This window comes from Mastigoproctus giganteus, chromosome 8 (assembly GCF_048544385.1).
Source record: "Mastigoproctus giganteus isolate SK-2022 chromosome 8, ASM4854438v1, whole genome shotgun sequence".
In the NCBI taxonomy this organism is placed as follows: domain Eukaryota; kingdom Metazoa; phylum Arthropoda; class Arachnida; order Uropygi; family Thelyphonidae; genus Mastigoproctus; species Mastigoproctus giganteus.
In genome coordinates this window covers 22,492,676-22,564,764 of record NC_143582.1, presented here as the reverse complement: position 1 = coordinate 22,564,764, position 72,089 = coordinate 22,492,676, and the positions used below count along the sequence as shown (strand labels likewise).

General features: G+C 38.9%; 3 protein-coding genes across 4 annotated transcripts; all 3 read right to left on the bottom strand.

The window, feature by feature from the left end:
- Window positions 1-26,561: 26,561 nt before the first annotated feature.
- LOC150081359 (uncharacterized) lies at window positions 26,562-29,637 on the bottom strand. 2 transcript variants are annotated; one of them, XM_090379702.1, is made up of 4 exons: window positions 29,607-29,637; window positions 29,202-29,528; window positions 28,150-28,443; window positions 26,562-26,800 (listed from the first exon to the last, which is right to left on the bottom strand). In XM_090379702.1, exons 1-3 carry the CDS (start codon window positions 29,613-29,615, stop codon window positions 28,180-28,182), a joined length of 600 nt encoding a protein of 199 aa, XP_090235828.1. In that variant the 5' UTR covers window positions 29,616-29,637; the 3' UTR covers window positions 26,562-26,800; window positions 28,150-28,179. The 2 variants fall into 2 exon arrangements, with proteins under 2 accessions (XP_090235828.1, XP_090235827.1); XM_090379701.1 differs by lacking the exon at window positions 29,607-29,637 and having other exon boundaries at window positions 29,202-29,599.
- A 10,904-nt stretch (window positions 29,638-40,541) lies between these two features.
- On the bottom strand, window positions 40,542-42,231 carry LOC150081358 (cuticle protein 10.9-like). The gene is made up of 3 exons (XM_090380181.1): window positions 42,220-42,231; window positions 41,800-41,871; window positions 40,542-40,871 (listed from the first exon to the last, which is right to left on the bottom strand). The coding sequence occupies exons 1-3, from the start codon at window positions 42,229-42,231 to the stop codon at window positions 40,542-40,544; spliced, it is 414 nt and encodes a 137-aa protein (XP_090236307.1).
- Window positions 42,232-46,416: 4,185 nt separating this feature from the next.
- On the bottom strand, window positions 46,417-49,749 carry LOC150081357 (uncharacterized). The gene is made up of 3 exons (XM_090379700.1): window positions 49,663-49,749; window positions 48,194-48,364; window positions 46,417-47,234 (listed from the first exon to the last, which is right to left on the bottom strand). Exons 1-3 carry the CDS (start codon window positions 49,672-49,674, stop codon window positions 46,764-46,766), a joined length of 654 nt encoding a protein of 217 aa, XP_090235826.1. The 5' UTR covers window positions 49,675-49,749; the 3' UTR covers window positions 46,417-46,763.
- Between the last annotated feature and the right edge of the window lie 22,340 nt (window positions 49,750-72,089).

Here is a 72,089-nt window from a genome sequence, read left to right as displayed (position 1 = left end):
GTGGGCTAACACCTACAATCTCAAAATCTGTCCTGCTCTCCAATCTAAATACGCTTCCAAGAAGGTGCCACATCATCTCCACGAACCTGGTAATCTTCGCTCAGCTTCTATCTCCATGGTTTCTTGTTCCCATCGAATTATTTAATAGGTTACCCATCGACTTCCTGAAACTGTGAAAGGACAAATCCTACAGATCTTCCACTCTTTCAGATGTGTACACCCTCGTCAAGCTCTTCTTGGGTTTCCTGGTTATGCTGCTCTATCCACGCATTGTTGTATTTATGTGTCTGTTTAAGGCCATGTATTGCATTTGGACACTGTACACAAACTGCAATAGTATGACTTTTCTTTTGAAATAAACTGAAATTAATAATAACTGAGTCCACAAAGGTAGTGGAGAATGAAAAAGACCTTGGATAATTGTGCTGTCCACTATGGAATTCTCTGAGCAGTGCAGACAGGCTGCCAGGACAGCTCATAGGATTTTGTCAATGATATACAGGAACTTTGCTAGCAGGGATAAGGAGGCGATTATTCCTTTGTATAAGGCAATGGTCAGGCTGCATCTTGAGGATGCATATGGGTCTAGAAGCTTCATTTCAGGAACTTCTTCGATTTGTTGCAATCGGGGCAGGATTTTTTAGATGGTATTGCATAATCTTGCTCACATATTTCATTGACAAATGGCGTTCACCACAGATGATGCATTTCCATCGATTTGTCTTTTCTCCTTCCCACAAGGAAGTGCCAGTCTCTAGATGGAATTACAAAATAAACGTGTTTTTAATTATTTTTGGACAGTAATCCCTAGAGGTGATTTTACTGTTTACTAATGCTACTGAGGTAGAGAAATAGGGCGAGGTAAGTTGTACCTTTACCGAAGTGGCAAATCTTGATTAAAATGCAACTTTGAGGTCAACGTAGATAACGGGAACTATTTATCTCTCCTTTTAGGATTATGGTTGTTCGCTGATAGATATCAAACACCCACCAGACAACCCTCTTGTACTGCAGATTAATCGTCGATGCAATTGAACAACCATAAATTAATCAAAAGGAAAAAAAAATCATGGTAGATGATGACCTTTAATGTGGTACACAGATTAAAGAGTACCATCTTTGAACTGTCCCTTCTTGGAATACTTTCATCGATGGATTCTGTTATCGATACACTGTTCACGTGTCCTCAATGTTCAAATATGATAATTAACCTTATTTAGCGTTTACTTATCAAGGGTTTCGTGTCAACTCTCGATTTTAAGTGGTCCAGAAGCTGCGTCCTCTGGATTTTAACCCCTTTTTTGGGGCATATGATTCGGTCACGTGTCTTAATTAATATGACGTGGAACCGCTTTCTGAACTTCATATTTTAGGTTAATGAAAGGTAGATAGGTTAATGTTTCGGGGGGGGGATTACTTTAAGTGTTCAGTTCACGCAGAGACTTAAAAAAAATTAATCTATGTTTCACTTTTAAAATTAATTGCCAGTAATTAAGTTCCAGGAAAGCGTATAGTATTCATCTATAAGCAACTTGTGATCATACCACGTGACAGTTTATATTTTCATAACCAGTCCCCATTGGTTTCTCATATTTTTGGCTAGTGAGTGTAGACACTCTTCTTCGAAACGTTTTACAATATTTAATGTGGTTCTTTTTGAACAAGGAAGCCATCAGACATTTTAAAATTAATTAATTTATTTATTTATTTATTAATAAATAATTAATACAAGAGAGAGAATGTTTATTATAATTATTATGCAGGATTGTATCTTCCACAATCGACTTGTTTGTCAACGTTTATTGCTAGCCATTTTTTTCCTTTTTAATTTTTTTATTTCTCTCTCTCTCTCTCTCTCTCTCTCTCTCTCTCTCTCTCTCAGTATTGGGAACAGTTACTACTTTCTAGCAACCGGTTTAGCCTCAGAACCAGTTGGACTTACATTTAATAAAAATCTCATAAAACCTCGTCTATTAATTAAATAATAAGATCATAACAAACTTCAGGAAATTTATGGCATATTAATACAGTACAGGAAAATTCTTTCTTGTAAAGACCGCTAGAGGCGCCCTTACGATATGTGGTTTTCAGTCTTAATTTACAAAAATAATTTCTTCGCATTGTTCTTCTCGTGGTATGTCCAAGGTTTTGACACGCTGTTTAATTAGAACTCTAGAAGAGTTTTTTTTTTTTTTTTTGGTTTATCTTCTTTTTGTGAACTCAGACAATAAGACGTTATCCATCTATTGATGTTCCTTTTTAGTAAACAATTCTCGTGGATAGCACAGTTGGTACGGTCCCCTTCCACCCAAGCGGGTGGAAAGAGCCTGACGTCGAATCCCGTTGATGAAGTCAGGAAATTTTATGGGCATTTATTCACAACGTGGCTGAGTTAGTTGGCCTTAAGCGAGGGTGGTATGGCTTTTTCTCCTGGAAACTCAAGTTTTTCATTCAGAAAATCGCCCTCAGAACACGTGCCTTAGTCACTGATGCTCCTAAAACCCTACAGCAACAACAACGTATTTGTCACCTGCTGTATTATGGTGGTTAGAGGCCGAATTGATCTTTCCAACAATAGCACCTTTATGAAAATCGGAAATTTTGTCAAAACAAAACTTGAGTTAGTTAATTATTTAGCATTTTCGCAAAGGCGACTTCCACGAAGAGTGACTGTACTAGGGCAATAAATTGTGTGTATCCTATGGTCTGTTTCTTGCATGTGGGATTAAAAGTCCCAAGGCCTAAAACAAAAACTATGGTCCTTGTCTGAGACCGAATAATTCGGCCACGATGAGAAACTCCTATAAAATTCAATATCACGCTTTAACCTTTTGCAGTTAAAGCGATATCAACTGTATTCAGATCTGGAGAATTAGTCAGCCAAGAGAGATATTGTAAATCTTGGGAATGTTCCTGGAACCATTCAGGTACAATTTTCGTACACACCAATGATTTCCATTGTTTTTTGAATGCTGGCCCCTCCTTAGTGTGCTCCTGCTTTAATAATAACCTTTATGAAAATCGGAGAGACCTGTCTTCCTCATGTCCAGGGCAACTAAGAAGCTTCAGGAGAATGTACAGTATTTATGTGACAATTTTCATTTGATACCGTACTTTAAATTTTCTGTTGACTCAGACTGCTACAGGTTTCTAATTTTTTGGCCAGTACTGTAGATGATTAAGGGTTGAGAAGCCGTATGGTACTTATTAGTACTGGATTTGAAGTTCTGCAGATTGCAATTTTCGGGAAATACATGTGAGGAAGGCTGTTCCAGAGAACAAAAGGTGAATTGATAATGAGGAAGCGAAAAAGTTGATTCTGTGAGCTGGGACTCGGACTGTGAATGGATGCTAACTAGTTACAGCCCGTGTTTGTGCTAGTTTGGTAGAGAGCAGGAGAATTACAGATGCTATTTCAGAAGGAGTATCTGAATTGGCATGGAATTATGCATAGAAAAGAATGTAGCATAAACTGGAAGATGAGCATATGGTCAGCAGATTCTTTCCTTCTTCTAAATTCTAAACACCAGAGAAAGATTTGTTTAAGAAATCGTTGGTGTTCAGATACATTTCGTTGTTTCTGAAAAGCGAGGCTTGTTAACCTTCCAATGGACAGACAGATTAAGGTTATGCAGAAGTAACATAAGAATTAACTTTCAAATCAATTTAGGGAAGAGAACTGAATGTCTTCTTGTTTACAGCGCACTTGACCTGTTTCTTGCGATGGCTTTATTACTTATGCGGTAGACTTGAAAATGTTTATCAAAACAGATGACGAATCTAATGCTCTCATCAACAGTCAAAATGCTACCCGACGACTTACTGACCTAAAAATTTGCATGCTGTGAATTGACCGTTCACTGAGTACAGAAGGGCTGCACAAATCTCTTTCACGTGTGATAGGGAACTGTCAACATCCTTTAGGAAAGGGCAATCATTAAGGTAGTGAAATCCCGTCCACCATCGTACACAAAGCAAGTAAAGAAAGGAAACTGGTCATCCGATTGCAAACTGTAGAAACCTGCCTTTAAAGTCCTGTATGTCCAACGCGATCAAATACCTTTGAAGTATTTAAATAACAGATTCAGTTTTTCAATCTTTTCTGCGGGATTTGTCCATTGATTAGTAACTTAAGTCAAGATAATTCCAATGAATCGGCACTGACAGAATTCATATTGGCAATCATTAATTAGATGGAAGGCTTCAAAGTAGAGGAAGAGTAACAGTTGGTAGATTTTTAGTCAGTTCGTTAAGCGCGGAAGTTAGAGAAATAGGTCAATAATTGGATGGTAGGAATTTATCCATTTCCTTCTCCATTCGATTATGGAAAAAGGAAATTTGTAGAGGAGAAAGACATCCATGTAATAAGATACATAAAAGGAATTCGCTCTAGAAATGAAAGTTTAAAAACAAATGGATATATGTCTTCAAAAACGGAAGGCATTTTTACATTTGGAGACACTTTTCCCCAAATGAAGATATTGCTCCAGCGTTTCCACTTTCGTGGATGGCATAAAACACCACCATTAAGATTTTCCCCTCTCGAAACTTTTCGTAGGATTCAAATACGCTTCAACTGCAAAAGGTTAACGTGCGGTACTGAATATTAATAGGATTTTCATATCGTGGCAGAATTATTCGGTGTCATAAAAGGACCATAGTTTTATCTTAGAACTTTGAACTTTTAATCCTACAAGAAATAGACTATAGAACACACATAATTTATAGACTTAGTACATTCACTCCTCGTGGCATTAGTACCCTTCTATTATTCCTATTTTCGTTACTTATTTTTTCATTATTGTAACCTAAAGTCGACAGACACTTAAATGGGTGCTCATGTCTTATTTCTTCCGGATGTGTCGAAATAACTTTAGCATTCTCATTCCAACAAGAGATAAGCACCACTTCTCAGTGACTCATTGCCACTGACAACAACTGCCTATCAGTGAGCGCTTTTGATTACATCATTGCTACCTTCAAACCACCACCCATTTCACTTGCCCTGATTGTTCATTCTATGATTCATTCCATTTTAAAGACAGGTTTTCTGCATGTCCGCTGTACATTGGTGTTCACATCAAATAGATCATCTCATTTTGCACTTTCGATCATATGAGGTGTGGATTGTCAAGAATAAATAGACTTCACAAGAGATAAGAAGACAATTTCAATGACCAAACTTTCTTCGTCTTTTTTCCCGAATTACAGCTTTTAACTTTGGCATAAGGCTGTCATAATGTTCATCTGTTATTGTGGATTTAGGTGCACGGTAATCAACTTACAACACTCGTTTATATTCCAGAAAATTGAGGTCAACGCTTTTCCATCTGATGGTTCGATTCGAAACTTTTTTGGGGTTGGAGAACCCTTGTGCTTCCACTGCATGATTTCTAATTTGGATTCAGGATCATAAAAAGCTAGTCAAATTTCATCACCGGCTACCAAATTGAATAAAAGTCTATTTGAAACAGCAAGGATTAATTTAAACTTCTCTTTTGATGAACCCACCCTCTGATGTCATGAATGGAAAGATTTCTCTAAACCTATCTTGAACTAATTTTTATACCCATGGTCACCTATTATCGTTAAAATGCTTCTATGGGAAATGTTAAATACTTTTTAAAGTTCACTCAGTTTAATTCATCTGTTTTTTAAATTTTTTTCCAACGATAGCAGTTGTTTCAGAGTTGATTGTTTCAGATGGCCGACAGGACCTTGAATCGTCCTCATCTGTCTTCTTTTGAATTCTGCCAACCATCTTGCAATAGTAGCGTAACTGGTGGGTACCCCTCAAACACTTCGGTCATTCTTCCAAGGATTTCTTTATAATTCCCAACCTCTCCAGTCACAATTTTGACCGGAGAGGATGGGAACTCTTCTTCCATCTACCAACATAACGAGCCTTAGCAACTACAGAAGACATTGACATGCCATTTTTTTAAAATTTTATTTTATAAGACAGCTATCAAAATAGACTGTCCTATAATTTGTTAATAGATTCTGTACAGCCAGTTTTCAGAATTTCTTGACCACCTCTCATATGCCATCTTGCGTGAATCATGTTGCCTGCTGGAAATCATGGAAAATTCATAAAACTTTAAGGAGAAACAACCAATGGTTGCTCCTTACATGGTCATAGAAAGAACTCCTGTACTTTTACGCCTTCGTGGGTAGGACAGTTGGTACAATTGCTGTCCACCCCAAAAAGGTTGGAAAAGATCTGAGTTCCAGTCCCGGAGGAATCTTTATGGACTTTTTTTCGCAACGTGGCTGAGTTAGTCGAGATCAGTTGAGAGTAACATGGCTTATTGTCCTGGAAACTGGTTTTTCGTCCAGCAAAAAGAAAATCTATCTCAGAGCACAAGCAATTTGCAGACAATATGCATGGAGAAATATGGTTAGCTGCTGATGCTCCTAAAACCCTACAACATTCCAGGAAACTCTTTCAATTTCTGATTTCTAATTAATTAATTAAATTCTAATTAAATTAATAAATAAAAATGTAAAAATAAAAACGTAAAAAAAGCCAAAAATGTAAAAATAAATAAATAAATAAAAGAAACGTTAAATTAGAAATTGTGCTTTTGTAATTAATGTAGAATTGCTTAAAAAACCCAAAGTTAAAGAACAAACCGTGACGTCACTCCCACATGATTATCACGTGTGATGTTTAACTACGCAATTCATTTTTCGTCTTATAAATTAAGAAAATAATAAAAAGGTGTTCTAAGAAATTGAAATTTACTACTCTGAAAAATTCAAAAATGAAAATTCTACAAAAGAAGAACAATTATAAATTTCACTTCCAAATTTCCTTTATATATTAAAAATACGAAAAAAAATTAAAAATAGTAATATGTATTAGAAATTTGCGAGAGAAAGCAATAAGTCACATGAGCACTTGATTTATGACGTCATGGCAAAATTGGCTGAATTTTTCTTTATGGCGTCGTTTAAAAAAAACAGAGGTGTAGAATTGTCAAAAAATTTTTATATATTTTTTAAAATTACGCTATATTATATTATATTATATTTATATTTTTAATTAAATTAAATTATACTTTATTTTTAAAAGAGAAAGAAGGCAAAAGAATAAACCACGTGAACAGCACAAAAAAATACGTGTGTCGTCTGACAAATTGGTGACGTCATAGTATAGGCTTTATGGCGTCGTTTAACAATAAAAAGTGGACAAACCGTGTGAAATTTCTTTAAAATTTTTTATATAATTTTCTTAACATTTAATAACTATTATACCATCGACAGTCAATGACACATTTTTCTTTTTTAACGCGGTAATATAAAACTTATTATTTTTAATTCCATTCTCACTTCAATTTCAACTGATCGAACAAATACCTCGTGGCTATTCAGAAACTCCACAAGCATTTCCTTTTCTTTGCTTCATTCTGGGAGGATACCCCGTGGACTATTGTATCGGTCGTATCTCGTACTGTCTGCAGGGGCACGTGCTCTGAATATCAAGTAGCTGTGGCGTTCATGTTTCTCACCTCATGTTAACTGGCAGAAGCAGGTATTTAGCCTTTGGTGAATTGTGTTTGTCTGCGTGTATTTGCGCAAGAAAACTGTTTCCGATAAAAATGGTGTTAATTGAGTTTGCGGTGATACCAGCTTCTTGCGAGAGTTATGAGCATGGTCAGTCAGTAAACAGCCACTGTAAACAAAAATGTTTAATTAAGTCTAAGACAAAACTAAGAACATTTTCTTTCCGCTTGCGTATTTGACCTAATCGATTGCAGTCTCGAAGGCATAGTTCGTAATTAGAACATAATATGGTGTTTGTCCAGCTACTGCTGTTTCCTTTTTCTGGATAAACAAATCATATCGCACCAAAGTACCATAATTTACAAAACAGGAAGAAGAAATCACACCGCAAAATACAGGATTATATCTGTAGTTTCTTCACGCTTTTTAATCCAGAAAAACAGCACCCTAAGAGATCTTCTCCTGATGATGGTTAAGTGTTTCAACGGTCAACAGGTCCCCTTCAACTTCCAGACTAATAATTTAACGAGCAAATTGTCGGTTACCTACACCTAGTTTCATAAACAACCTTTATTAACTGGTTTTTTTACCTTCCAACGACCTTAACAGTGAGCTCAATCCTCGACCTTTACATCGATCAAAGTAAAGGAATTGCAAATATCGCCCTATGTCAAACAGAGAACGCTAATAACCTGTACTGATGTAAACTACTACTACTTGGTGTATAACAACTCCCTTCTGGTATTTCAGACATTTTGGAACTGACCTCAAAATGAATTTAAGAGAAATATACCTATTTAAGGGTGATTCTTGCAGATTTAAGGTTGCTGAATTCATGTATGGCAGCCATATTGCTGTAGCAACCACCAATTTTAAGGGAGAAGGGATTAAAGTTAAAAACTAAAAAAAGATTTTGTATATTTTAAGAAAATGTTACGTACAGCAGTAAAGATTGAACAATGGGTCTGTTAACCTTATTCTATTTGCAAAAATGTTTATCTGATAACAAAACCCTTATTTTGCCGTGTTTTGCCTTTTATAATCGTCCATTGGAGTTTCCCGTACGAGATTCCAACAGTAGTCCCAACTTATTTGGATCCCATTTTCCCTTGGTCCTTCTCTACTCATGAGGTTTCTCTATTAATAAAACGTCTTTCTCTTTACAGCTCATCTTGTGTTGGCACGTGGCCTAACTTAATGATATAGGTTAACATATCCTTACAGCACCACCCCTATAAATATAAAATCTACTCACACTTCAACTCGCAAACTCACGACCCTTTCTACCACAGAGAAGTCAGATGCAGAGTGGACACTTGCTCAAATTGCTCCCACAGGAGTTTATTCTTTCCCACAAGTTTGGAACGCCTTCCCCAAGGACTCCAACCTAATCCCCATACTGTTTAATTTTTTTAATTCCTTCCTATTTGCTAAAACAACTCACCCCAGCTGTCTCCCTAGTGCACAAACCAACCCTTCTCTACAAATTTCTTATTTTTTTTTTCACACAGCAGTATGGCCCTTTCATATTTGCCGGTCACCTCCAAAACATCCATTTTCCTGTTCACACTTTCCCTCTAAATATGGCCAACTTGCCAAAATATCAGTCACCCTGACGCCGTTTTCTTTTTAAGCGTACACTGGACGTCTACTAATTTCCTGTTTACTTCCTAACGGTGGCTTAGATCAAAGGAGACGCTTTGTAATCCCGTTCCACGGTCCTATTGTTCTTGCCCTCAGCAACCCTTTCACACCTGTTCTCGAATGGCTCCCCCTTTTCTAGTGCTGTCCGTGTTAGCTCTTTTACATTATTCGAAATTACTTGTTTACCTTTAGCCGCTATTTTAATTCACACGTCTAAAACTGTCCATCCCCAAATCCAGTGTTTTCACTTCCATTGCCCTTCCTGGATTTATTTTAGCAAAGCAAATATTTCTATTTTAATTTGTCCATCCACAATTTCACTGTAATTTTGTGATTTCTCATTGCCCACAAAGTTCTGGCAGATGTTTTCGAATGGCTTCCAGGTTCTTATTTCTGTAGCATTTAATTGTTTAGTGAATTCTTTATCTTGGAATAGCAATATGATTTGAGGACCTACAAAAACTCCTTCTTGTATCTTGGCTTCACTAATTCGAGGAAACTTTTTTCTCAGGAAAATCTATTCTTTTTTGTCCATTGCTTTCACAAATATTTTTTATCAAACTTAGTTTGATACGCAATGGAAGTAAATAGATTTTTGACCTATCCACCAAAGGAGGATGCGCTACATTTTTCTGACCTAGTGTAGTTTCTGAACGATCTGGCCACAGTAACTGATCTCTTGTCTTTATCTTTAGTGGTGTTCCTTTGCACGGCTGTCCCACTCTCATAAAATGCAGCAGTAGTCAGTGAATCCACCTTGCAATCCATCAGCAAAACTACCACTTTTAGGTGGAATAGATATTCCATTTTTATTTTTAATAGTATGTTTTTTGCAAAAGAACTTTTAGATTCTCGTACGTTTCCTTCATGCGAACTGCATGGGCCAATGGTATAGATGGATGCTTATTTCCATTATGGAGTAAAACTGCTTTCAAACTGACTTTAGTTGAATCAATGAAAAGCCTTCACTGCTCTGGGACGTGCTCCGGTTGTAACTCATTCATTAATTCCAGGATATTGTTACAAAAAACCAAAGCACCATCCATGGGTAATAGGTCGTTAGGTTCGATTGCCTCTTCCTATAAAAAAGACACCCCTTTCAAGAAGATTCTACTGCTGAAGCCATAATTGAGCCTTGCTTTTGGAGAGGTCCAAATCTCTAACCAAATCGTTCAATTCTGCTTGAATGACTAGATGCTGCTTTGCAGTATCAAGAGTTGAAATGTCTTTTTCATCCTGAATCACTCAAGTCCATAAGTTTCTGGTGACTTTGGAACTGAGTTTTTGAATATATTTCCTGCGAGAATCTGTCGAAATTATTTCAGGGAGGAAATTGATGCCACCGGTGTAATCATCATCTGGTGTTCAAATCAGCAACTAACGCTGATTTTTTATTGTTTTTGGAATAAGTGGTCCTTTCGAGTCTCCGAAGAGATGATAATAAACATCGAAACAATTCCTTCGATTTCACCCATAATACACGAGAGTTTGAGTCCGTTCTAATTAGTGAAAGATTAAGTGAACTGGTACCAAAAAAAATGTGGAATTTCTTCGACCAGCTCAACTGTTTTGATATTTATTTGAAATGGTTCCAAAGTTGAAGTTTCTCACCTCATTAAGGGCGTGTCACATGTCGCAATCAGACAACTATTCGGACAAAAGTCTAATTAAAAGTATGCTAATGTGGGAAAAAAATTAACGTGTGTTACCACAGAGCGCAGCACCTTTTTTTTAAAATGATATTAATGTAGGACACAGCTGTCGATAATTTGGTTTACACGCGGTATTTGTTGCCGACCCTGTTTACCCGTTCTGCTTTCCATACCCCGACAGCTAAGATATTGGCCGATAGCGGGGTTATAGGTAATACCACGGAGGGTGATCGACGAATTAAAATTTACGGGGTCGAGTGAAGACACTTAAGTAACGCGACTGGGTTTTTCTCTGCACGTGCTAGCCAGCAATGGTCGAAGATTTATGGCCAAGATACGTCTTTTATGTAACTGTCTCACGTGGAAATTTTAATCAACAAAATAACGATCTGCAGATACACGGATTAATGTAGCGTTTCGTGTACCTGCGCCCCAACTTTTTACTTCGAATGTAGTAAGTATCGTCTGTTATGAAAAATTTTGCACGTTTCGTTCTCTAAAAATAAGAAATATTTTATTTAGCTCTATTTGCGTCGCTTTGCAACTGTTTCTATGGAAACAATACGTGTTTCCATAGAAACAATTGAGGCCATTGTGAAATGTGAAACGACACGTGTTTCTATAGCAACCATCGTTTAGTCTTGTACGTTTCATTTAGTCGACAGACGAGTGAAATGGTGTTTCCATAGAAACCAGTCTCGTGTTTTTTAATGAAATGAAATTGCATTTCCATGGCAACTAGTTTCCTGTCTTTTGTTGAATGAAATCGTGTTTCTATAGTAACTGGTCTCTTGTCTTTTAATGAAATGAATTGCATTTCCATGGTAACTGATTTAACGTGTTTCTATAGTAACTGAATTTTTTAATGAAATGAATTGCATTTCTATGGCAACTAGCACATGTCTTTTGTTGAATGAAATCGTGTTTCCATAGCAGCTGTACTTGTGCTTTTAAATGAAGTGGAATGCATTTCCATGGTAACTAGCATCTTTGTTGAACGAAATTGTGTTTCCATAGTAACTGGTCTCTTGTTCTTTAATGAAACGAATCGCATGCTATGGCAACTTTTCTCTTATCTTTTCATGACTGAAATCCGGTTTCCATGGTAATTGGTCTCGCGCCTTTTAAATGAAATGAATTGTATCTCCATGACAACTAGTCTCCTGTCTTTTGATGAATGAAATCATGTTTCCATAGTAACTGGACTCGTGTCTTTTAAATGAAATAAATTGTATTTCCAAGGCAACTAGTCTCCTGTCTTTTCCATGGCAACTAGTCTCCATGGTAACTAGACCAGTGTCTTTTAAAATTAAATGAATTGCATTTCCATGGCAACTGTATTCCTGTTCTTTTGTTGAATGAAATCATGTTTCTATAGTAACTGGCCTCTGTTGTCTTTTAAACGAAATGAATAGCATTTCCATGACAACTTGTTTGACGTCTTTTGATGACTGAAATGGTGTTTCCTTGGTAATTGGTCTCTCGTGTTTTTAATGAAATGAATTTCGTTTCCATGGTAACTAGTCTCCCGTCCTTTGATGAAAGGAAATCATGTTTCCATAGTAACCGATCTCTTGTGTTTTTATGAAATGAATTGCATTTCTATGGCAACTAGTCTCGCGTCATATGAATAATAAAATTACGTTTCTATGGCAATCAGTTTCGTGTCTTTTAATGAAGCAATTAATCAATCTCTTTTAATGAAATGAAACGAATTAGGTATATGGGAAAAACGGGCAACTTATCGAACCTGGGCACGTGTCTTCTAATTAAATAGCGTTTCCATAGTAACTAATTGCGTGTTCTTCGATCCTGTGAAAATAGCTCCATTTTTCTAGAGCCATCCAATCTCACGTAATTCGACAAGAAATAGTTAAATTGAGCAAACTGTTTGAGGTGAATGATGTTAATCAAATAATCCCCCTTCCCCACCTCTTTGTTTTTATGTCTCAGTTCGCAGCCACGAGCGACACCTTTTGTACAGATAACCAAACTAAAATCATATTTCAACTTCCGGGACTGAAGAAAGCCATCGATTAACATTCGAACTGTCACAAAACGAAATCTGGTACGATGTGGGAATTGACACCATCGTTACAAACTGCGTTGCCGCGGGGTGTTAAAAACCAAGACCTCCCCTAAAACCGCAGAAACACGTACTCGCTGTTTATGCTTATGTTTCCTTTGTAAGCACACTTTACGATCATAAATTAGACTAGGAAGTGCCCGGCCCTATCTCGATTACAGTTCCCGATCTGTCGCCCGCTTGTTCCATAGGCCTAATTCCGTGCGTCGCCTGCGCGCGAGCTATAAAAGGCGAAAAAAACAAGAAAGAGTGATAGAATTAAAACGCTACTACCGGTCTAATGGAAGTATAAAAGTGGGAAGTGGGTCGAGCGTTTGTACAACTTCGCTGAAATGAAGGTAAGTTTGAGGGTGCACTCCGCGGGAACACCATTCATCATGAACACCCAAGCGAGGGTGCCTTGCTGATAATTGTTTTCCTTTTCTTTCTCTCTTTGCAGGGGATCCTCCTGATCGTCATCTGCAGCCTCCTGTGGTCGTGGGGATTGGGCGAAGATGAACTGGAAGTGGATAAGGGGGATGTGGTGAACGCAATAGAAGCGAGGGAAGGAGTGAGTTCGGGCGGACACCGGTCGTCAGTTCAAGGGTATGCTGGAGGAAATGGATACAGTGGAGACGGAGGGAGCCACGGAGGATACAACGGACAGAGTGGAGGTGGAAGATACCCGGTAGGAAGTGGATATGGTGGACAAAGTGGGGGTGGATACGAAGGGAGCTATGGAGGATACAGCGGAGGAGGTGGGTATGGAGGACAAGGGGGATACGGAGCAGTTGGAGAATATGGAGGACAAGGTGGAGGAGGAGGAGGAGGACAAGGAGGAGGACAAGGAGGAGGAGGAGGTTACATCAGACAGAGTTCAGGGTATGGACACCGTTACGGAGGACTAGGAGGATATGGTGGAGGAGGTGGCGGAGGTCATGGAGGACAGGGTGGAGCGTACAGAGGACAAGGTGGATATGGAGGAGGTGGTGGTGGAGGTTATGGAGGACAAGGTGGACATGGCGGCGATGGTGGATATGGAGGACAGGGTGGAGTGTACGGAGGACAAGGTGGACATGGAGGAGGTTATGGAGGACAGGGTGGATATGGTGGAGGCGGTGGTTATGGAGGAGGTGGTGGTGGAGGTTATGGAGGACAAGGTGGACATGGCAGCGATGGTGGATATGGAGGAAGTGGCGGAGGTTATGGAGGACAGGGTGGAGGGTACGGAGGACAAGGTGGACATGGAGGAGGTCGAGGAGGTTATGGAGGACAAGGTGGACATGGAGGACAAGGTGGATATGGTGGAGGCGGTGGTTATGGAGGAGGTGGAGGTCACGGAGGTAACAGTCATCACGAGGAAAGCTATCCGGTAAGTGTTGCCTGATATTTATTTATTGTGTGATACCTTCGTATGTTGTTGTTTTTTATTTGTTTACTCACAACTTTTAGAGCTTGGTTAAATGACTACAGTAATTAATAGGCGCTTTACTCCAAAAAAAGATGTTTTTATCACCTGAGTGGGGGAAGTTTTCAAATGAAAATATTTCTATTTTTTTTTTGTTTCCCTCCAAGCGCCATCCCTACGAGTATGGTTACGAGGTCATCGATCCCGAGAAACTTGGGCGAGTGTGGAGAAAAGAATCGGCAGACGAACACGGCGTGGTGAGGGGAAATTACGGCTACAGGGACCTGTACGGAACCTACCGCGATGTGCAATACGTGGCGGACAAGGACGGATTCAGGGCGTCCGTCAAAACCAACGAACACGGAACCGGAAACCAGCATCCAGCCCACGTGAATATCGAATCCACACCAGTACAAGGAGCGAACGAAGAAGGAAAATATTAAAGACAACTTCCTGGTGGTCATAAATAAAGGTGTGTTTCCAGTCACGTCTTATTTAATACATTTTATCTGAGATTTTCTTTTTCTTCAGTTCTTTGGAATTGCCATGCGCCAGAGCAACGATTTGTCGGCTAACTGCTTTTTTCTTTTCTTTTTTGGATAGAAAGTTCCGAAGGAAATACAACTGGGATTTCGAGATGACGTCATCTTAAATACAAGTCTAGACACCCCTGTATAGAAACATTAGCACAAAAATTAAAACCGCCCCAAACTCTTTTCGATGTATCTATACCCATCTTATCTAATCTGTGTACATATGTGTAAGTATGTTTTATAGTCAGTCAGATGCAATAAAAAGTTCATTCCCATCTGTCTCTCTTAATGCGCTCTGAACGCACAAAAACTAACACCACACAGATAAAATGCACCTGAGCAGTGAGTGGCCATTTTTAATCGTAGTGCTGCCATCTAGCGGAATTCTTACAAACACCCATCATCGATAGTCTTATTTTTATTTATTTATTTTTTTCCCCACGCAATGTATCTGAAGGTAAAAGGAATTAAAAATTAAATTGCGTAACAATATAAAATTCCTAAAAATAGTTTGTTTTTAATTCGACACCCTTTTAACAATGGATTAAATTAAAAATAAATCAACTACTATGAGAAACTGGGCTAATATGAGCAGCTTTATAATTTAATTCGTTGAATGGTAGCACCACCGTACAACTACTCAAGTTTCTATACTCTGCCGGTAGAAGGTAAAAGAGTGCGTGAAAACGATAGGGGTTCTTTGATGAATTCTTCTACGAGTGGGTTCGTCGATGGTCCAAATAGGGGAATATTTCGAAAGAGAGAGAGAGAGCGAGAGCATCTGCAGACCTGAAATACGAAGACTAAACTTAAGATCAGTCTATTATACGAATTTGGTTATCGTAATATCAGTTATGTTCATGCGTAGTTGATGGCACCAGTGTCCAGCGATTTATAGTAACTGAGACGATTTTATTCTCAGGTTTAAGACCCTGCCAAGGACCTGAAACCTGGGAAGAAAATTTCTCAGCTCCACCGCTAAAAGGAGCAGTGATGGATGATGCTTGTTCATTACCACGAGATGTCTTGAGCCTGATCAACACTGGAAAGGATATACCATAATTCCACCTAATACAAACAAGAAAAAACGGACACTAACAACAGTACACCACCTTGATTCTTTATTATTCACTCTTTGATTGATCAACCTTTCAGCACACTATCGATCTTATGTCCAGGTGAGGACATCTACCAACGTCCCCACCTGCGTATCCTGAGTACAAAGAAAATGTGCAGTAGCAAAGAGACAGACACTTCTGTTTAATTGGATGCATCTGCAGCCGATTGGGCACGAACTATATTCTCGAGTAGTCATCTGCACAGAACCAGAAAAGGCCACAGATTCACCAATCTATGTACATATTAAGAGGAACAGATCAGAGGTTTAATTAACAAGTACAGAGCAATTTGGCTCTTCACCTGTTAATTAAACATGTGCAAAAGACAGATTGGAGTGTATTGAAATGGGATTTATTTAATCCCACTTCAATGTGGGACTGCTGTCAAAGGCAAGGGAAAGGACTTATGATTTGATAAAGATGACCACAACCATCTCAGACAGTTTTTAAATTCTATACAGTAGGACCATCTGATGTTATCAACAATGAATGTGGATATTGTTGAGAAATAAATGCCTCTGGATATTGCAGATGTCCAGGAGCCACTTGTTAACCATTTTTTATTAAAATATTTTGCATTATGTATAAAAAGACTTAAATCATATTTTAAGAAGCTTTTAAAAAATCGAGATATATTTTAAAAAGATGTGCATGACTCCTGAGTGTGATAGAATATTGTAGAAGATTCCTGGACACTGTAGATGATTCTAAAACATTCGAGAAAGTGGGACTATTGTTTAAATATTAGAGGATTGTAGATGATTCCAGAGTATTTTTCAATAATCTAAATTGAGGATTAAGAGCTGAAACATAAAATAAAACATCCATCATTCGAAAAGGTTGTTTGGTGTAAACGTTGTGTTGGTGTAGAAGAAGAATGGACTATGACGTTCCCATAATGGCATAAGAATTTCATTAGGAGCTTGTGGAGCATCATCACCACACAACTTTTGAGTCTCATTTATCGAAATTGGCCACAAATAAATGGACCCATTGGAAATGGGCTACAGGATCTTTTTCTTGCTGGCATACGTATTGGAGACACCCACTTATTTCAGGTTTCAGGAGAGGGCTGCATGGTTTTCTGGAAACTGGTGTTTTCAACCAGCAAACCGATGGAAAAGACACGCAATTAGACACAATATATTGAATGTACAGTGCGCTGTGGTTAAAATGTTTCCTTAAACTCATCAGAACACGTGAGATTAAACGTGTGAGATACTGAAACGTGTACACAGACCACTAAAATTATTTGCATATTTATTACATAATTTTCGGGATAATTATACATTACAGAAACGTGTAAAGAGATCTAAGTTAAGAAGAATCACAGATCTTAGGTGTTCTCTCGTCCTTTCTTCAGCTTTAATCTTCTGTGCATTGAACAGCTGCGATCGCAATACGATGAATCCAGCATCTACATCAGTTGAAGGTAAAAATGCGCTCGTTAATACGGTAATTCGTGATCATGATTATAAGTATAATATATATTTCAAGTTATAAAACTATTATTAACAAATAAAATTTAATTAAACTCCTTTAAAGGTTAATATATGCACGTTACCTTTTTATTAATCGGATATAATAGTTGCAATTTTTAAATAATTTTAAATAATTTTATTAATTAATAATTTCAAAAATTTTAATATTCTGATAATTTTCATAATTTTAATAAGTTCGATTAATAATTTTAAATAATTTTGATAATTTTTAATAATTAATACTTTTTAAATAATTTTTAATAATTTTAATTTTTAAATAATTTTAAAATTTAAATAAGAAATCAATTATTAATATAAATAATATTATTTCTTAATTTATCTTCTAAGGTAATATTATTATCTTATTAAATAACGACTGTTGATTGAAATTTCATGCTATTATTTATAAAAAAGGAAATTGTTTAATGATATCTTAATTAAACTATTAAATTAGCAATGTCGTTAATACAAGATAATACTCCATACATCAAACAATTTTGGGGTTAGTTGGTAATTGCGTCCCGAGGTGGAGCTAAAGTCAATTTTAAATGAAATTCTTATTCTTAATTCAAAGGGACTCACCGATGTGTTGAAATCTTCACTTATCTCCTTGTCCTTTAATAACTTTTCTGTGCTTGCATTTTAACGCTGGCTGGGTCCTGGTTTGCAGTACCAGGTTCGTTGGTCCGGACGTTTGCTTTAAAACCACTGTGGTCAGCGATGTAATCCACCTGGCGGTAGATGCCTTTAGCGTCTCGGTACCCGTAGCTTCCATGCACAGTACCGCTACCATCCCCGGTTTCCTGTCTGTGGTGATCACTTCCATGCTTCATGTCAGTGACATCATACTTGAACTGATAAGGAAGGGGTTGGCTCTGGAAGAAATGGATGGATTAATGAGTGCTGCCCTCTATCGGTACAAAACTAACTAGTAGTACAATGCCTTTTGGCAGCTTAACTTACATAGCCTCCTTTGCCTCCACCACCATATCCACCTCCACCTCCTCCTCCTCCCCCGTGTCCTGTTTGACCACCTCCAGGAACGTCGTACTGAACTTTGGTATATCCTCCTCCACCGCCACCATAACCTCCACCGCCGCCACCATAACCTCCACCGCCGCCACCATAACCTCCATCGCCTCCTCCATATCCTCCACCGCCTCCTCCGTAGCCTCCATCATCACTTTCGTAACCGTAGGGTTCTGCTAGGACTGCAGCCGCCAGCGTGACCACGAGAACAACCTGCGAAAGAAAAAGTAAATCACACAACCGTCGGGGGTTAAAGCGCGAAATCCGTGGTGAATTCTGTCCAACTGCACTCACCTTCAACATCTTGGTAGCTGCGAAGTGTGCACAATGAGGAACCAGAGACAAGTGATACCCCGAAAGAGTTGCGTGCACTTATATACTCACTCCCACCTGCGAAAGGGAATTTCTGACAATCCTCCGAATCTGGTGTGGTTAGTCATAGCGAGCGGGTGGCCTAAATCCAGGTGATAGGCTTTAACAGTCACAGCTCTCTTCGAGAATCAATCCTAACGATTGGAGTGTTTAAAGAGCTGGCACAATACGGCCGTGAATCGATAGAATGGCGTAATAGAATAAGGGGTGCTAAGTGACACATTTATTTGTGTGTGGTATTTGGGAAGGGGGATGTCCTTGTTTAGAGAAATTACTGCATTCTGTTCCTCCTATTAAGAGAAACTCTGGCCAATTTCACGCTGTGCAATGCCCGCTCAACTGTGACCAAGATAGCGAATCAATTCCATTGACAACAGGGAAGCCGCCAGTGCCAGTATTTAGGGTATTTGTAACGTGACAGTTTTTCCTGCACTTTCCAAAATGTGTGAATTCCAGCCCCCGAAAGTTATTGAACACATGTCGCCAGGTGTCTCATGCAGCTTTCGGAATAATCCCGAATATCAGTAAATTATCGATCTGAAATCTTAAGTAAGTGTTAAAGGAAAGGAAGAAAGACAGAGAGGTGTGACAGAGCCACTTTACACAAAGGTAAAAGAAAACTTTAACACCCGCAGTTATAAAATACTTGCTAAATATAGATCAGGTTCATACAAGGCAAATTTCAGTATTTACTCGCGACATTATACCTTTATTCTGCCTAATAATGAAACTGGCATTTATCGCGGAAACCAAAATGAGCTGTTTGCATACTGACAATTGATAACTTCCTTTAAATAAGGTTTTTTTTTTTTTTTTTCTACACTGTTTTATGTTATATAAAGAGGAATCAATTTAATATGCTATTCGGTCTAAGAAGTTCAAATCGTTTGGTTTTGAGAAATATTTAAAAATTAAGTTTAAACTTTCCGAAAATATTTTCCTATTTAAGAAGATCAAAGGTTTTGAGTTCTGATTATGCAAATTAAGCTTTTATGATATATATCTTTACGTCGTCAGTAAGTTTCATTTGCATAATAAAAACTCACAAGATGGTGGCAAAATATATTAAAAAAAACTGTCCTCTAAATTGCGTTTTAAATTTTAAAATATTTCCACCGTTTGTTTTTACCAAATTTACCGAAATAAGGTAGTTTCTATGGCAACCATAGTAATAACGTTCCATATTTACCAAGTTAAGGTTACTATGGCAACAGAACTCGTATATGAAAATTCGTGCGAGTTCCATCGCTGATAATCAAATAGCTCACAAGATGGCGCCACGTTAACATCGATTTGTGAATTTTTATTTTCAAGAAACTAGATTTGGGAATTCTAGACGAACATGACCAAAATAATGTACCGATACCATTAGTAGTGAAGCGTGTCTTCTTATGGGCCACAAACATAAGTTTTATCGCCTTCAAAGTTTCACACAAATACCACGAATGAATGGTTTCACGTAATCTTTCATCCAGTTTGCATCCCATCAGGGATTCTGCAAATATTCACGTACGACCAGGATTAAGAACTCGCAAATTTAAAGACAAACCCAATGAGAAATAAGAAATGAAAATCGTTGGGATGTTTACTTTCACGGTTCTGGCAACAAATAGGATTAACTAGAGTGGTTGTCATTGGGATCTTTATAAATATATATTTAACTACTTGGGCTTTTTATCAATCGAAATCCCACTTAGCGTTTCCAACAAATTTATGCGGCTAAGAGATTTTTAGAATATCTTACCTTTTAAAATCTCCCGTGTCACGTGATTAAAATATTTCTGTTTTCGCAAATACAAACGGGAAATGTGCAATAATTCTGTTATATTTCTTTTCTTAGAATTTTTTTTTTCTCGAAAAGAAATGAACAATACGTTCTGTATTTTTTTCAATCAGAATTTTATTTTTCTGTTCTCGTGCCACGTGAAATAAAATGTACAATGCACGTGCTTTTTTTATATTTTTCTGGTCACGCACCACGTGAAATGAAATGTACGTGCCACGTACAATGCACGTGCTGATTTTTAGAAATTTTTTGCTATCCGCGTGCCACGTGAAATGAAATGTACAATGCACGTGCTGTTTTTTTTAGAATTTCTTTCTATTCGCGTGCCACGTGAAATGAAATGTACAATGCACGTGCTGTTTTTTTAGAATATTTTTCTGTTCGCGTGGCACGAGAAATGAAACGTACAATGCACGTGCTGTTGTTTTTTTAGAATATTTTTCTGTTCTCATGCCACGTGAAATGAAATGTACAATGCACGTGTTGTTGTTTTTTTAGAATATTTTTTCTGTTCGCGTGCCACGTGTAATGAAATGTACAAAGCACGTGGCTGTTTTATAAAAATATTTTTTTCTGTTCGCGTGTCACGTGAAATGAAATACAATGAATGCACGTGCTGTTTTTTAAAATCAGAATTTTTTGATTTTCTCGTGCCACGTGAAATGAAATGAACAATACACGTGTATTTTTTTATTATTTTGCGAAAATTAAGTAAATGTACTATTTTTTGGGAATATGAAGTGGATTACAAAGCCAGCAAGTTTTTGACATTTTTTTATTATTTTATTAAAAGTTATAGAAAAATAAAATTCCGGAAAGAGCAAAAAAGATAAAAAAAAAGACAGAGAAATAGAAAATGTACTTCTAGGTTACAACGCTACTAAAAATAATCTGAAACGTTTTGCCACGTGCAGATAATCCTATCAGTCTCACTAAATATTTACACGCAAACTTTCTTGGGGTATTCGCCAGAGCAAAGCAATGTTATTTGGTTAAGCCTCGGTTAATGAGTTTCGTTTAATTACGGAAATGAACCATGAGGATGACTCACTCACATTTCCGGAAATTTCGATATTCGATAATTTGCAAAATGCGATTTTTTCGCTTGGAATTTTTAGCTGGATTACTGCTGCCAATAACTTCATTAGGCGGTGCCTGTTTCTGGTTATTATGACATGACAGCTGCGTCTTTTTATGACGCATATTTCGCGTCCCCTCGTGGCATTTAACTGTAATTGAGGATTACAATCTGCATCGCATACTCCATTAATTCCAGTAGATGAACACTTTGTTCAATGATCCGGGCGGTGTCAGGAACGATCCGCACACACCCCTTCACGTCTACAGCAAGTATTTCAACAAGTTACCCCCGATGCCCAGTATCGCCCAGTACCTTTTGACACCTGTTTGCGGTGGAAAGATTTCTTCATTTGACAGACGAAGTAAGTTACGATTTCATGCCTTCATTTACAAATAGTTTGCTCTTTTTAACTTCTGTAAACTGCCCCTCATGAACTTTGGTGAAGGGTTGATCTACCGCACAAGTTTGGAGTTTATTTTAGAATCATTTTTGATATAATTTGAATGCGCGTCGATAAAGTACACTTCTGATCATCAAGGATTCTTATATTACCGTTTTCTCTAAGTTTTGTTCTCAAAAATCCTCTCTCGTGAATTAGAATTTTGAACGAAACCCTAAATATCTCCATGGTTTCTTCATTGGTCTTTCTTTAAATATCCTGCAGTGGCCACGTGATAGTTTCATTACTTATCGGTTTTGTGTAGATATATTTAAAAACGTACTATTTTAATAGCAGCAGATCTTGTCGCTCATTTCGGTATCCTCTTAGGGTCTGTTAGTAACTCTGGATGTATCTCCACGTGCAAAGCCTTTTATGCCGAATGTGACCAATCCGGTTTGAACCAACGCAAGCAGGGACTGAGATGTGGAATCGACACATTGTAGAGGAGGGACATCTTAGTGTCCCTCCTCTACTGTTAGTGTCCAGAGAAATGCTTTCTCTTAACTCCTGTTATCACTCGATACACTTTCACTTCCTTTTTGTGAAACTCGACTTTCTCCAGTCCAACTTTTTCAACAACGAGGTAATTTTTCTTGGTGATATTAATGTTCGCAACTCCAGCGAATCAGTCTGGTTACGAGGACTCAGGTGGTCGATGCTGGTACTTTTGTGATTTACTTATGACCTTACTAAACAATGAATGTGCCATGGCTGTTCAAGAGAAGAACGTTGCATAACACAACTGATTCGTATCGAAATGTCCAAGTTCACCTTTTGTCTGCACTAAAGCTCGTACCAACTGTAAAACGGGTTTTAACAAATCGAAACTTGATTTCGTACGGTCCAGTAGTAGAAAACTTATTTCTTGTCCAAATGGTAGTCAACTATTCTTATCTCCTGCCGAAATCATTGGATACAACTTCTATCCATCTATAATCCCATCTACAGTTCTTTTGCGATTCCTCAGCTAAAGATAAAGCGAACATAATAACACCTTACTTTAACCGTTGCATCAATGACATCAGCAAATTATCTCTCTTACCCATCACCCTACATTCAATGTCTCTAGTGATCTTCCGACTGAGGGAACTTTGAAGAATTCCTAGCAATCGTAGACACCTTAAATAGCTTATTTCAACATTAGGTAATTCTGAAAACAATTGAGCACGAAATTCATTAGGTTTCCTGGATGCTGTTGCCGTGTTTCCATTACTTGTTCAAGCGATTCCCTTATATGTTCTACAGGATTTAAATCTGGTGATGTTCTGGCCAATTTAAATGCTCTATTCCTCTACCGTTCTACTCGTGTACTTCGTATCAGTTTAAACAAGTAGAGGCGCTGCGAAAGAACTGTTGTCATTCTCTATCGAAATCACGAGTGTCCCTCAAATATTTAGCAAGGGACTCCAACCTATTCATTTTCACGAGAACACCGCCTCCACTCTAAGTGTCCCTTTCTCTGATGTTGGAAGGAGATGGTAACGCATTTCTCGTTGTCTCCAGATGAAATAACGTCTAGAATCTGTACTCTAAAACGGGATTCATCAGAGAACAGAACTATACCCCATTTGGCATGGCTCCAAATCACATATTCACAAGTTTCGACGACGAGTTTTGCGGTGGTTTGAGGTTAATGAGATACAAACCACTGCTTTCCTTGCTTCCTTGCTTGAAGGCTTAATTGAAGTGGACTGATGTCCACTTCAATTAAGCCTTCTTAACACAGTCCGGTTGGAAATGTTTGCACTTGTAACCGCAGCAACCTCAAGAGACAGTTGATGACAGGACATCGTAAGGTTCAGTCTTGCTGTTAGAGCCAGATAGCGATCTGTTCTGGTTAACGTAGCCCTCGGGCGACCTTGGCCAGCATTTCTTGTAATGGTTCCTGTCTCCTGAAACTGATTCCAGAAAGGATAAAGGATAAAGTGTTCATTGTCTAACGTCCCCAGGGGGTTTGCCCCATCTCAGAGTGTGTGTGTCAAAAAAGTGTTAGTGTTGTTTAATGTAATGTTTTATTGTTCCTCTGACTATTTAGCCGTTGGGCCCCTAGTGGTACCCCCGCTGCCCATCCTTAGCCACGTGGAGGCAGGTCAGGCAGTAGAAGGGTCGCTTTTACTCTGGCATAGCGCCGAGACGACACTGCGTGACACATTTGGCCAACGTGTCGCGTCACCTCCACCTGCGACTGTCCGGTTTTAAGCCGTCCAACGGCCTGCCACCTCGAAGAATCATCTAAAGGACGATGATTCTGTGAGTACTGGAGATGTGGCTATCCCACTGAGCAAGCCAAAAACGGGATTGAAGGGATGTGGTCGAAATTCGTGTTTTTATAGGCATCAATAATTTGCATAATGTGCGGCTGTGTAAGGTGGTAAATCGATTTCTATTGGATACTCGGAATTTGCATGGCAAGGTGCCTATTATATCAAGTATCTACCTTCAGCGACACTGTTCATAAAAAAATAACCATGAAAAACATCTTGTTCTATTAATTTTGTCGAGCAGTGTAGTTGAAACATCCTAAAATCATCACTGACCCACCACTAGTTTATTCGCATCTTGCACCCGGTCTGCATGAAATGCTTCATTGTTTTTTCTGTCAATTGAGTGCTTGGGATCGTTATAGCCCTAAATACAACAAGCAACTAACCTTTTCCGGTATCCTTATGTTGTTTTATATTACTCATATTTGGATAAATTCGATGGAAAATTTCGGAAAAACTCAAAATCTAATCCTTTTGATTGTGTTCGGTACAAGGTCTTCTAAACAAGTTTCAGAATAAGGTTTCCTTCAGTTCTTTTTCAATTGGTTAGTCAGTTTTCTCTTTAGTGGCTTATCGAAAATCAAATAGATCCACTCTTTCTTTTAACTTCACCAATGAGGTTCCCCAGAAGATTCTGTTTTTCGCACGCCCTTTTCCACCTGTATAATGATGACCTTTTCCGATTCACTAGATATTCTGTCCATAGTTTTGGTGAAGACAGAGTCCATCTCATTTTTCAGTTCAACAAATATTGTATTCAGAAACACCTACAAATTCTTGAATATCCCCCATCTGTTACTTAAACACAATTAACTTTAATTCTCCTAGAACTCAGTCCTGTCTCTTATTTTCCACAAGAAGAGTCTAGTGCTCCATTTCTCATCTTTGATGACCCTCGGATTTCCAAGATCACATATCTCTATTAGGGATTACACAAACTTCTAATCCCTCGTCGCCACTTTTCTTCAAAACAACTACTCAGTCTGTACAAATCTCAAACTCTCATCCTCCCATGGAATATTGTTCCCACATCTGGACTGGTGTCCCAAAAACCTCTCTCAGGCTTCTAGACTCCATTCAAAAAGGGCAATTAATTACTATCTCTTACAAAGTCTTTACACTTTCTATCTCATAGTTGTTCAGTTTCTACAGAGTGCTTTTCCAAGGATACTCCATGGACACTTCTTCTGAATTGGAATCTGTAATTCTGCAGTCTCTTTAAAACCAGTCCGAACTCGTGCTGCAACCAATCGGCATCCATTTACTCCCAAATTCAACAGAACTTTTCTTCTTCCTCATTCATCCCTTCTGTTTTGTGAGGGCTGATTGATGACGTTGGAACAAATTCTCATCTAGTGTTGTACAGGTGGGTAGTTTGAATCAATTCAAGGAAGAACTGATAAACTGTTAGAGGAGGATGGACAGGTGAAATGGGGAGTGTTGGCTTTTTGCCTCTTTTTGGCTGATGGTGTATAAGTTTGCTTCCTTGCATCATTTGCCCCTACTACTAATAATATTACTACTAATCTTGCGTGGTCAACCAAAGGGTAAAACTTGTGGTTAAGTAGAATGTTAAATCAATTTTAATTTTTCATCAATGTCAAAAGATGTAGTGGAAATACAGCATGTGATTTTAGTGTACGCTTTATTATGCGAAAAATAATATTAGACCATCCCTTAGTCTAGTAAAAACCACAGTGTCCAAAAATAACTCCCAAATAATCATTCAAAACAGTCTGTGAATAAATTAATTTATTATCAAATGTAGAATTGATTAGTAAATTCTCCACTGATGGTTTCTGATAGGTGCGATGTATATGTAACGATTTCATCCACTCCCTTTGATGCCATCTGTGTTGAGACCATTTTTGAGACATCTTCAGTTCAAACATTATAACAGCAGAGCATTTATAGATAAGGAACGGCGCGTTTGACACTTAAAAACGTTTGGGTCAACAAGAGAGGGAGGAACAGAACCCCTTCCCTCTTGTCTTGCTGAATAAATATTATATGAGTAATTATGTGGTGTCATTTTAAGGGTACAATCGTTCCTCACGATATTGATATCAATTTATAGTCTCGGATAATCGGGATTATAGTCCCAATTGTCCAGAACCAGTTTGGCATTCAGTTTTATTTAGTTTGAAAATCGGAAAGAATAAGAATCTTTATTAACGTAGCAACAAACACCTTTATTTACCACTTTTTACAGGAAAAAAATAGGATACAAAAGATATACAGTTCTGCCCTCACTACTTCAAGGTCAAGAAGTCGATGCATGGCATCTTTAATTTTCGGATGTTTTTTTTTTTTTTTTTATCACAGGAACTTTGGCTCTCCTCTAGACAAGGGTCCACTACTGCTAGCGCCTCTCTCGGTTCCGAATACAGCAATAGCTAGGGCTGGTTCAGCTGAGCTATAAAAAATATAAAATTGGACATCCAAAATTGAACATAAAAATTTATTCAAGAATTTTTAAATCAAAATTTGGCAATTTCTATTGTTTTGAGGAATTTCTAACCCGACTGATTTAAAGCGCCATCTAGGGAATATTTTTTAAATTATTGATATATATATATATAGATATAACCAATTGGAATATTTTCTTGTATTTATGTTAATATTTCTTATTTTTTAAAATTTAATTTTGAAAACAGCAAAGTAGTTAGAACACACGAGTGATGACATATTTAATTTTTAAAAATACCGAAAAAAATAAAAGTTTGACGTCGTTTACTACTAGATGGCGCTTTCGTTACATTTCCAGAATTTGCCTTCAACCCAAAGTTTAATCTGTAAAAAAACGTTTTGACACCTTTTCCCGCTAGATGGCACTTTCACCAGCTGCAGACGAGATTGCATTGTCTGAAAGCATAAACGAACTATTGCTGCCAAAGGATAATGAAGGCGGAAGGTTTATGCATGAGTGAAGTTAGTCCGCTGAGAAAAGTAGGTCAAATATGTGTGTCATTTTCTCCGCTCCGTTTGTTGCTCATTAAGTGCACTTGTAATGCACGAATATCTGAACTCATTTTCATCCCTCACTTTCTCCAGGAAGTATCCAACTAATGCGGACAACATAGGAGACACTTTTGTTTTCGTAAAGTTCTCTAGGAGGAGGGAAGACAGGGGTCGAAGAGGAAACACTGGCTCGAAGTCAACGTTTCCTCTTATTATTTAAATGCAGACACCAATTGAGCTTCAAATTATCCTGGACATGTTCTACAATGACTTGATAAGCTCCAATGATTTATACCATTATGATAATTCTCCAAATTATTCTGCAATTCTTGTTAGATTAACAGTCTCATTAAGGGTCAGGGAGAGGCAGATAACGGGGGAATATTTGTCTACTTCCTATCGCTTAAGAGAAAAACTACAGTTCAAAAAAATATAAATATTTAAATTAGTTAGTAGTAGTAGTTTCTGTCTCTACTAGATGGCGCCACTACACATTATCAATTTTAATAGCAAAATATTTAAATTATTTAGTAGTAATTCATTGTGTCTCTACTAGATGGCGCCACTAGGCATTATCAGAGTGCCAATTTTAATAGCAAAATATATAAATTATTTAGTAGTAATTGTGTCTCTACTAGATGGCGCCACTAAAAAAAAAAATACTTTGACTAGACATTATCAGAGCACCAATTATAATAACAAATTAATTAATTATTTAGTGGTAATTGATTTTGTCTCTACAAGATGGCGCCACTAGACATTATCAGAGTGCCAATTATAAAAACAAATTTTGGGTGGTCTTACCTCGTCTGTACAATACTACAAGGTCGGTTTTTAGTATTTTTGAATGTCATTGTCGGATTGGACGTTCACGTGGGCAGGATTCTGGTTGGCAGTGCCTGGCTCGTTTGTCTTGATGCTGGCTCGGAATCCTTTGTGGTCTGCTTCGTAGTTCACTTGGCGGTAAATACCGTAGGGGTCAGTGTATCCATAGCTGCCTTTGACGATGCCGTTACCATCAGATGATTCTTGTTTCCACTGCTGACCACCCTCGTGGTCTTTTACGCTGTAGCCATATTGGTAAGGCTTGGGTTCATACTGAAAGACAACAAAAAATGTGGAGGAGCATCTTTCGGCGCTTTGTATTTTACAGGAGTCTTAATTAAAATCTTAACCATTCTACAAAAAGGCAGAGAAGTTTATAAATATGTCACTCCTCATTAATATTTTATAATTTTGTTAGTATTGCTTGCTAATTTAAGAAAGTTCCCGCTGACAACAACAACAACAACAATTTTGTAGGAATATTTATACTAAAAAATAATGAATTAGAATATTGTTTCGTTTACATCGTCGACAGATGGCGCCATCAGCAACTGCAAATTAATAATTAAAACATGGAAGAATACAATGGGCTTATATTGCGTTTTATTATTTATAATTAATTTTTAATTATTTTTCTATGTACGAAGAAAAAATATATATATTTTACATTTTTTAAAAAAATATATTTAAATTATAAAAAAATTAAACATTAAATGTTAAACGATAAAATAAAATAACAATAATAATAAATTAAAAATTAAGAAATAGAAAATTTTAATTTTATATTTTATATTTAAAAACGTATTTTAAAACGTTAACAGACTACAGTTATTAAATTTAAGTAAATTTAAAACGATTTTAAGTTTGATGTCAACTATTCCAGCTAATTTAGAATTTACTAATTCTTCATGTCGCACGGGCGCCATCTGTTGGCAAAACACCCAAAAATGGACAAATTTTTCTTGCTGAAATCTCAAAATTCAACAAGTCTAGCAAAAAAAAAAAAAAAAAAATCAAAAACAGTCCATTACCTTCTCTTCATATCCACCACCACCTCCATATCCACCACCACCTCCATATCCCTCACCTCCTCCATAGCCACCTCCGATGTCACCTCCTTTTCCTCCCTCTTCATAGCCACCTTCGTATCCTCCTCCTCCTCCATAACCACCTCCTCCATAGCCGCCTTCTCCACCTCCATAGCCTCCCTTATCATCTCCAAGTATCACATAAGTCTGGTATCCACCTCCATCACCGCCTCCATCACCTCCACCGTATCCACCGCCGTAGTCTCCACCACCGTCGTATCCTCCACCCACTCCAGCAACAAGGGTCCAAAGCCCGGCTACCAGAAGAACCTGTAACGACAGACGACACTGCATGAGCGTTTTGCAAACCTTATTGTTAGCAGTTGCAGACGACAGACCGAATCTTACCTTCAGCATCTTACGATTTGAACCGTGTCTCGACCAGGGAACGAATGATGGTGCTTCGGACGAATGGTGGCCTTTATATGCGCATACTTCCCCCCTTCCCCCCCAAGATGTTTTTTGCTTGTGTTGTTCGGGTCCACTAGGGCCTGAGTGTGCCGTCTTGATCAGTGACGATGATCAGCGTGAACGCGCAGAAGAGCGAACCAACTTCCTGATGGTTATACGATAGCCACGCCCTGATTAGAAAAGTAAAGAAAACTTGGCGGTAAACACTCCGCTCAAACGTGACGGCCGCATTGTACGGAGCGGCGCTTATTAAGCGATGTTGGTCCGCGGATTTTTTTCATCCATCAACACATTTCTATTGTCATTGTCGCTATGGTGACCAAGCAACAAAAGATTTGCCTTCGGCTGAAACAGACATGAACGTGAGGTTTTATTGTTGCCATTGGCAGTCACGTGCAAAAATTTAATCGTTTGGTTTGTATTCTTGGACTAATGTCGTCTGATTCGGCCATTTTGTTTAATTTTTTTTGTAATTAATTACTTTTGACCGTTACCAGAACAATCATAACTTACCAAAATTTAATAAAAAGCGTCCAAAAAGTCCTACAAACAAACGCAAAGTATATTGACCTGGAAGGAGGAGGGGAGAGGCAACCAGCTCGAGCAAATTAAGATTACACTAATTATCTGGAGACAATTTGCTACTTATTTTCATTAATCTGTCAAAAATAATTATCTTTTTACAAAATAACCGCTCCATTAATGCCTTTAGCCTTTAAAATCGATTTTTTTTTTTCTTTTTGAGTAACAGCTCCAAAGGAAAGGGAACAAGTTGACATCAATTGTATAGAATGGGAAAGGAAAACAAATGCATCACGTGATAGTTGCCATGGATACCGGCTTAAGGCTATTGTTAGGTTTCTCAATTGAACTATCTTTACCCTTAGAAGTAGTTCGTGATAAAATCGGCGTGTCTGAGACTTGTCTACAGCTCCATTTGAGAAGAAGGGTGGATCTTTGTTTATGGTACCTTAAGAATGTCTTTGACCTCTGGGCTTATTCAACCGTTGGAGATTTGATCAGGGCAGCATTTGTTATGGACTCGTATAGGTTTCTTCAACCGTAATTGCAGAAGGGTGGAATTAAAGGAGTTAAAAAATCGGAGGGGGAAAGTCAAGCCCTCCCCTCCGTGGTCTTCAAATAACGTAATTGTGTACCTTGACTTGTCACTGCCTTGATCAACCAAGAAGAGCGAGTTGGTTTCGGTTGTTGTACAAGAACGCGGTCTACAAAATTCAAGCGTTCCAACCATACTGTGATGACTCAGCTAAACAGAAAGCAGTGGTAGATTATACCAAAGCGTGAGTTTCAGTGTAAAGTGCACTGGGGTCCAAAAGTTGGGAACTAAATGTGTGATGATAATTCCGTGTATAAAAATCATTGTTAATTTAAAACTACCCTAGATATATATATAGGTGTTCGTGGGTAGCACAGTTGGTGGAATAGACGTCCTCCCCACACCTGGTGGAAAAGACCTGAGTCCAATCGAGGACGTGAGGAATTTTATGGTCTTTTTCACAACGTGGTTGGGTTTTTCATCCAGCGAATAGAAAATCGACCACAGAACACGACCAATTTACAGTCAATATACACGGAGCAAGATGGCCTTAGTTGCTGATACTCCTAAAATCCTAGAACAACAACAACAACAACTAAATATAGTTAAATTATTTATTTATTTATTTGCTAACTGATATAAAATACATTGTAAATCAATATCTTGTTTCAGCTTTGGATTGAAATTCAAGAGGCAACTGTTCGAAATGTCTTACAACCACTTCTATGGAACTGTCCGAAGGATACGTCGCCACAGGGCAACCAATAAATTTCTACAAAGAGTGCTGCTCGTCGGTTTGAATTGGAAAAACTAATGAAGGAAGATTCTTTTTTTTTTTTTCCAAGTGTCTTTTCGGAAAGATTTAAGGAAGATCCCAGATAAATCCACAACATCCCATGAGACATTCCGGTAATGATCTTGGAAGATGGAACAGGGACCAGAGTATGTCTGCCATGGACAAAAATTAATGATGCTGTAGAACAGCTTTGATCTTTTAAGGGCAAAAGATGATAACGTTTTACTCGTTGGTACTAATGATGTTAAGAATATCACATCTGAGGATTTCCTTAACAGCAATGTTGGGAAAAGTCGCCATTTGGGATTAAATTTGAAAGTGTTTGCAAATCTGGTCAGATAAGATTCCCTGATGGGAGCTTTGCCATTCATTTCGTCCCTGAAAGGAATGTTCAAAGAATAGGGCTTGGGGTGGTACGGGATATGTTCTGGTGCTAAGGACTAGGTTCAATCATCCCGTTAGAAAGTCGTGTTAACTTCAAAGAATATCTTTCTGTCGTATTAGACCAACTTCACCCTGCAATACTTAATTTTAACCCGGACTGACATTGATTCTTTCAAGACAGCAATGCAACTATTTGCTGTGCCAAAATTGCAGCTGAATGGTTCGAGAAACATCCCAATATTTCCAAATTCCCTCCTGTCTGCCTAATTCCCCAGATCTGAATCGAATTGTTGATATCTGGAATATGTTGGAAAGGACAATTTGAATTCCCAGTTCTGTACCGACCACAGTACAACAGATGACAGTATGGTCAAATCTTAAGATAGACTCCATCAAACACCAAATGGAATCTATACCATGATGTGCAGTGGTTCTAATTCGAGCAAAAGGTTTCCTACTAGATCTTGAAGAAAGGTTTCTAATTTTTTGGCCAGTAATCGTAGAAGCCTCGAGGTTTTTCATGCCAACTAAAAAATTTCAAGACCAAAATGGATGTCAAACGAACTGATGAGACTTGTGGTAGAGAATCAAAATGCGTGGGTTGCATAGGTGATATCAGGTGGTGCAGAAGCCAGCAGTAGATATGAACTAGTCTACAATCAGGTCACAAAGGAGGTTAGGCAATCTAAGGGAAGATTCAGATAAGGAAAAGAAGCAAAGATTTCTTTACTTAAATTAACCGCAAAAGGAAGGGGTTGAATCACATTGGGCCACTTGATGAGTCTAATTGCTCCCCCAATTGACCGCAGTGGGCATCCTATCAGAAAACCCTCTGCCTTGCTGTTCTCATGCTTCCTTGATCACTAGCCGGGTGTGGGACATGCTGACACTGGCTTCAGCTGGCCTGGCCAGTGTGGGATTTGTAACTCAGAAGTACAGTGTTCCCACAGTGCAATCTCTCTCTGTCCCACATAGGGAATTCTGATCCTATGACTTTGTTCCCCCCTATCCTTTATCCTTTCCACCTCCCCACCAAAACTTTTCAGACTATACCACTCCAAACCTTTTTTCTGCTCTTTATTAATAGTCCCCTCCTGAGAAGGATGGGTTCCTCATAGGGGCTCCTTCTGTCCCTTTAACTTAAGACTAATAGGTAAACACTCTGGCCCCGGCTTACCTTCTCGGGATGGTGGACGAGCAACAGTGAGACTACTAAGGGTCCCGCGGCTAAATGGTCAGAAGAATAATATATGAACTCAACCCAACACTGCACTACGCAGCCAACACCAACACTAGCACCACCAGCGGACCATAGTGTGGATGGGGGGGGGGGAGTTCCTCCATCCACACTATGGTCCGCTTGTTGTCGATGGTTTAACTTTTGGTTGAACTATTGATGGGATGGATGGGATCTATCCAATCATATTGAGGAAGACAGCAGAGAAGGTAAGCAAGCCCTTAGCCGTATTCTTGTATTTAGGGAAGGTCCCTATGGACTGGACATGTGCGAATGTATCCCCAATTCACAAAGGGGATCAAAGGGTGTTACCAAGGATAATTACAGATCTGTATCTTAACTTCTGTTACAAGTAAAATAATGGAGTCACTGGTTAAAGAAGAACCACAGATTAATGTACTAACTGTGGTAACACACAGGACAGTGGAAAATGAAAAAGTCCTGGGGGTAATTGTGTAATCAGATTTGTTCGGTCACAAGCCTCAAGGCTTCAAGGCCTTCCCAAACTGTTCCAAAATGTCTTTTGAAGAAGAGGACAACTTCTGCAAATTTATTTGAATGTTTCTCACTCTGGAAACAGCAGAAAAAAATGTCCTCTGCCTGCAGTAAGATGATATCCCCAACAACTTACAGGAAGGCACATTTTGCTATCTGTGTTTATGTACCAACCATTTTAATTACCATCTTCTAAATATCATTAGCTCTTGAGTGTTAGTGGCTTGATTCCAGATTTAAAAAAACTTTTATTTTTCGCATGTGTTATCTAATTTTTGGACTTTTGGATCATGTTTATTGGTGAAATTATGAACTTTTCTTGTATCCTTGATCGAACTTCGTTTCTGGACCACTTGGTTTAATCAACTGTTGGACCAGTTGATTGGAGTGCTGCATTTGATCATTGATCTTCATTGGACCAAGAGAAACTTTGTAATGGGAAACTTCTAAGGACTTTGTGAATTTACCCGAGAATTGTCTTCTCTTCTATCTTTTTCTACGCCTTATTCCTTTGATTTCTTTCCAGTTGTTCTCTTCTTCAAAAGACATTTCTTTTTGAAAAGTATCATGGTTTTTAATCCCGGAAACTCAGGATTTTCTTCGAGCGAACAAGCAAATCGACCACAGAATACACGCAGTTTACAGACTGCGCAATGTGGCCTAAGTTGTTGATGCGCCTAAAACCACACAACAACTAACCAACTAGCAAACCAACCAACACTCAAGCAAGAAATCCTAAGAACGCAATGCCTAAGGACTGACTGCAAGATAGCCCTTACTGCAAGATGGCTCTTACAGTAAGAACAATAACTACGGGAGCCGAACTTCCACACACATAAGGTCCTAGTTCGAATCCAGTTGGGAGTAGAGAGAATTTTATGTGATTTTTCTACAAGGTGGCCCAGTTAGTCGGTCTCGGAAGAGGATTTTCATCCAGAAAACCAACACGTAAATTACAGACACTAAATGCTGATGCCTCATGGTCAATAGGTACCTTGACGCAAAAACGAAGTTCTAATGATTGGCATAATCGACCGGTCATAATCGATAATTTCGATTATAGAAAAGCAGTCGATTATTTCGGTTATCGAATGATTTGGGTTGCACTCGAATCATTAGATTATGGAAAATGATTCCATTATTTCACTCAATTAATTATGGAAAATCAATCGATTATTTCGATTACGCTCTTCACTAGTTCGTTGTGTAAAGTCACGTGATCAGAGAAAGAAAGCAGTTCCATACAGATATCAGTCTTCAGCTGCTGAAAACTTCAGTTCTTAAAATGGCTGGGGCACACCCAGAAAACGGCCTTTCGGTGGGGGGAGGGGGGTTACTCGCTGCGGCCTTTCTTCTAGGTCGTTGCTACGTTTTTAACAGCCTTCAAGGACATCCGGGCACTGTAGTTTGGCCATCTCCATTGTTTTGTGAGGGGTCCACAACGTTGGACCGGCCCTCTGATTGACATCAATCGAATCCTCAGTTGAAGGGGGGAAGGTACGCTACCCCTTCCACCTGTGGTTACCATGGAAACAGCTGACATTCTCTCCTTTTCCAACGCCATCAGCCCGAAGTTTGAAGACGTTAATTAAGGAGACGGAGGTGCGCAGAAACCTCCCCCCCCCCGATTAAGTCCCAATTTGGGCATTCCTCCGACACAATTGGGTCACATTGATAAACCGCTCGGGAGGGTTGTTCGTCGGAGCGAGGCGACAACAATAGCGAGCTCTAACGACCGTAAAAAAAGTTCCCTTTCTGCGGCATTTCTGGGGGATTACTCACACCCACCTCGGTTCGCTTCGCTTTCCACGGGCGACCAGCAAGTGACCACTCGTTGTACGGCTCAGTGGCCCGGAATTCGAGCCGCCGAAAGTGATCCCCCCCCACCCACACGGTCGCACTAATTCGCAGTTTTGTTTCCGATCGACGCACCAAATCTCGACAAATCCGGACGCTAATGGATCCGTCTCCGTTGACGTAACAATTAGCGGCGTATCGGGTTTCGGGCGTATCCATCGACACTGGCCGCAATGCGTTCGTTATGGCGAAACAATACGGGCGGCGTTTAACGACACTCTCGCAATGGCGATCTAATGGCCCGTGAAATATTGGCCTCCGGTGGATTCGGGTCACCCACGCGTCTGTTATTGCGACAGTGAAGGGTCCGCAGCCGTGGCTCGATCATTAAATGAAGCGGACGATGGCGGAGAAGGCGCTGGCGTTCTGCAGTTCATCCGTAGCCTGCTAGAACAGACGGCCGCACGAAATCAAGATGGCGGCAAAGCAGACGATACTCGAATATTTTTGTTTTTTTTGTTTTGTTTAGCGCACTCGGCAACGCGCTAACTTCAAATCATTTGTGGCAAATTGATTTTTAGGAATGGGGTACACTCTGTACTTATTCCACTGGAGTGGGAAATAATGCTCATTGAGGCATCTGTTGTAGATCGAGAGAAGAGGGTCTATGATGAATGCACTCAAGCATTTGATCATAAATTGCGGAATTCCATCCTCCCCAACAGTGGCTGTTGTGGGAAGGGAATTGATGGCACGTATGAGCTCCTGTTTCGTGGTCAGGATAGTCCCTAGGACATCTGAAGGGGTTTCATAGTCAGCCTGGAGAGCTGTAGATGGGACTGTGGTTGTATTTTGAAACTTGGCGATGTATTTGAGGTATTCTTGAGGATCAAGCATATGATTGAATCCACCATGTGGGGCAGCATAGTGGGTGATGGATTTAATAATCCAGTTAGACAAGAGTGTCACTGCGGGGCTGAGGTTGCAGTCAATGAGGACATCCCAAGGAATGTAGCATGCTGCTTCTACACAGAGTTGAGGATTAAGGTATTTAGGTGCTGAAACATATTTGACTATTTTGTTGTCAGGAATGTTGAAGTTTGGCACCTGCAATGACCATGTCAAAACTATAGGCTGGTGATCGGACAGAAAGAATAGGGTGGGATCATCCTCAGCTGTGCATGGTGTTGAAGTAAAAGCGAGATCCAGTAGGTTCAATCCCCTGGTGGGGTTCTCATTGACCCGTGTCATGTCGATGGATTTGAAGAACTCACAGAGTCTGATAAAGAGGTGATGGCGGTTTGGAGGCAGGTTAAAATCACCACAAACGAGGCGTTGTGCAGACGGACGAAGATGGTTTAAGAGCCAGTTCCCCAGATCTTCAATAATTTCAATTGTAGGCCCTGGAGGAATATACACAGATGCGATATCAATGTGGCTGGAGTGGAAGCGTAGCGAGATATAATCGCTTCGAAAGCTTGAATTGTAGTTGAGGTCGAATTCTCATATGAGAATAGGGAGGTGTTGTACAGTTTGGCTACTCCACCGCCTCTAGATTGCTCCCTGGAGGCAGACAGCATGTGGTAACCAGCAATAGTTGAGTAGGAGAGTAACTTGATTAGGTCCCACTGAGTGCGTTACTTTTCCCTCCCTCTCTCTATCTCTCCTTTGTTGATTTGGTTTTCCCTAATTCTCTTTCATTCTTTCTCGCTCTACTGTTTCCTGTCTTTATATTCTCCTATTTTCAATTTTCTCCCCCCCCTCTTTTTATCCCTCCTTCATTCTTTTAACCCATTTCCATCAGAGCTCATTGTGTACTAGGTGTGTACAAGAATGTACCCAAAGGCGATTTGCATGTTATGCGGAATGAAAAACCTGCAATTACTGGCATGGGAAAACATCCTCTGCGCATCACACTGGTTAAATAAAGCTCTAATTAAAGAGACCTTTCCGAAATCCTCCGGTTTGCCACTGCATTGGAACCCTCACTTCTCCAAACGACCGAGAAGAGGCCAAACCACTATACCGATACAGAGGACTTCGAACCGGTCCATCAAAGGACATTTCAGCTCTTATAACAAACATCTACACACAGTCAACATAAAAATGCCAAAATTCAGACGTTTCGAGGCACAATCCTCGCGAATTTTCATCAGCGACAACGAATTTAACAATCACCTGATCCATAAATCCTTGGATTCAGCGAAACAGGCCCACTTTCTTCTAGTCTTTTTCACACCACCCCGTCAAAGCGAAAGTTCCATCATTTTCAACTCGAGAAACCCTACATCATCAATAGTCCATGGTTCGACTGTTGATGATCCTGCTCAGATAGCTGATAATGTGAATAAGTATTTTGCATCTACATTCACACATGAAAAGTTTGGCAGAAAATGGCAGAAGTTTATCAAACTGTAAGAGGGTTCTTAATGATTTTGTAATAACAGAGCAAAGTGGATGAGAAATTGTTGAAGTTAAACATAAGAAATGCATCTCGCGTGCATGGGATCTATCCAGCCATATTAAAGGAGGCAGCAAAGGAAGTAAGCAAACACTTCCCATAATTACGAGAGCTTCCTTGGACTCAGGGAATGTCCCCACGGAGGGAGATGAGCAAATGCATCCCAATTCACAAAGACATTAAGGGCAAGTTACTACAATGGATAAAAGGGTGGTTGAGTGGGAAAAGACAGAGTGGTGGTCAATGGACACTGCTCTTCGTGGACTAATGTTATTAGTGGAGTCCTCCTGGGTTCGGTGTTGGGCCGATTATTGTTTTGTGTATTTATCAATGATATTGATGATGGTATATCACACTTAATGCCCATGGTTGTAGACGCCACAAAGGTTGGTAGGGTTGTTAATGACAGTAATGACAGTACGCTGCTGCAACAGGATCTAGATAATTTGGGCAGATGGGCTGAGAGGTGGCAAATGAAGTTTAACATTGACAAATGTAAAGTACTACATATGGGAAGCAGTAACCCCAGAGTGACGTACCAACTCTATGGTACTCCACTGATAGTTATAGAGAATGAAAAGGACCTGGGGGTAATTGTGCAGGCAGATATGAAGTTTTCTGACAGTGCAGACAGGCTGCCAGAGCAGGTCATGGGGTTTTGTCAATGATATATAGGAATTTTGCTAGCAGGGAAAAGGGGGTGATTATCCCTCTGTATAAGGCAATGGTCAGGCCACGCCTGCCTTGAGTACTGCGTACAGGTCTGGAGCCCTTTTTAGGTAGAGCTGCTGGAACGAGTACAGAGAAGGGCAACAAGATTGGTGAGGGGGAACGATGGGGGGTCCTCTTACCAAGAGGGGCTTAAGTCTGCAAGTTGCAGCATTTCGAGACTAGGCATCTGCAAGTTGATCTGATTGAGGTATATAAGGCCTTGAATGGTTTGAGCATGCTCAATTCTAATGGGATTCTTCCTCTTGCTCAGATTAAGACCCTGAAGGACACAGTTTCAAATTGAGGAAAGACGTAGGATGGATGTGCGTAAGTTTGTCTTTAGCCAGCGGGTGGTTGATTGCTGGAACAAACTTCCATCTGTCGTTGTGGAAGTTGTAGCCTAAATAAATTCGAGGAGGAACTGGACAAACGTTTAGAGGGAATGGATGCGTGAAATTGTTTTTTGGGTGATGTTTTATAAGCTTGCTTTCTTGCATAACATGCTTCTACTACTACTAACCCTAGTTTTTCATCCCAAACGTTTTGTTTCTCGTATGTTCTCTTTTCCGTCTCTCTCTCTCTCTCTCTCTCTCCTGTCGCACGCTGCTTGTGTTCTTTCCGCTGTGGGAACGTAACCACCCCCAACTGCGCGTCTGACTGTATCCGAGTCTGACAAATCGTTACCTCGCATCACATTCTAGTCACGTGCTCAGCAACCGCCTCGAACGAGGTCTGGACGGCTAACAGGCACACTTCATCGCACGTGCTGCTGCATAATCGGGAAGATGGCCACCGGTGAAAAATCGGCCATTTTTCCTGCAGCCATCAACCAACCGGCTAAGAGGAAGTGAAAGTCCAAAAAGCAATTTTAACCACCCCCCGATAAACGCCGATTATCTCTTTTCAATAAACATTTCCTTCCTCTTTAGAACTGCTGACATTGGTATTTGGTTTCGAAACCAGTTCGCCTGCTGCCAGACCGGAAAACGTTGATTGTCACAATGGAAATTAAAAGGAGTTAAAAATAAACCCCACGAAGGTATTTGGAGACACGTCAATAGCGCAGGTATGCTTGAGTTATAGCCGTGTTCCAGTATTGCACCACACTCCAATTAGGCTGGAACACATTCTTTAAATAACGCTTATGATAAGTTGTAAATCTCGTGCACAATCTATAACGGATACAATTATTTTTTATACATTTTTTAATTTGTGCACATCGCCTTTACTGGCCAATAATTGAAATTCACAAGAGAAACGATTGTTTATTTCAATTGTTGCATCCCAACGGATACAATTATATTTTATACATTTTTTAATTTGTGCACATCGCCTTTATTGGCCAACAATTGAAATTTTCAAGACAAACGATCGTTTATTTGAATTGTTGCATCCTATCGTCTGTTAACGTATCTACTGAGCGCTGCGAAGTTTACTATTTGAAGGACCAATCGTTCTTTTTTGTTTTTTATGATTTTTATCCAGTTTATTTATACGATGGGTGTCTTTTTTTTACAATCTATCTCTCTGATAGAGAGAAAACAACTGAAGCAGACACAAAAAATGAAACTGTAACGTTTTATTTACACAAACAGACGCGGGTTACATTGTACAGATACACTAGCACGGGCTGTGGCAAGACAATATGACGAAGGCAGAGCAAGCGTAAGCCTAAAGAATAAATAAATAATAATACAAGAGAATCCCCCATCTGTGCTTTGAACAGTCACACCCCCTGGTGACTTCCTGCTCCTGACATTCCCAGCTTTCCACTGCTACCCGTCATTGGTCCCTGAGCTTCCTAAGCACCAACACAGATCCGAAAAACAGTGATTCTGGTGGACACCTGCCAGTTGCCTCAAAAGTAACCGAGTCCCAATTTGCGACTGCGCAGTAGTTACTTACTTGGCAACGTATCCAGCAGTGATAGACACTTAATGGTAACGTCCATAACCTCGTCCTCCTAAACCACCTCTAAGACCACCACCACCATAACCGCCTCCATATCCGTGAGCATCAGACTGGACGTGGACATCAGCGGGGTTCTGGTTGGCGGTTCCAGGCTCGTTGGTCCTGACGTCAGCGCGGAATCCGTGTTCGTCTGCTACGTAATGGACCTCTCGCTGGATTCCGTGTCCATCGGTGTAGCCATAGCTGCCTTGGACGTTCTTGCCATCGGGGCTGTGTTCTCTGCGGAAGTGGGTGCTGCCATCATGGTCGTCTTTGACGTCATAGCCAAACTCGTAGGGCTGAGGATAGTGGTACTGGAAAAGTTAAAAGAGTTATTCAGTGGACCTTGTACCAAAATGCTTCTTAACATTTTGCTAATAGTGTATGTATTTCTAATGACTGTGATCTGCATTAATATTAAATAGAACACACTTCTCATTTTGTAATATATAACGCAGATCTAAAATTATAAAGTGTTCCTAATATTTTGGGCATGCAATATATATAATAATAAAGTGTGCCTAATATCTTTCACTTTCGCTATTGATTATAAATAATGGACCCAATACTTTGTACAGGTCATGTACATGCATTTTTGATAGCATAAAATAGTTTTCGCGTAGTTATTATCGTGTACCTCATATTTTGTCAATTACTATACACTCGTCCAATAAGTACATAACATCTTACACTTGTTGATTGTATAAAATGTACCTAATATTTTTATACGTAATATACACAATAATAATATTATGCGCACGTACGCTGTATAATAAAGTGGGCCTCATATTTTGTCATCTACTATACATATCTGATATAATTCCCTTGTTGATAGCGCAAAGTGTACCTAATAATTTTTACAGGTAGCGTACATAATAATGAAGCGTTTGTATAACACTCACTATTAATAATTTAAAGTGTACCTAATCTGGTCATCTTAATATTTCACATATTACTGATAATATAGTGTACCTAATACTTTTAACACGCGCTGTATATATAACACAAAATGTGCCTAATACTTTGCTTACGTACTGTATACTAAAGAGGGTGGCTCTAATATTTTGCACACGGATGTTTGAGCACATTGTAGTGAAGGGGTTGCACCGCATCTGTTATCTAGAGTGTATCTAATACTTTTTACACGTACTATATATCATATAGAGTGCATCTAATGCTATCAGTTGTGTTCAATAATGGCGCTGTACATTATCATCTGGTACATCTTACAAGGACACTTACACGATCGTCGTAATAATCCCCTCCGTGGTACTGGGACAGTGCCACTGCGACCAGGGCGGTGACAATCAGAACCTGAAATGAAGCAGAACAACAAGAATGTAACACAAACTTTCTCCATTCGAAGATTACAGTGTAAGTTTTTTGCGCAACAGGAAGTGAGCTCTAGTTTTAACTTCCGTCTGCTCTTACCAGCTATCGTTTGGTCATCTTAAATGGCGATACATCATTATAACTAAGCGTCCCCCGCGCACTACAGACAGGTTAAGGAAAAAAGGTTAACAACCCCTTAAAGAGCAGAAGAATTTTCTTAAGGAGCTGTAGCAGACGCCTAGTGTAGGCGTAATTAAGAAAGGGCAGGCGCCGATTTCATTCTTAAGCCTAATTTTCGAATAATTCAATAAAGTTGCTATGGTAACTTACCTTAGCCAACATTGTTATTATAGTCTCCTATGGCAACCAAAAGCTGTTAAGTCCTTGCAAGGTTACTTGCCAACTGCTCGCTGTTTGACCCTTCACTTTCGTTTATATACCCTGGCGACGGGGTGGTCAAATAGTTTCCTGGCCCGTGCAGGTCACCGAGATACGAAATATAGATAAAGTGCATTCCGAAAAAAAGTAGGGACAGTATTGCTTGAGGGGGGGTACGGCACCAACCACACCTTCGCGACTTTCTTTTAAAAAAAATAAAAAAAATAGTTCGCTCAGGTAATGGGGTTGTATCAGCGTTCGCTTAAGGGAGAGGTCTTGGGTGGAGACCTGTTGTGACAGAAGCGTACGACATATTCAGCTAAACATCCGGGTAGTTGATTAGCCCGGGGCACTCGCAACTTTTGATTTCCTGGTGATAGCTGCGAATTACAACCCCCCCCCCCCCTTCGCAACGCAGTCACTTGGTCATGAATGTGTAAGGAGGTCACTTAATTTACGATTTTGCGCTCTCGGGTGTCGTCAGGATACGAAGATAACTCCGTTGCAATATGTAGATTAGGGACCTTATGAAGGAAGATAATTTTCGCCGGCCCTAATGACAACACTCAAGACGTTTTATCCTTATTTTGAATTAAGCGACTCTTTCGACCTCTTCCTCCCAAATTATAAGTTTCTGGTTTCCCGTAATGGGCCGTAATAACTTTACGGGCCATTAGCGACCCTAATGCCGTCTGTCGTGTACACGACGAACCAACCTGTTAACTGTCTATAGGAAATAAGAGAAGAATCATTGATAGCATCTTATCTCATGCTGTCAATGATTCTTTTCCTGTTTTTGTGGAAAAAAAAAAAAAAAAAGAGAATTATAGCTTGTTTGTTAGTCTTCAGGGCCGGAAATTTATTCTGTACCTCTGGATGTCCCGAAAGGACTCAAATTTTGTGTATAAATGAGGAATGCTACTTTATTTGTTTCGGATCGTGTACAAATCATGTAGAGAGGTGGGTGGGAGAACAGAATATCCACTAAATCCCCCAACCCCCCCCTCCAATATGAGGAATGGTTTGTCGTCCTCCAATAAGAGGACGACATGATTTCCGGTAATATCGACACCACTATTTAATCTCCTTCTACAACCACCCAACTCATATTTCCAAGTTCGTATCCAATTCATCCTTGTAGTACGTCTATTATTTTGTACGGGTGTTGTATATTGTACCAAACGATAAGGTATCCCTCTTCTAAAGGCACGTGCAAATTAACATTCAAAAGACAAGACTTTAAGAACTCTGACTGTACCGAAGAGAATCCAAAAGACGTTTCCTGTTGGCATAATTTCCAGCCGGGGTCGGACTTCCTGATTGGAGTCCCCCAGCAACATTACTAGTTTTTATCTTTTGGTTTTCCTTGAGATTCTTCCTAAGATCAGCTCCGCCGGTAAGATGGCAAGTCATCTGTAGCAAATACCACAATCATCCTTCGAAAGCGATTATTGTATTTCGAGACCTATAACAACATTATTACATTTTTCAAACGATAGGTGGCGCTAAATAGGAACAATATCGGTAGTAAAATCAGCTAACGTAACCCATTGCAGCACACAGATGGGCTTTTATAATATCCTGGGTCAGGTTCGAGTCCACTCTCGACAGAAGGGATTTTTATGGGCTTTAATCCTCATGGATGAGTTAGACGGTCTCAAGTAACCGGCGATTATTAAAAGACCGCTTTTATGCTATTTATGTATAAATAATAATTTTATTAATCGAGTAGATCAAAAACATTGGTTGTCACGTGACTGTAAATCTGTCTTAATAGAGTTCAGAAGTCGTTCCATTTTTCTGAAAGTCATAGAGTCGGAAAACAATAAAAATAAACAACAGCCGCGTTTATTTATTTATTTTTTGTTCTCTGTGGCCTGCAATTTACTTTTCCATAATTGGCTCGCAATGGGGGGAGGGGGTGGAGGAACAAAAATTTTACACAGATGTGGAATTTATAATCTTAAGAAAGACACTTTGCCGGTCTCTTCCGGCAAAGTGTACTCCTACAAGCGCGTTCTAACAGCTGAGAGGAGTGAGAGAATTTTTGCAAGCTGAGTGAAAGTGTCTGCTCAGTGGAGCGACACTTTTAGACAAGCAGAAAGTAGGACACTTCTTGGAATGACACACAAGCGAAGGAAATTTGCCAACTGGTGAGGAAAATAAGCATTATTGCCAAGTAACAATCTTGTTCCGAATGCTTTGGCAACTCAGAATGTCTTCATAATAAGACGTTTTAATTATACCTTTTACCTGGCTACACGTCTTTTTTTTCTTTTTTTTTTTTCTACCCTTAATCGATGGACTGTGCCGTTGCCGTGGAAACACAGCCGATTTTAAAAGGCCGGCCACAATCTGCTTCGATTCGTGTTTTCGTACGTGTCCGTCTGTCTGTTTTCGCGTGAACTTCGCCATGTGGTACTATCGGCAGTCGTTAGCCTTCTTTATTGGTGATGTCATAGTTGTCCAGGGGTGAAAGGAATCTGTTTTGGACGCCCTGATTGTCTTCTAGTTGCCTGTGACTTGGGGCGATGGGTCATGACTACTGGCGTTAGTTTATTTCGCTAAATTAGCTGAAATAATGCTGGAAAACTTCAAAAAAGAGAGAAAGAAATATTTCTGTTCATTTAGACCGTCTGTTGATATGAATATCAAAAACCAAACGATTGTTTGCTAAGCCTATTTGCCATTAGATTAAACGGTAGAAACAATCAGTACTTATGACCTACCCCATTTTTTTTTTGCTATTTCTTCCTGCGGGCCATCGTAATTCTACGGCTTAAACACCCCTTAGGCAACCCCTCAACCTACATTTCCCCGCTATCACTCGCCAGTTATTTAATTCTGAATTTGTTACACCGCGGGCGTATTTAAAAAGATTCCAAATGCCACAAGACAATGTATTATTTTGGCAGGTTTATCTTTTGGAAATCTTTCGTGTTGCTGGAGGAAATGCTATTAACCACTGGAAAAAGGTGGATGTTAACACAGGACGTCACTGCCTGTCCAGCAATTGCTGCAGCCATTTAGCTACTAAAAGAGGACGATCACCAGTCCTTATCTTTACAATAAATTCACCATATTTTAAATAAATAATAATAATTTAAGTTGCTTTTATGAATGATGTTTGTTCGATTATAGCCACACCATCAAAAGAATGGTATTGGTTGCTAGGTAACCAGAAACAGACATGGCGCTGGTTTCTAGGTAACCAGAAAGGACATGTTTACAGATATTGTCTTTTTTTGGATGTTGGAGAATGCAGTTGGTTGCTAGGTAACCAAAATAGACATCTTTACCGATGGAATTCGTTGCTAAGTGACCAAAAATGGACATCTTTAGCGATATTGTGTTTTTTTTAGACTTTGGAGATGGCTTGAGCGAGAGTGCATAGCACGCGTTCCTTGAGTGGACCGGGGTTCAAGCCCGTTACTACTAAATACGATAAATATCTGTACGGACAATTTATTGAAAACTCTACTGACTTGGTTGTCGTGCCGGAGTATAAACAGAAAATTTATTTATTTATTTTTTTTTTTATGGCGATTGTTACTAGGTAACCAGAAATAGACATATTTAGCGATGGAGTTGTTGTTAAGTTACCAGAAATAGACATCTTTAGCAATGGAGTTGGTTGCTAGGCGACCAGAAATAGACATCTTTAGCGATGAAGTTGGTTGCTAAGGTACGAGAAATAGACATCTTTAGCAATGGAGTTGGTTGCTAGGTAACCAGAAATAGACATCTTTAGCAATGGAGTGGTTGCTAAGTTATCAGAAATAGACATCTTTAGCGATGGAGTTGGTTGCTACGTAACCAGAAATAGACATCTTTAGCGATGGAGTTGGTTGCTAGGTGACCAGAAATAGATATGTTTAAGGACACTATTTTTTTTTTTTTTTGGATGTTGCAGATGGCGTGTGTTGCTAGGTAACCAGAAATAAGACGCTTAATATTGTGTTTTTCAATGATTTTTCTGTTTCTTTCGTCAAAATAATTATAGTTTTTTTTTTTTTTTTTTTTTTTTCAGGTTTTGGAAATGAGGACTTTGAATATGTGTATATAAACAAATAAATAAATAAAAATAAAATTCACCAAACCCACAGATTGGCTTACTGCAATATTTATTTAATACAAATTATAAGTGTGTACAATTATATATGGAAGGCACAACCGGTGACTGTACATACATACATACATAAAAACGTACATTTTGCGCATAAATGATCGTGAAAGAAAATCATCCGCATGAAAGGGGGTCGTCTTAAAAGGCGAGTGATATAATATGAAGGAGGACAGGAGACGCAATGTGGACGGCAGACGTATGTTAATGCCCGGTCTGAGAGAAACACACGGAAATGACTGTACGATGAAGCTCGTTGATTACTGCGCTCCTCAGCGGCCGGAGGTGTCAGGCGACGACCTGACGGCTCCTTTGAGCACGTTCGACTTAGTGCAAGCGTCAAGCAAAGCGGAGGAACTGATGAGAACGACCTTTAGTAACCGGACTTCTTGCCGATTCCGCCTCCGAATCCGCTGAACCTTCCGGCGCCTCCTCCGTGGGCCCCTCCCAGTCCACCTCCGATTCCACCGCCGAGACCTCCTCCGTGAGCTCCTCCTCCACCTGCGGCTCCTCCGTGACCAGCTCCGGCGCCTCCGTAACCTCCTCCTCCTCCTCCGCCGCCTACCCTGGTGTATCTTTCCTGGAGTCCGGCTGGGGGTGGGCTGGCGGCGAGAACGACATCAGCGGGGCTTTCGTGTCCGACTCCCGGCTCGTTGGTTTGGACATTGGCGCGGAAACCCCCGGCGTCTGCAACGTATTCGACTATTCTGTACACCCCGTTGACGTCCTGGTATCCGTACTTTCCTCGCACCTGACCGCTCTGGTCGCCCTGTTCCTGACGGTAATGTACGTTGCCGAATTCATCCCGAGCTTCGTAGTCGAAGTTGTAAGGTTTTGGCGCAAACTGCAAAAAAGAAAAAAAATTAATTCTTTCTCAAAGTAGTTCTTTCTTTTGACCACAGATGGCGGCACATGTAGCACGTTGTTTTGGTTGTCTTATCGAAGAGACATCGTTGAGAGAGTTGTAAAATATGGAGGATGACATTAAAAACAATTAAGTTGTAATTAATTAGTTTTAACGAATATCACGTCGACTGATGGGTCACCAAATTTTAATGATCGTCCTCTACCAGATATTCCTTAATCTATTTAAAATTGCTAAAGAAATGTTTTATTAATTTTTATTTAAAACTAAAAATATATCAAACAGAAATACTAAGGAGTAATGCGTAAATAAAATGATATTTATATATTCATGCTTACTGAGTAAATATAAAGATAATAATAAATTATTAATATTTTAAAAAGTTAAAATTTTTAAGACAATTAAATTGCAGTTAGAAAAATCTACCAAAGTACTCATTTACATATTTTTCACTAAATCTCGCTCGTTTTAGCTAAATACGATTTCCATCCTCCACAGGAGAACCATTCTTCAATATTCAAAACAGTTAACAATATTCACAGGATAGTTAACAGGGCCGTATTTTCCGACCCCGACATATTTTTACCAAAAATTCCCGTCGCGTTCTCTCAGTGGGGATTGAAAAGAAAGCGGCAATGCGCATTTTATAAAACAATCTAAAAATAAGCGCTTCTCATTTTAGAGTTCGGCTGTCGAACCACGCGAGCATCGCCACTATCCAATGTCTAGCGGGCTATCGAGAAAATATCCTCGTAACATTGACTAATCTTACCGCCGTTCGTAAATCTACCGAATTAGAACGCGGTGCCGGGGGAGGGACAGCTAAGCGACGCTGAGACAATGCCGATAAGATTTAAAAGCGATTATGCGTACAAGTGGGGGGAGAGGAAGGAAAGGGGCGCTTACGAACCCATTATTGGACAAGTTCTGCAACTTACGTTTTCAGCGGGTTGATAACCTCCTCCGCCGCCACCGGCGCCGTAACCAGCACCGGAAGATGGTCTGTATGGACTGATTCCGCCGCCGAAGCCAGCACCTGCACCTGCACCACCGCCCGGGTAGCCCGTCGAGTAGACGCAGCCGATGAGCAGGAAGAGACACGAGGCGACCTGGAAGAGAACACATCGTGATGCGGAAGCTGAATACAAGCGCACGGGAAGTCGGGGAGCAGTCTCCCTGATTGAGGGGGGGGAGAAAGAAAGAGAGATGCACGTGCACGAGGCTTTGTTAAGCACACGAGCACGAGTGATCGGCTGATCGAGTTCTGATAAGGAATCTGGGTTTAATAAACCGCAGATGAAAAGGGGAACAAAGGGATAGAGGGAAGGAGGAAACGGAAGAAGGAAAACCAAACTGATTCCCTTAAATGGAGGGAGTTAATGGAGGTAGTGAGAGAGAGAGAGAAAGAAAGTGAGAGAGAAAGAATGTGAGAGAGAAAGTACAGAAACAGGAGAGAAGAAGAGAGAAAGCGAACGAGAAAGAAGACAGAGAAAAGGCAGAGAGTGAGAGAGAAAGGAAAGAAAGAAAAGAGAGAGAAAGTAGAGGAGGAAAGTACAGAAAGAGGAGAGAACGAAAATAGAGAGAGAAAGAAGTAGAAAAAAGTATGAGAGAGGAAGGAGCGAAAGAAGAGAGCGAGAGAGATAGGGAAGAACAGAGAAAAAGGATAGACAGAGCGAGAGAGAAAGGAAAGAAAGAAAAAAGAGCGAGAAAGGAGAGGAAGAAAGAAAGTATAGAAACGGGAGGGAACGAAGAGAGAGCGAATGAGAGAAAAAGGAATGAAAGGAGAGAGAGAGATAACAATTATACAATTTTTAAAACATCTGTTCGTTATATTTTATTAAAATCTCCAACATCCGTTTCCATGGTAACCGCACAGTCAGGAATTCGAGCGCTCCCTTTACGCTGGGTGTCCTACATTTGTTCCGTTGATGTGGCACGGCTGTGCGACATGCGGGAAACCTACATTTACAGGGGCGCTCTGAAAACTAACCATCCCTTACATTAACCTTTACTGCGGCCCTTTCCAGCAGGACTGAGTTAGTAGTCCTCTTTCGGAGGTGCATTTTTTCTGCGGGGAATTCCGACTCTATCGTGTCCACAAAAACGGACAAACCAGCCTTGGAACACACGCAACACTTACAGAAACTACGCGACACGTTTACGCCTCATCGGCTGAGTTTCCTTGGCGCCACTTTTATTGCGCAAATTCCAGCCATAATTAGCAAAGGAGTCCGGAATCTGATTTTTCATCCCTCACAATAACTGCAACAATAATTATGAAATCAGCTTTTAAAATTATAAGCATTTTTGCCAAATTTCTCGACTTTTTCGAAGTTGAAAATAAGCGCCATCTGTCGACAGCAAGAGTAACTATCCCCAGATAAATTTTTTAAAAAAGTTGGCTTACCTTACACCACATAATTTAGAATCTATGAATCCTTCTCGGGATGCTGCAGCTTGCTTATCCTCTTGGCTGGAGAGCTGGTGAAGATGTGTGCTTTGGAAAACATCCGACGCGCTTATATACTCATCTGCAGCTAGGGGGCGCAGGGCACGGTGCATCACAAGTGTCATCCCACCTCGCGCATTTCAGGTATTGCAACTCTCGACCGCTTACTGTTGTGGGCGTCGGCAAAAGAAGAAGAAACCGGGGGGGGGGAGGAATATAGTTCTTCTAGAAAGGGGGTTTGCGTACGGAACTAGGTGACCCCCGAGGGATGTTCTACAATAGTCTCGAGGTCCGCTCGCCAAGGTGGTATTTTCCGGTGCCGTATGATTCGCTCATTAGATCGTCTGCCCATTGGACAGCACCCGCTGGCGGGCACAAAAGAAAAAAGCGGCGCGGATCATTGTGTTATCCTTCGCTTATGTAGGACAGCGGTTTCCCCTGTCCTCGTGACGACACGTTCTTTGCCGCGTCTCGTGAACTACAACCGCTAGGCGATTCCGGAACTGATAAAAATATTGTCTGTTGGCAGCGAGTGCAATTATCTCGATCGTTTGCGATTTATGCGAGGACGACGGACGCCGCGGGAAAGCGATATACTGTTTTCCCCGCGACGACACACAAGGACGAAAATTGTACCAAACGCTCACGGATTTCACGACCCCCACACACTCCAGCACATCCAAACGTATCAAATGTTGGAAGTTTGTCTTTTGTTGCTGACTTCTGCTGCTGCTGCTGCCATACGATCTGGTCGCCAGACTTGATTGTTGTCACGCGATAGGAAATGTAATATCCGCTTGGGAAAAATTTATTTAGTTGCTATTAGCAACGAGCGTGGTTGCTATTAGCAACAATGGAATTGGTTGCTGTTAACAACAGCGAACCTGGTTGCTGACAGCAACGATAAAATTGGCTTTTATTAACAACAATAAACTTGGTTGCTATAGCAGCCAATTAACAATTCCGAAGTTCAGTGTAATTTAATTACAAGGAACTTGGTTGCTGTTAACAACAATTAACCCGCTTGCTATAAACAACAGTAAACTTGATTACTATTAACAATAATGAAATTGGTTACTATAGCGACCAGTTCGACAACGGCACAGTTCACTGTAATTATATTAGAATGAACTTGGTTGCTGTTAACAAAATAGATTTTGTTCGTTGTTAACAATAGCGAACTTGATTGCCACTAGCAACAGTGAAATTGTCTGCTTTTAACAACAGTAAACTTGGTTGCTGTTAGCAACAATGAGATTGCTTGCTATTAACAGCAGTAAACTTGGATGCTATTAGCAACAATGAAATTGGCTCCTATTAGCAACAGTAAACTTGGTTGCCATTATCAACAATGGAATTGGTTGCTATTCGCAACCTGTTCGACTGTAATTTAATTTCAGTGAATTTGGTTGCTGTTAACAAAAAAAAAAGGATTTTATTTGCTATAAATCCTTTTTATAAAAATTATTTATAAACTTGGTTGCTTTTAGCAACAATAAAATTATCTGCTATTATCAGTAGTAAACTTGGTTGCTAATAGCAACCAAATGGACAACTCCCAAGTTCACTGTAATTTAATTGTAGTGAACTTCGTAGCTGTTAACAAAAATGAACTTGCTCGCTGTAAACAATAACGAACTTGGTTGCCATTAGCAACAATGAAATTGCTCCAATTAACAACAGTAAACTTGGTTGCTATTAGTAACAATGAAATTGGTTGCTATTAGCAACCACTTCGACAACTCCAGAGTTCCCTGTAATTTAATTTCAGCGAATTTGGTTGCTCTTAACAAAATTTTTTTTTGCTATTATCAAGTGAACTGAGTTACCATTAGCAATAATAAGCTTGGTTGTTAATAGCAACAACGAAATTGTCTGCTGTTAACGAGAGTAAACTTGGTTGCTATTAGCAACAGTGTGCTTTTTTACCATTAGCAACAATAAACTTGGTTGTAATTAGCAACAATGAAAGTGGCTGCTATTAACAACAATAAAGTTGGTTGCTATTAGCAACAGTGAACTTGGTTGCTGTTAGCAACCGTAGTTGAAGTACAAAGCGCATGCCCTAAATTAAAAATGCAAAAACACGAATAATTATATTTCAATTTATTTATTTTTCGTAGAATATTCTGCATTCAAATATTATTTTTAGCTGTGTAGAATTATGAATTTTAATTTAAAATAAATTAAAATACAGTATTTTAAAAAATGGTCACGTGAGGGGCAGGTGATCTCATCTTGTAATCCTGCGCGGAATACGATATACTGATAGCGGAATAATTAAATAAATAAAAAAAAAAAGTGGAATTTATTTTTAAGAAATGTGTTGAAATATTATTTTTAAAATTATATAAATCAATAGGTATAATTTATACGTTTGCTTTATTAAACCTTATATAAAATTCCGGTAGACGGCCAAATCTGACACGTCTTCTCGACATATTTCAAAATGCCCTAACAGAATTTGGAGATGACAGCTTCTAGTTGAAATTCTCTCATCACGGGACTCTCAAACTTTAAGGGGGGCCCCGCAATTGGTCATTTACATACATAGGTGCACTTAAAACGCTGCTTAACTTAAAGAAAAACAAAACTCGTTCGTCTCGCTTTATGTTTTCTTCCTCAGCACGCTCTCCGAAGAGCACGTGCGAAGGGGAGTGGGGGGGAGAAGATTTTCCGACGTTATCACAAACACCTTGTTTTTTCCTGATTCCGGTAATGACCAAGGTAGAACAAATACCCAGTAGCGTCTCTTTTAATGGACTTCTTATGGGGGATTCTAATGACCGCGTGCATCGCTGTAGGTAATAAACGCGAAATGTTTACCGCTTGTATCGTATTTATCGCCGACTGCCGGGTTTTAAGCGACGTTAACGTCCAGCGGCATCGTGACGTTGAAAAAAAAAAAGACATAAACCCCCTTGTTCTAATAGTCCCGATACTTGAAGACAGATTTCGATCTTTGTTTTAAGATGGAGACGCCATTGTACGCGTTTGAATATAGGACACTGGAAATGGCTAGAATTAAAAATCAAATGGTGCAATGCTTTCTTGACCCCATACAAGACATCAGCTATAAAATTAAGTCGATAATTGTATAATTACTGTCTTAATAAATGATATAAAAGAGAAATTGCATACTTTTTAAGATCGTGGATACCTTCAAGTTCCATAGTGGGCATCAGTGCCATCTGGTGATTAAATCTAGAAGTGAATATTTTTTGGGTTTATTTGCCTTTATTTGAAATTTATCCTTATCTTAAGATTTCTGTGGTCTTTTAGAAAGAATTTAAATTGGGATTATTCAGTTTAAACGAGGGGACCGTTGGCTTGACCCCTTTTTGTTAACTATTTGGTCAAACGCAACTGTACAGTAGTTAGGCTTAGCATTAGTTAATTGTGTTTTGGTTGATAATTGCCACCTTGACTTAATTAAAACGAGCAATTAGATTTGTTTTTTAACTCTTCGTTCCTTCACGAATCTTCCCAGTGACAAAATCTAGAGAATCATTTGTTTCTAGAGCGATAGAAAGTGACAGTAATAGGCCAGCGTGATGAAGCACCGTCACTGATATCATTTGGTTTTTTTGTTTGTTTATTTAAAACAGGATTTCAAAGAGGATGATGTTGGAGATGTCAGAAGAGAAAGAAGAGTTGATTCTCTATCTTGGAGAGCGATCTCTGCCCGCTGACGTTATTTGCATGGTCACATCAATCAAAGTCGTGATTGGGAGAAACAATAGAATGGATAGAACAATGACCACTTCCCCCCGTCCCCCTAAAACTTTGCCAAATGTTCTTCGTTCTATTAATGTCCACATTGAACGTATTCTGTTCACGATGTCAGGGTTTTAAGTGATCCGCGCAGAAAAGTAGTTCAATGCTCAATGGTGAAATATTCGGGGGGTAATCTTGAATTGAATTTTTTAGAATTAAATATAATACAATGCAATACCAAAACAACTCGTTAGAAAGGTCTCTGTCTCTCTCTTGAGATATCCCTGAAAGGTCTATTCGCAATTTCAATTCCAATTCAAAGTTCCTGGCTGGCTCAGTTCTTCTGGAACTTCAACCATTCAACTTACACCAATAATTCTACTCAACAGTCTACAGATCCTACTGAATCTACATTCTTTCGATGCCTTGGGTCCCTTCTGATGAACTCAACACCCAGCGCTGTTCAACTCTTTTAACTGATTCAAAATTAAAACCACAGATAGCGTCTCATTACAGTAATAATTTGGCTTCACCAAGACAGCCTGGAAGTTCTTGAGAAGATGGACTCTTTGACTTGATCACACACATCGAGACAAAATTTGAAATATGGCTGTTTTTTAACCGGATCATCTAAAAAGACCCTGGATGATCCAAATCTATCCTTTACTGATCTAACTAAGACGCTGGACTTAAACATACAATTCTACAGGACCACTCCTTCTACACCCACCCACTATTAGACCAATTCTCTTTGGAAACAAAAATTAAGTTAAGCAACCGCTACTTTAGAAAGAGGTCAGCCATGAGGTAGCCAATTTTATTGCGATGTAGGGTCGGGAATGTGCCCGCGATCGCCCCGAAAGAAATGGATCACGAAAATTAGGTGGTGACAAAGGATTGTCTGTTATTGGACCACACCAACCACCACTTTTAAAGTATCGCTCATGTCCGTGACGATTTGACCCAACTAGGGGGTTCATACCGCACCGGGAGAAACCTGTTGGAACCAAAATGACGACTCTATTAGGTCTAACCCCATTCCAGAGAAATGTGGCGCCTCACCATTAAGGCCAAAATTTATTTCATTCGTATTTTGTGGGTGACAGACATCCGCATTAGCTCCAGAAATCTAACCGTGAAACCACGTGCGACATAAATACACCCTCAGTGGATTTCTCCCTTCTACGAAAGATTAGTTGGCGTTCTGCACAGGAGGGTTTCGCAAGAGGAAACCGGTTTGGACAGCACTTACCATTCGTATCCTGTCTGCACTCTTAATGTTTTATAAGGGGTAGGAGAAATTTCGGTGGTGTAGTCCCCTTTAAGGATGATTTCAGAGGACTTGAAGATTGTATCTAAGACAGTACAACCAAGGACATCGTGGATTTGATGTTAGCAATATGTCTTAGGAAAAGGGGAATCTACACACCCTTTCATCCACCCACATGGTCTCAAAGAATGTAAATACATTTGTTAGACAAGAACGTTTGTAAAAATATGGAGCGCCATATTTTTCTACAAGCTAATAGGTATTGGATGCTCCTTTTTTTTTCACACTACTGTATATACAAATAAATACAGCGCTTTTTTTGAAGGATGTTAATTGACTGTATTTAAAATTGCACGATATTTAAGATGCTAACTCAAAGATGGAGAATAAACCTCTTAAATTAATGTAGTTTCTGAGTGAGAATGGTGTCATTTTACTCTTCACTGACCACAGTGATTGCTTCTGAGAAATATCCGGTCCTGTTTGTTCTTGGCTCATTAGCACACAAAGAAAACTTAAAATAATCCTCCCAGTCATCAGATTACGTTCTTTTTCGAAATTATTTCAAAGAAATAATAAATAATTTCCTTATAAATGAGAAAAAATGCCCGGATATCCGCTTTTCTATATTAGGACCATCCTTTGTCCACAAAGGACAGTCAGACCTTGATTTAAGTCATTAACTGCTCAAATTCCACATAGAGAAGCAGACACAGAGGGGACGAAGAAAGACAATTTTAATTAATAAAACTGCGATACTACTATGGGAAGATCAATAGTTAGTAAAATCCTTTCAAGGAATTTCAAGTCTCTTGAAGCCCTTACCCTTGGACCAAATATAAAGTGCTTTCTCTTCCAAAACAAGTAACTCTCAAAGAAAAGAAGATTGGCGTCTTATGTCCCTCCTCCTCTCCTCTTCAAAATTGTATTTCGTCTGCTCTGACCTACAAAGCCTTCAGCCACTCCCTTTCCCGCATTCAATAAAGGATCTCCCAGTTGTCGACCACCCGTGGTCTTTCTGCTTTGTAATTAACGTTTAAAAGTCATTGTGGAGAAAATGCATCGCGACATTATTTCCCTTGACCTTTGAGTCACCTTTGACTTCGCTGACACCCTTAACCTTATCAGCTTTTCCTTTGCATATCTGTTGTTGCCTGTAGGCGTCATAAAGAGAACCGTTCACTGATTGCACGCCTGTAGGTTTTGTCATCAATAAACTTCCTGTAATCTGTATCAAATCAGAATTTCAATTGACAGAAAAGTGGACAAAATCAGAAGAATCCTTTTTGCAAGATATAAGGGTTTTAGAAGGATCGAAATCAACTAGGTTGTCTTTGCCCACTGGAGAATTACTTGGAGATCAGTTTACGGAATTGGTAGTGGATATTTGAAAACTTGAAGCTGTTTGTGAAGGGCAACAAACTGGAAGGTGGAATGCAATGTGCTATCATCGGCAAAACTATGGACAGGATTTCCAGTCAAGGCAAGAAGGTCATTAATATACAAGAGGAAAAGAGTGGGGGAAAGAACTGAACCTTGGGGGACACCAGCATTAGTGGAGAAGTTAGAAGACAGAGAGGTTGTTTGTGAGAAAAAGATCAAGCGCATTGGTTGTGTGGTTAGAATTGTCCAGTATTCTTGTAGGTAAATGAACAATCTGTGCGAGGTCATTAGTAATTTCAAAACCCTGGACATCTCAACCAGCTGGGTCCTTGTTTCTAGAAAACGGGAGCCAGCTGGAATTGTGAACATTAAAATCACCAAGGAAAATTACCTCACTGTTAAGAAAGTTGGACTGGAGAAAGTTAAATTGCAAAGAGTTCCAAGAGATTAGCGTAGTTGTAAGAACCATAGATGGATTTATTAATATGCATAAGTTCCACCTTTGAAGCAAAAGGAATCGCACAATGAATAATTCGGACAACAATGCTTCCAGCAAACGCACTACTTAGGCACCATCCAGCCACTATCTGGCAGAGCAGAAGCAGAGAGATTATACACTAGCTAATCCGGAAGCCTCCTAAAGAGTTACTGATGGCCTCTCTAGCAGACGACCTGCGAACACCGTTTTAGAGCTACCCTCGAAATGTAAGGAAGATTAGATGTTACCATGACGTTCGTTCATCATAACCTCATCAATCACACTGCATGATGGAAGAGATGGGAGGTACGAGAGCTTTGCTCTGAAGAATAAACATAGGTTTCACCGCTTCAAACCTCCAATAAGCAAGTGATGGTATTGAATCTGTTGATGAGAGTCATTTACCACCTAGCTGACTGATCCGTTGATGATCAACAGGACACTCACGTGAGTAAAGATGGATGACTTCATTAAAACAAAATAATTGTCTTCCAAGAAATGTTTGCTACCTATTAGTAAAAAAAATATATGGAACTTCAGCATATATTTACTACTTTATATCCCAAAAATGAGACGAATTATTGCATCTAAGAGAATCCGTATAGCATGAGTGTGGATAAGTTCCTTGTTCAATGTTTCCTTGTAAGGGTCCAAGATTTAAGAGAAACAAGGCTGGTGTAGCAGGTCCCATAACTGTACTCTGACTAGGATTAGGGTGGGTGGGCAGTTGTATCGATCTGGTTAGTGACGTATCCAGCTACTCGATGACGTCATCTTACAAGCGCCGTTAACCAAAGTAGGAAGTTGGGTTGACGAAAGGTATGTGGCAGAGTTCAGGTGTGGAGTGCGGGTGACCTCAGAGGGTTAATAGGGAAGTTGACGGGATATGCATTCGGTGGGAGGGAAGGGTAAAGGGAGCGGTAGATGCCATTTAGAAGACTCAGCGGAGGTGTGATTTGGGCAACTTCTGGGTGGAAAGTGCTTGCGCATGCGCAGTAAGGAGAAACAGCCTGTGTGTGTGTTGACAGATTTGTTTTTGAAAACAAATCTGTCAACTGGTGAGATTATTTTTATTTTCAAAATTTCGGGTTGACATTAGAAGCATGTTCTGGGACCTTTCGTTTACTCTTTCTGTTCTTTATCGCGTCTGCAAGATCGCTGTTGTTCTCTCCTTAAGGTGCGACTCGTCTAGATAACAAAAGTCGTCGGCAACCTCCCAGCGACCTACTAAAACGAATTCCGCGGGTCCTGTCCTCTAAGCGATAACAAACATGTCCAAAAGTTTCATCTCGAGAAAACCACCTCAGGAAACCATGGAAACAGCTATCGTCTGCCCCGAGAAGGTGGCAGACGATAGCGAATAATTGGCCGCTTAAATGTTTGGTTTACCGAAAATACTTATCGACATTCGTGCGGTAATTGCGAAAGATAAAAAAAAGAGAGCCACGTTGAAGCGGGTTCAGACCCGAAGCAAGTACCTTGAGATCTCGCTATCAGCACAATGATGTGATCCATCTTCTCCGAAAAGCGCAAGGATACGAAGAAGGAGGTTATCTGGACTCCCACACCTCAAACAGACGCAGGAGCACATGCACAGGGGCATTATCTGAACGCAGAAATCGCTTTATCTGGCGGGAAAGTGGAACAGACGATAAAAAGATGCGTGTTGGTAGTCGTCTGCTAAATAAACACTGGCTTTGAAATTCATTTGGAACACGGTGGGAAATTATTAGAGAAAATGTACAGCAGTGGACAAAAAAAAGTTGCAGGAAGCTTAGATCGTGGCGATATAAATTAATTGCTTTCTGCCACATTAACCCAAATTGTGGCTACTGAAAAAAATGTAATTATGTCTATTGTTAACGATTACAAAATTTTATTTAATATATAACGCGGGACGTGACATCACATGACTCTTAGTCATCGGTGTGGCATCAGAGAGACTGATTACACACCTTATCATTTAATAGCTGGTTTCCTTCATTCACCAACACCTGGACATGACTCAAACGTCTTAATTATCCTCCACTACACAGAATCAAAAAAATTTAGAGCGCATCTAACTTTTTAAAGTCAGAGAAGCTGGAGAGCGTGCAGAATTAAGAACTGTACTGTTATTACGCATAATTATAGGCAGACGAAGGTTTTTTCCTACAAGTGAACCGTATTTCCGGCCAAAAAACCCCTAATTTAAGGAAGTCCTTCGCTTGACCTTGAGTTTCACCCATTTGTTCACGACTGTAATAAACAAGGCTGATAATTAGTTCATTATAACGAGATCGCGTTGCTTCCAGCCAACAACTCAACTCTCATTAAAAAGATATCTATAACTTCATTAAAACAAAACAAATTGCTTCGAAACAGCCCCTGCAGTAACGCTGCAGGGGCAAAGAACAAATATTAAAACATGGTTGAGCAATACCTGTCCACCTTTATCTATAATTATTTGAAAAATACAAACATGGCCATAGGATAACTTTATGGACTTGCTGAGCAACATTTTGTATTTGCAATTTATGGCCGGTCTTAGTCAGGAATTTCGTGCCTTTGAGGTAGGGTTGTTATAAGTGAGGGTAATATACAGCCCCGGTTCTTATGCCCCCATAAAGTATCATTCTGTCTTCCATCACTTAAATTACTGTCTTTTTATAGATTTGATTTAGAACCGAAAGTTATAATCAACAAGGGTTAGACCTCAATGAATGTTCTTTCCACATCCCCCATTAAGAGACTGTCTCTACCCTTAAGTAGTTAAATTAAATAAATAAATAAATAACAGGTTTATACAGACAACCAAAGTACATTAATTCGCGACAGTTGATAAAATATAATATTTATAGGCGCAATAATTTATTTTTTAATCGTGATAAGCAGTTAAAATAGAAAGAAAGAAAGAAAAAATATAATGACACAGAAAACTAGAATGTTGTTTTTATATTTAGAGATTTAATTAATGAGAAACGGACTTGGAGCACTTTATGCACTTTCTTGAAATGTACTGCGCATGCGTGCACGATTTTCATTGTTTCGAAATTGTAGATTGAAAAGCGTTCGAAAGAAATGAACATCACTTAGAGGTCAACGAAGGTGAAAACAACGTAATGTGCCAAACGATTGGCGCACGTGAAAGAGTGCGCGAGTGCTCAGCACGAAAACAAAATGAAATGGACAATAAACGCCAATCTGAGTGAAACAATAAATCGTCTGCTATGCTGTGCACGCTTCGCGTGTTTGACAATGACGTAATAATGAATGATAAAACAACCAGTTCTGATTAAGAATGCGGAAACAAAAAATAGCAGACGACGGTTGTGTAGAATATTTCTGGCTATAAATAGTTCGAAGTTCGAAAATTTATATTTAAGTAATTTTAGATTATTAATTTTAAATCTGGACCGGATTCGGTCTGTTGAAGCTAAGAAGATTAAACAACAAAAATATGGAAATAAAAAAAAAATAATAAAATAAAATAAAACAAAAGATTGCCCCCTGTTCTCGTCTTTTGGTAGTGTATAAATAATGCCCAACAATACATATTCGGTTGTCATGGTAACGCCAAGTGGTTCCGTTACAATTAGGGTTGTTATAATTCTGTGATCTCTCTCTCTCTCTTCCTCAAGAGGGTCATACTTCAGCCTCCTTTCAATTGTCTCGGGTGCACATGAATACCCCATCCCCCACCCCCTCCTCTGCCCCTCTCAATAATGCGATCTGGAAGCTCTCAAAGACGTCTTCGTATAACAGTTCTATATTCAGAAGCAGATGACCCTGTTTGTTTGTTGGGTGCTTCTATTATTAGTTGTGGGGGCGTTTATTCTGCTAGTGGACTTCGGGAATTGTGGGAATTGTAAGGAGACGGAGGGGGATAAATGGTGTGTCGTGTTTGCCCATGCTGTTATAATTTGATGGAAAAGCGTGTTAATTTTTATGTAAATTACTAACTTCTTTAATTACTTCATCTATTATTTGAAAATACTGCAAGAAACCTCCTTTGCATAATATAGTTTAAGCTGTCAGTTTTTAAAATATAATCTGTCGAATAGAAAAAAGAAAGAAAGAGAGAAAGAGAAACACGCAGTACCCTACTTCCTTACAAGACAAAATACTACAGTAGTTTATCTGATAAAGCTGTCACTTTGATGATAACGCACATGTTATTACTTTTGGGTGAAATTCCTTTGCGTTTTGTTCGGAGAGAGCTTTCTTTTTCTTTTCTTCTTTTTATTTTGACCTGTGTGGGCTTCGGAAGAAGAGTGAGTGACCTAAATGAAGAAGAAAAAATGAAACGGAAGAGATTTTGGAACATTTCCTTATTTTCCTTTGAAAAATGTCCAAAGAAAGAATTTCTCACTATATGCCATTGTTGACTATCAACTATCTTTTTAGATTGCTGTCATCTGACCATAAATGCAATGTTAAAATCGACAGTTTGATCTGCATTGTTGAAAACAACAATACTGTTCAACGTTAATTGCTAAAATCATCAATACTGTCCAAGTTTAATTTTTGAAACCGACAATACTGTCCCAATTCGTATTGTTGAAATTAACAATACTGCTCAGTCTGTATTGTTGAAATCGACAGTATCGTTCAACTTCTCTTGTTCAAATCTGCAATACTATTCAAATGCATTGCTGAAATTAACAATATTGTTCAGCTCGTATTGTTGAAATAGACAATATCGTTCAACTCGTATTGTTGAAATCAACAGTATTGTTCAACTAGTATTCTTGAAACTTGCAACGATATTCAAATGCATTGTTGAAATCAACAATACTGTTCACCTTGTGTTGTTGAAATCTTCAAAACTATTAAACTTGCATTGTTGAAATCTTCAAAACTATTAAACTTGCATTGTTGAAATCTTCAAAACTATTAAACTTGCATTGTTGAAATTAACAATACTGTTCAGATGTATTATTGAAATCGACAGTATCGTTTAATTTGTATTGTTCAAATGTGCAATAATATTCAAACTGCATTGTTGAAATAGACAATATCGTTCAACTTGCATTGTAGAAATGGACAGTATTGTTCAACTAGTATTGTTGAACCTGCTATAATATTCAACTTGCATTGTTGAAATCAACAATACCGTTCAACTTGTATTGTTGAAATCATTGGTATCAATAAAATATGTATTGAAACCTGCAATAATATTCAAATTGTCTTGTTGAAATTAACAATAGTGCTCAGCTTGTATTGTTGAAATCTGCAATACTATTCAACTTGGATTGTTGAACGAGACGTTCTGTTTTCTATTATTAAAAATCTGTTATTTTTTTGCGTCGTATTATGAGAATCATCAGCCACAGCTGTGATATTTGTTTTATTCTAACGTGTCGTGTGTGCCACTACCCTCGTAGACGGGACATTCAAGTGCGTCCGACAAAAGCTCAGTCGGCGTTCACAGGCCCCAAACTAATTCAATTTTAAAACGTTTGAAATTGCATGCACTTGGTCTGATAGGTCTCGTAGATAAAGCGGTTGTAAACACTGCTCTCTGTCTGGTACGGTGACACGCTATCCTAACCTACATTATAAATTCCGCCGACAGATGGCGCTGGCCATCTAAATGCCAATTTACAGAAATTATTGAAACAGTCGAAAACGATAAAGATAAAAGAGCGCGGATTGGTCATTTTTAATTTTATGCCGAATTTTAGCATTGTTAAAGTTTTACATTGTTGAAATAGACCTTTTTTTATCTTCTGATTTATCTGAATCAGAAGATAAAAAAATCTGAATTGTCCTGTGTGAGTTGTTACGCAATAATTGCTTGGCCAATAATGCCAGATACTGTTACGTCTCCAAGTTCGTCGTCCATCAAATGTCACATTTCACTCGGACCACGTGACAATCGCCTGAATTATCTCGTGACCCGTCAATCGGAACCCACTTTCGTTTATAACTCGAAATATTTGCGTCCAAAGCGGAAATTGAAAGATTGAAGTGGGCAATGAAGGCGCGCTGTGAGATGATATGTTTCGGTGGGTCTTCGTATCGAGGGGACGGAGCCAGAACGATAATGACGGGGTAGCTGGAAGAGTGACACCAGATCGTGATGGCGATTTTTCGAAGCAGTACCCTTTGAATAAAAGGGTCACCCATTTCTAATTAGAAGAAGTAGAGCAGGCGTCTGTTTTTCCACGCTTATTGCTCCGATGTATACCAAATAAGGCATAAGTACGATTCTTTGCAAGAGATGTGTGGTTATACCGGTTTCTCCAAACTTTCTTTCCTGCCTGCTCGATGCAAAAACGCCTCTCACAATTGCGCACTTAAAATAATAAATGATATTTTCATGGCTTCGCAGAATGAGCGAACGAAAATGGACCTATTCCTTGCTCTGAAATCCGCGTTGTTTGCTTATTGTTAAAAAAATCGACTCTCTATTTTGAATTATTAAAAAAAAACAGATGGCTTCTAATACTGTTAGGTCTTCATTGTTGATGATGACGACATAATACAGCTGGTGACCACTGACGTTATAGTTGCAACGCACATCATGCTTTACATTGTTGAAACAGACTTTTTTGATATTATTAGAGGCGAAAAAGTAGCAGAAGTCATACTTTGCATTGTTGAAACGTACATTTTGATCGTGTTGATTTTTCTATTGTTGAAATGGACCTTTTTCTTTCATATCGATGAAAAACTAATTCAAAAACGTTTCCTGCTATTTTGTTGAAACACGGTTTGATTGTGTTGATTTTCTAGTGTTGCAAGGACCTTTTTCTTTTCTATTGACGAAACACACGAAAAACATCTTTTGCGTTCTTGAAATGTTTTGGTCCTGTTGATTTTCTATTGTTGAAATAGACTTTTTTCTTTCATATTTATCAAAAATAATTCAAAAAGACTCTTGCTATTTTGTTGAAACACATAGTTTGATTGATTTTTTCTATTGTTGCAATAATAAATCTTTTATATTGATGAAACATACACCGCAAACGTCTTTTGCCTTGTTGTAATGCACGTTTTGATCCTCTTGATTTTTCTGTTGTTCAAATAGGGCTTTCATATCGATGAAAAAATAATTCAAAAACGTCTCCTGCTATATTGTTCAAATATGGTTTGATTCTGTTGATTTTTTGTTGTCGAAACAACGTTTTCTCTCATGTTGATCAAAAATTAAACCAAAAAAGTTTTTTCTATATTTTAGAAACGGAAGTCTTATTTTTCTATTGCTCAATCTATTTCAGCAAAAAAAAAAAAACATTTCTCTTTCATATTGACGAAAAATAATTCAAAACATCTCTGCTATATTGTTGAAACACGGTTTGATTCTGTTGAATTTTTCTATTGTTGAAACAGACCTCTTTATTTCATTGTTGTAGATCTCCATTGTTCAATAATGACGACATAATACGACTGGTAACCACTGACGTTATAGTTGCAACACACATCATGTTTTACATTGTTCAAACAGACTTTTGATATTATTACAGGCAAAAAATTAACAGAAGTCAATATTTTCTATTGTTGAAATGTAGATGTTTTGATTTTTATATTGTTGAAATGGACCTTTTTATTTCATATTGATGAAAAATAATTCAAAAACAACTCTTGCTATATTCTTGAAATACGGTTTGCTTCTATTGATTTTTTCTGTTGTTAAAATAGACCTTTTTATTTTATATTAATGAAACATACACCAAAAACGTAATTTGCCTTTGAAATATACATGTTTTGATTCTGTTGGTTTTTCTATTGTTGAAATAGACATTTTTCTTTCATATTAATGAAAAATAATTAGAAAAGTCTTTTGCTATATTGTTGAAATATGCTTTGATTCTGATGAATTTTTTTTTGTTCAAATAGGCCTTTTTCTTTCATATTGATGAAACAAACACCAAAAACATCTTTTGCATTGTTGAAATATACATATTTTGATTTTTCGATTATTGGAAGTATTTTTTCTGTATTTTAGAAACGGAAGTCGTATTTTATATTGTTTTAATCCATTTTGTATTGTTGAAATGTACACGTTTTGATCCATTTTGTATTGTTGAAATGTACACGTTTTAATCCATTTTGTATTGTTAAAAAATTTGAAATTTACATCATGGAAAATCAGTGATATAAAAATATCAATTTTCTTTCTACTTTAACAATAAAACAAAAATTTGTTGCCATTTTATAAAAACATTACGACTACTTTGAGAAGGTATTTTTTGAAAATTCCAAATGAAACTAAAAATTATCTGGTTTAATTAAAATAAATTAAACTTTTGGAGAAATAATTACAAATTAAAAAAATAAATATAAACTTTCAAAGTAAGTTTTGATATTTTTCCACGGAAATGGGCGAATTTCAATCCCCTCGGGCATTCTTCTATAAAATGAGCTTTCATTAATAGGTCATCTTGGAATCATCACAACGCGCAGCAACCTTTGTCCTCCTCATACATCATCTTCGTCTGCTCTTCGCCTAAGAACGTGAGGACACTTCAACAAACAGGCGCACGTTCCCTTGGCAACAGCGGAAACAATAATGCGCATGTTTCAGTACAGCCTGTTATTATGTTCGCTGCTGTGCGAAGTTGGTGAGGGGGGGGGATGTCAAAAGGTGCAAAAGGAAGGGTTTATTTCTTAAGGGCCAACACGGTCGATGCCCTGAGTTAGTTAAGCTGTTCTTGCGATCAAACAACTTCGCGCATGCTCAGATATCACATATTTTTCATAAATCGTGAATGAGATTGAGGTTTGGAATTTCATGCGCGTCATCTGTCTATCTATCTAATCTAATCTGTCTGTTCATCTATCGCGGTGCTATTTTCTTCATTCTATCCAAAAGGTGATTGTTTTTGGATAATTCATGGCCACTGAAGAAACTATTTATTTTCTATTGATAAAAAATCTGCGCCCTATTACGGTATTATCTATTATTATCACCCTCGACTATTAATCCTGTCCTAACAGGTAGGAAGTCACGCGAATGTTTGCTCATTCTTTTCCTATCGGCTGCTTTTGGTTCTGACACCACCCCTGTTGTGCCCAATGACAACTTGAAGCCAACGCCTACCCGATTATGTTCTAGGCCAGACTTAACAAATATATTTATAAGGTTGACACCCGATAGAACGAACAGTATAATTAAGAACCCGGCCTTGATGGAGGGAAAGGACAATCAAGGGGTTGTTCGTAGGAGGGTTATGTAATCACGAATAATAAAGGGCGATGAATGCTTTCTTTCCAATTTTACGTAACTTTTCTTCTTTCTCATTTACAAATATCAACAAATATCAAACTTCTCAACCCTCAACTCATCCACGGTAAGAGAGTTTCTATTTACATTTCAGTTTCCCGTTTATGCACGGCGTTTTTCATTATTTGAAAACGTGCTGTCAACAATGGAAATAAACATCTGTTGAAATCGACCTCGTGCTTTAAACAATGGATTTTAAATAATGAATTCAACTAAGATAACTTAGTAGCCTCGTTCCCACGAGCACAAATTAATGAATAAATTTTATTTTTCTTTCGATAAGAAAAATTTTGACCTTTATTTTCAACAGTGGCCATTAATATAAGCTAAAATAGATCTTAAACTTATACAGTCATTAACAAAAGTTATAGAGGCACAGGGATAATAAAATCCGACCATTTTTCATTTTAGAAGATAAGAATCGGGTCATTTATGGCATGTACCTGACACAACTTTGACTACAAAAAGGACTACTATAAGTTTCCTTGGTGAAAGCTGTTAGTGTGATATTTTAGAGTTTTAACTGTAATTTTTCTAAAGCGATAACACTAATATTTTTCTTCCCCAACATCGCCTGGGTTACAGGTTCAATTGGAGAGGTCAAACAGCGTCCGCGTGCTCTTCTACCGAGACCATTAAGAGTCAGCGAGATAATTTATGATCAGAAAATGAATTTGTACCGCATTACATGATCCACATCAATTTTTCTAACCCGGTGTTGTCAGTTGTGATGAATTACTTAAAGCACAACTTGAATTCCTTAGTGGCTTACAGATTACCGATTAACCCTGCAGCTATTAACCGTGGGTGAATGACCACCCTAATTTCCGAGTTCTCAATTAGATCGGAATGTTTTAGCGTTCACTTCGAGACCAGTTTTTTTTTTTTAAACTCGCTTTTAACCTTTTGGGGTGTAAATACAAACAAAACGTGGGGTTTCTTTCACGACATCGACTTAGCCTAGATGCATAATGTTATCTTTAACTGGAAAGAATTAGGTATTGATTGAAACCGATAATGGCTTGGGGACCTGTCTGGAGGGGGAAGTGTACTTTCAAATACCAGCACTACACTGCTAAGAGGTCAACCGGATAAGATATAATATCCTGTAGGCTCAGTTTTTATCCAGTAGAAATTTCTAAAAAAAAAATAATTATATTATGTCCCTTTAACAAATCCTTCCGCATATTAAAAAAAAGAAGAAAATAGAAAAAAAATAGAATACACAAATTCCACATTTAATTTCATTATTTTAAAAAAAATCGCGGTATAAAATTAGTTCCAGAATTTATCGCTAGGTGGCGCACTTAGTTATTGATAGCTGCTCCACCTAACGATAAAGTGCATTTCCGACTTAACTGACGAATAGAAACAAATATTAATGTCTCTTCTTTTGCCACCAGATGGCACTGCGATGTATAGAATGTTTTCAACTTCTTTAAACGTTAAATAGTAAGCCAAGTTTTAAATTTAGTAACAGAAATTATCGCTAGGCGGAGCTGATATTTAAACTAAGTGGACTTCCAACTTTTAACTTAATGATTACTTTCATAACTTAATTATCGATTAATATCTTTGGTTTCTGAATTAAACTATAGGTGGCGCTGCGAACTAGGAAAATTCTCATCCTGATTCTGATTCCTTCAAATTATCTTTAAACACCTGCAAATATTTAAAAAAAAAAAATTCGGAATGTGAAATTAGTTCCTAGATTTATCGCTAGGTGGCGGTGTAGGCGGTTAGAATATTTATTTTCAATCATTAAATGCATATTTATAACGATTATTAATAACTTAGTCCCTGAATTTATCACTAGGTGGCAGCGAGAACTACGATAATTATAGTTTTTTTTTTTGTCAATTTTTCTTTCGATTTTTAATAGATAGGGATTTAGTTCCAAAATTTCTTAATAGGCGTCGCTACCAGTTATAATCATAAAATTCATTTATAATTTTTAAAATAATTCTTATTTCGCGGTAAAACTTATTTTCTGTTACAGACGTGCAGACAGGCACATCAGGATTGAGGCCAAAGGCAGCAGACGCTTCCTAGAGAACTAATGATTTCAAAGAGACCACAAGTTTCCTTAATTTGACAGGGGGATTTGCTGTGCCATTGAACACCCCTGTTTTTTTACAAGTGGAAACATCCCCCCCGCTGCGAAAAGATGGCCCACACAGTCGGATAATTGTTCTTAAGGCGAACGCTACACATAATCCATCACGAGACCAGCTATTCATCCGACAAGCTCACAACACTAGCTTGTATCATGGCGTGAAAGACACGTTTTTGCGCCCCCCCGTGTGGGGTTTTATAGTCGTCCATAAAACATTTTCAATAGACGCGGTGTGACGCCATGTAATAAATCTCTACAAAAGATTCTTTTAAAGTCTCTTTGCAGTTTCTATTGAAGGCTTCCGTAGAATGCATTTTGAACAATGAAAGTGACATAAAATACATTATCAGCGCGCGTGCGTGATACGAGGCTCGTGTTTATTTGTCGCAGACGCGTCTATTACCAACAATCAAGTAACCTCGTTCCCATGAATAGAAATCATTGTTTGGAATATTTTTAAAGAATTAAAGAAAAAATAAATATTTTGCGAATCAGGAAATCGTCTGCGAATATATAGGGTACTCCACCCTCCTGTTCCCACCCGAAAAACGAGTCCATTTTGTTATTTGTGACAATTTTTTGTGTTCTATATTTCTTCAATCAAAAGGTGTACTTAATTTCAAACGGGGTCCCCGTGGTAACTGTGAGAAAACTGATAAATTCTTTAATGATAACAAACAGGCGCTGTTGTCATGGAAACCGGGTTGAAAACTGGAAACGGGCACTATACTTCGTCGTCAGAGTGAAGCCTTATATTTAGACATCACCTGCATAGATGAGGGTTTAATTGGTGCTGAGATCGGGCCTAAGCTGCCCCTACCACACTCTGTCATCTTTAAGCATATGTGCACTGACAAATGCCTGTTTTTAATGTTGGCAGTGGTAGCTTGGGGTTAAAAGGTGGTGCTGGATGAAAAACTAGCAGTGTACATCAAGATATAAGTTTTTCTGTACAAAACGCATCAATATTTTAATGTCACGAGTCAAAATCCTACAAGACTTTTGACCCTGTGGCTGTGACAGTATGAAATCTGTCTTGCCAGTGCGCCTGCGTACAACTGCTCTTTCACCATATCTTTGTAATGTACTTTTTAAAATCGTGAACATTATTTGCGATCACCCTGTACATATTGTATAAGTATATACAAAGAGCACACGGAAAATAGCGTATATATACACCACGTTAAAAAAGTATCAGGACACCAATGCTTTTTAACATTTAGAATGCCATATGATGTGGAAATAGGTACTAGACATTGATGATTTTGTTGTGGATGTGGCGATTTAGTCAAAAGGGGTGTTAGGGGGTTTGATTCTTCCTGTAGAAATCCTCTTCGGGGTTCTTGTATTATTTGAAATCACCGGAACCCGTTGAAAAATAGGTCGAGATCAGCTAGACGAAGGAATAAAATCGACTGCGTAGAGGGCGCCTACGCCCAACAGTGTCTATAATTAGATGTGCCAGGGACGGTTTTAATGCCCACGCGCAGCTTACTCGGCGAGTTACTCTGGTTGGATAACAATCCAGTAGCAATTGATGTTGGCAAAGCCTACAATGACAATTGGCATCTGTTACGGGTTGTTGAAGAGCAAAAATACAGATTGGAGCGACCACAAAATTAGGTTCGGATAGAATTAAGTTCACCCTTGGATGCGCCCGTCTTAAATTCGCCGATTGTCAGAGATGCTGCGCTGACGAGCTTTGTATAAACAATGAAATAAAAGCAAAGCAGCAGCACGCGAAAGTGGATGCCATAATGGCCAATTACGGCATCCGTACTAAGAGCAGTCATCGATGTCGATTTCCAACAATGGAAACGCGTCACATACCAGCAGGCGGGATGAAAATATGTCTGCCAACGCGTCTGTTAAAAAATATTCAATATGTAGATTACACAATCGAGTCACGAGGGGGTGATTTACAATAAGAAATGTACGGAAGTGAAATATCAAACTGCGCTTGCGCAGAAGCACACTTTTCTTTTCTTTTTTTCATCTGGATTTAAAAACATTAACTGAATAGCATCGCCATTTGAATCCTTAAAACTCGTTCAGTAAACACTTTGCACGGTCTTCAAGCATAACCTCTTTCCCTTTCACCCTTCCCCCCTTCATTCCTTTACGCTGTGTTAGGGGGGGAGCCTTTCATATAATCGCGTCACGTTTTTAATTCACACCCTTCCTTGGTTTCGATACAATCTAATACGAACAGCCTCTGCTCTGTAAAAGCTGATTTACGGCCGATTTTAATTAGGGTCATGAACTGCTACGATGGTTGAGGTCACAGCATCGGACTGCATACGGGGAATACACGAAGACGCTATTTATTTGTTAAAACGCCCGTAGAGGTAGAAAACGCTGTTAATTTTTTCTTTCTATCAATCCCAACTACTTACCAGGTGTTTATTTAGGAAAAAACACTGTAATAAGTGGACCAAACGATCGTTGCTTGTCTTAGGGACAGTTACGTAACAATTAATAAAGCGCCCTCCAGTATCACAGAAAGAAACTTTCAGTTTCATTGGAGCTATAATGTGCATAATATTTCACACACCTAGGGATTTGCTAAATCGGGTTTTCTTTTCAACTGATTCTTTAGAATGTCCCCTACTTCCCTTTCTCTGACTTCCGGCCCTATTAAGTGACAGCGAACAGCTCGTTGGTAACCTACATAAGATATATGAGCCATCACTGCTAATGTATGGGAAAAAAGTTCGGGGGCTGTTCAGCTAACCCATCACGTGTTTGTTTGTTTTTTTGTGTGCGTTACTGAGGTTGAAGATGCAAATTCATAAGGAGTTTGATTCTCAACGCGCTCTGTTGTCAAACAGGAAGCGCGTGGGGTTTTTAAGGTGATTAGTCTATGGAGAGGGTAGAAAAGAGGACCGGGGGTCAAGTCAACGGTCAATGGACTACATTTCAGCTTTATTTAAACATTTTTTAAAATATTATAATGATGGAAGAACGAACGTTTGAAAGGAATTTAATAATCGCCACTTTTGTAGATTTCAATTGTTGCTTCATAATTCGTCTGATAGTTCATACAATTATTACGTCTGCTAGCTCACAAAATTGTGATGTCACTTCAATTATCAGTTTCATTCTCGTGCGATCTTATCCAATAAAAATTCACCGAATTGTTACGTCACTTTGTATTCTCAGTTTCATCCTTGAGATCATATCGAATGAAAAATGTTGTCACACAATTGTTACGTCACTTCAATTGTCAGTTTCATCCTCGTGCGATCTTATCCAATAAAAAGTCACGATTGGTACGTCACTTCAATTGTCACTTTCATCCTCCTGTGATCTTATCCAATAAAAGAGTCACACGATTGTTACGTCAGTTCAATTGTCAGTTTCATTCTCGTGCGTTATTATCCAATTAAAAAAAGTCACACGATTGTTACGTCACTTGTATTCTCAGTTTCATCCTCGTACGATCTTATCGAATTAAAACTGTTGTCACACAATTGTTATGTCACTTCAATTGTCAGTTTTATCCTCGTGCGATTTCATCCAATAAAAAATCACGATTGTTACGTCACTTCAATTGTCAGTTTCATCCTCGTGTGATCTTATCCAATAAAAAAGTCACACGATTGTTACGTCATTTCAATTGTCAGTTTCATCCTCGTGCAATCTTATCCAATGAAAAAGTCAAACGATTTTTATGTCACTTCTATTATCAGTTTCATCCTCGTGCGATCTTATCCAATAAAAAGAGTCACACAATTGTTACGTCACTTGTATTCTCGGTTTCATCCTCGTGCGATCTTATCGAATGAAAAATGTTGTCACACAACATTTGTCACTTCAATTGTCAGTTTCATCCTCGTGCGATCTTATCCAATAAAAAAGTCACGATTGTTACGTCACTTCAATTGTCACTTTCATCCTCCTGTGATCTTATCCAATAAAAAACTCACACGATTGTTACGTCAGTTCAATTGTCAGTTTCATCCTCGTGCGTTATTATCCAATTAAAAAAGTCACACGATTGTTAAGGCACTTGTATTCTCAGTTTCATCCTCGTGCGATCTTATCGAATTAAAAATGTTGTCACACAATTGTTACGTCACTTCAATTGTCAGTTTCATCCTCGTGCGATTTTATCCAATAAAAAAGTCACACGATTGTTACGTCATTTCAATTGTCAGTTTCATCCTCGTGCAATCTTATCCAATAAAAAAGTCAAACGATTTTTATG

Coding starts and splice junctions, on each gene's coding strand:
- LOC150081359 (XM_090379701.1), bottom strand. CDS start 29,552: ATGCAGTGTCGTCTGTCGTTACAGGTTCTTCTGGTAGCCGGGCTTTGG. Junction 28,444..29,201: donor GTGGTGGATATGAAGAGAAG/GTAATGGACTGT, acceptor GTTGTCTTTCAG/TATGAACCCAAGCCTTACCA.
- LOC150081358 (XM_090380181.1), bottom strand. Junction 40,872..41,799: donor GGGATTATTACGACGATCGT/GTAAGTGTCCTT, acceptor TAACTTTTCCAG/TACCACTATCCTCAGCCCTA.
- LOC150081357 (XM_090379700.1), bottom strand. Junction 47,235..48,193: donor GTTATCAACCCGCTGAAAAC/GTAAGTTGCAGA, acceptor TCTTTTTTGCAG/TTTGCGCCAAAACCTTACAA.